The 61192-nt window shown below is 47.8% G+C and overlaps 1 protein-coding gene and 1 long non-coding RNA gene across 4 annotated transcripts; one reads left to right on the top strand and one right to left on the bottom strand.

Moving 5' to 3' along the window:
• Positions 1-33560: 33560 nt before the first annotated feature.
• Positions 33561-45289, bottom strand: CMTR2 (cap methyltransferase 2). Of its 3 annotated transcripts, none has more exons than XM_073307154.2 (2): positions 45063-45289; positions 33561-41830 (listed from the first exon to the last, which is right to left on the bottom strand). In XM_073307154.2, exons 1-2 carry the CDS (start codon positions 45272-45274, stop codon positions 39511-39513), a joined length of 2532 nt encoding a protein of 843 aa, XP_073163255.1. In that variant the 5' UTR covers positions 45275-45289; the 3' UTR covers positions 33561-39510. The 3 variants fall into 3 exon arrangements, with proteins under 3 accessions (XP_073163255.1, XP_073163257.1, XP_073163258.1); XM_073307156.2 differs by lacking the exon at positions 45063-45289 and adding an exon at positions 44581-44656; XM_073307157.2 differs by lacking the exon at positions 45063-45289 and adding an exon at positions 44001-44417.
• Positions 43919-60476, top strand: LOC140896079 (uncharacterized). Its single transcript, XR_012154445.1, has 3 exons — positions 43919-44226; positions 58293-58370; positions 60033-60476. It is a non-coding gene; the product is annotated as an uncharacterized LOC140896079 (long non-coding RNA).
• The last annotated feature ends 716 nt before the right edge of the window (positions 60477-61192 follow it).

Here is a 61192-nt window from a genome sequence, read left to right as displayed (position 1 = left end):
GAGTAAAACTATCAACGGGCAGAACTGCCTGCAGGGCCAGGGCCTGGAATCCGACCTTGCTCTGATTAATTCGGGCTCAGCAAGCCGTTCAGCTCTTCCCAAAGGGCTGGGCTTCATTTGAGGACTGGACTGTGTTGGAACACACAGGGCAGGGGCAAGTTAGCTGATTCAGCGCAGACAGGGCAAATCGTGGTCAGCCGTATCTCAGTGAAGCCTGGCCCCAGCAGGGTTTAGGAGATGGGGGTATGTCTACAGTGCAGGAGGGTGCAAGCTTCCCAGCCCAGACAGACAGACAGACTCGCACCAGAGCTTCTTTAGTTAGCACACTAAGAACAGAATTGTGGGGCATCCAAGCTCTCATCCCAAGGGTTGGATGGGCTTGTAGTGGGAAGCTAGACCCTGGCCACCCGAGCTGCAATAGCCACACTGCTATTTTTAGCAGACTAGCTCGAGCAGAGCTAGCCAGTGATGAAGAATGAACTCCTGCTCGCCACTCCTTCAGGAGTTCCCCTTGCAGGGACCCTCACCCACCAGCCCTAGCCAGGGTCTTTTACCCCTAACTCTCAGAGCATCCCTGGGAAGAGTAGTCACTTTCTCAGGCAACCTGAACCTGTCCTACCCTGTCCAGCTCAGTGGAGTTCCCTACAAAACTGGGGCAGGAGCTGTCTAGGGCCCCCAGTGATCCCACTCCACCCCATCACATGAAGGCAGCGCAAGCTACTGGACTGAGCATGGGGCTATAAACTGGGAAAACCTGAGCTCGAATCACTGTTCTGCCACTGACCTCCCATGCTGCTTTGGGCAAGTCACTTAGCCTCATTGTATCTTGTTTTCCCTGCCTGTAAAATGGAGATAATAATACTTACTTAGGACCCTGCTGTGACATTCTATACCTTGGTGGAGCATGCTGTAATCCCCATATACCTCATTTTCATAAAATCGTGGTCTTATGTATAAAGCATGCCTTGTAAGGTATCAGGGGAAAGGTTATGATCTGCTGAAAGTCATTTCTCTATCCATATATGCATATCATTAATGCATCTGAAGTTATGAGAATTGTGTAGTATGGTGACAGGTTTCAGAGTGGTAGCCTGTATCAGCAAAAAAAACGAGGAGTCCTTGTGGCACCTTAGAGACTAACAAATGTATTTGGGCATAAGCTTTCGTGGGCTAAAACCCACTTCATCGGATGCGTGCAGTGGAAAATACAGGACGAAGCTGTATACACATAGAACGTGAAACAATGGATGTTGCCAGACCAACTGTAACGAGATCAATCAATTAAGGTGGGCTATAATCAGCAGGAGAAAAAAACCTTTTTGTAGTGATAATCAGGATGGCCCATTTCCAACAGTTGACAAGAAGGTGTGAGTAACAGTGTGTGGGGGGGGCATTAGCATGGGGAAATAATTTTTCCTTTGTGTAGTGACCCATCCACTCCCAGTCTTCATTCAAGTGAGCTGTAGCTCACGAAAGCTTATGCTCAAGTAAATTTGTTAGTCTCTAAGGTGCCACAAGTACTCCTTTTCTTTTTGCGAATACAGACTAACATGGCTGCTACTCTGAAACCTAATTTAATGGTGTCCAGTTTGCAAATTAATTCCAATTCTGCAGTTTCTCGTTAGAGTCTGTTTTTCCATTTTTTTGTTGGAGAATTGCGACTTTTAGGACTGAAATTGAGTGATTAGGGAGGTTCTCTGACTGATTTTTGAATGTTATAATTCTTGATGTCCAATTTGTGTTCATTTATTCTTTTCGTAGAGATTGTCTGGTTTGGCCAATGTACATGGCAGAGGGGCATTGCTGGCACATGATGGCATATATCACATTGGTAGATGTGCAGGTGAACGAGCCTCTGATAGTGTGGCTGATGTGATTAGGTCCTATGATGGTGTCCCTTGAATGGATATGTGGACTGAGTTGGCAACGGGCTTTGTTGCAAGGATAGGTTCCTGGGTTAGTGTTTTTGTTGTGTGGTTGCTGGTGAGTATTTGCTTCAGGTTGGGGGGCTGTCTGTAAGCAAGGACTGGCCTGTCTCGCAAGATCTGTGAGAGTGATGGGTCATCCTTCAGGATAGGTTGTAGATCCTTGATGATGCATTGGAGAGGTTTTAGTTGGGGGCTGAAGGTGATGGCTAGTGGCGTTCTGTTACTTTCTTTGTTGGGCCTGTCCTGTAGTAGGTGACTTCTGGGTACTCTTCTGGCTCTGTCAACCTGTTTCTTCACTTCAGCCAGTGGGTATTGTAGTTGTAAGAACACTTGATAGAGATCTTGTAGGTGTTTGTCTCTGTCTGAGGGATTGGAGCAAATGTGGTTGTATCTTAGAGCTTGGCTGTAGACAATGGATCGTGTGGTGTGGTCTGGATGGAAGCTGGAGGCATGTAGGTAGGCATAGCGGTCAGTAGGTTTCCAGTATAGGGTGGTGTGTATGTGGCCATTGCTTATTAGCACTGTAGTGTCCAGGAAGTGGATCTCTTGTGTGGACTGGTCCAGGCTGAGGTTGATGGTGGGGTGGAAATTGCTGGAATTCCTCAAGGGCTTCTTCCTCAGACATCAAGAATTATAACATTCAAAAACCAGTCCCACGAGAAACTGCAGAATTGGAATTAATCTGCAAACTGGACACCATTAAATTAGGCTTGAATAAAGACTGGGAGTGGATGGGTCATTACACAAAGTAAAAACTATTTCCCCATGCTAATTTTTTCCCCTCTACTTTTACTTACACCCTCTTGTCAACTGTTTGAAATGGGCCATCCTGATTATCACTACAAAAGGTTTTTTTCTCCTGCTGATAATAGCTCACCTTAATTGATTGGTCTCGTTGGTATGGCAACACCCATTTTTTTCATGTTCTCTGTGTATATATATCTTCCTACTGTATTTTCCACTGCATGCATCCGATGAAGTGGGTTTTAGCCCATGACAGCTTATGCCCAAATAAATGTGTTAGTCCCCAAGGTGCCACAAACACTCCTCGTTCTTTTTGTGTAGTGTGGGTGTCCCTGAAACGTGCTGTAAATTGGGGAATCAGCCAGATATTAGCTCCCCAGAGGCAACAGCAAGGAAAGTAACGAACACCCGGGCAGGCTGTCAAACAACCATCAACAGCTGTGGTCCAGCAAGGGAGCTACAATGCAATGACTCACCTACATGAGACCACACCAGGGGAATTGCTCAACCTTGCTTGGAGAGACTCAGCAATGCCCTCCAGACATGCCTGGACTTGTGCTGCCCAAGCACATGGATTGAGGGTATAAAACAGACAGAGTGGACACATATTGGGCCCTTCTCCTGACCCCACCAGACACTGAGACTCCAACAAGGAGATTGGCCCAGGTTTAAGGAACAAGCCTGTAGATATGCTGGAGGGTAGGGATAGGATACAGAGGGACCTAGACAAAGTAGAGGATTGGGCCAAAAGAAATCTGATGAGGTTCAACAAGAAGGGCAGAGTCCTGCACTTAGGACGGAAGAATCCCATGCACTGCTACAGACTAGGGACTGAATGACTCGGCAGCAGTTCTGCAGAAAAGGACCTAGATATGAGTCAACAGTGTGCCCTTGTTGCCAAGAAAGCTAATGGCATTTTGGGCTGTATAAGTAGGAGCATTGCCAGCAGATCGAGGGACATGATCATTCCCCTCTATTCAGCATTGGTGAGGCCTCGTCTGGAGTACTGTGTCCAGTTTTGGGCCCCACACTACAAGAAGGATGTGGAAAAATTGGAGAGTCCAGTGGAGGACAACAAAAATGATTAGGGGACTGGTACACATGACTTATGAGGAGAGGCTGAGGGAACTGGGATTATTTAGTCTGCAGAAGAGAAGAATGAGGGGGGATTTGATAGCTGCTTTTAACTACCTGAAAGGGGGTTCCAAAGAGGGTGGATCTAGGCTGTTCTCAGTGGTAGCAGATGACAGAACAAGGAGTAATGGTCTCAAGTTGCAGTGGGAGAGGTTTAGGTTGGATATTAAGAAAAACATTTTCACTAGGAGGGTGGTGAGGCACTGGAATGCGTTACCTAGGGAGGTGGTGGAATCTCCTTCCTTAGAGGATTTTAAGGTCAAGCTTGACAAAGCCCTGGCTGGGATGATTTAGTTGGGGATTGGTCCTGCTTTGAGCAAGGGGTTGGACTAGATGACCTCCTGAGGTCCCCTCCAACCCTGATATTCTATCATTCTATGATATTAAGGTCTGCAATATCCAATGGATGAAAAAAACTGTTTAATCTAGTTGCTGCCCAGGCTAATAGGGTTGAGAGTTTAGACTACATGCTTATATTTTATTTTATTTTGGTAACCACTCTGACTTGTTATGCTTTGACTTATAATCACTTAAAATCTATCTTTGTACTTAATAAATCTGTTTGTTTATTCTACCTGAAGCAGTGCGTTTGGTTTGAAGCGTGTCAGAGGCTCCTCTTGGGATAACAAGCCTGGTACATATCACTTTTTTTGTTAAATTGATGGACTTACATAAGCTTGCAGCGTTCAGTGGGACACTGCAAGCCAGAGGTTCCTAGGGTTGTGTCTGGGACCAGAGATATTGGCTAGTCTCATTGTGTTGCAAATAGCTGGGAACAGCTTACATGTCAGAGGCTGTGCATGAACAGCCCAGGAGTAGGGGGTTCTCACAGCAGAGCAGGGTAAGGCTGGCTCCCAGAGTCGAGGATTGGAGTGACCTAGCAGATCACTGGTCCAGACAACACCAGAGGGGAACATCATAGTCAGGGACGTTTTAAGGATTACTAAACAGCTGATGTTTGTGTGGTGCCTTGAATACAATAGCATTATCTATCTTAGGTACTTAGCTGCCTCTTATCACTATAGCATCTGAGCAACTGCCAATCTGTAATAGATGTATCCTCACAGCATGGAGGTTCTCCATCGAATTGGCATCACAGCATCTGCCATGGGTCGTTTTCATCTAAAATGGAATCAGAATCATCTCAGCACGACAACCAAATTCTGGATCTATTTGAGCTGTATGCTCTCCATACTGTTTACAGCTGCAAATCATGAACACTATGCCGCTCAGACTGGGCAAAGCTGGACGCTTTCCACACAAAATGCCAACGTCCTATATTGGGCATAAAGTGGAATGACTTCATTTGAAATGCAGATGTTTAGAGTTGCTCCAGTCTACAGACTACTGGGGCCATTGTCCGCAGACAGCGTCTTACGCTTTTTGGACATGCCACGAGAATGTCACACGATGCTCTGGCGAATGCCATTCTCCAGTTGGCTTGTAACATCTGGGATAAAATTCCACCAACTGAGGGGTGGAGGCAGCCCAGTGGAAAACCCTCTATTACATGCATTCATCCAACACTGTTCCGATATTGGACTCTCGGGCTGTCAAGTCCTTGTGGCCACACAGGAATGGACCAAATGGCAAAGGATGGCTATGGCCACCCTTTCGGCTAAGCATTGAAGAAGACTCTCACAGTACCCCGCAGAAGTCGGGAAGCATGATCTCTGGTTTACAGGCAGAACACTGAGGCCTGGAGAAACTCTGTGATTTGCCCAATGTCACACAAGGAGTCTGTGGCAAGGCAGGAAAAGGGGACTGGACCCAGGAAAGTTCATCCTGAGTCCCAAGCTAACACCCTACCCATTTTTCATCTCTTTAGCAACAAAGCAACAGAAAAAGTGATATAACTGACACGCTTTCCAAAAGAATGCTTTCCAGGAGGAATCAGATGAGCTTTACATGAGAAACAAGGAGCTGCGGGCTCCTCCTTTAGTTCATCTCCATGGCAGACACGTCTTGAATTCAACTTGTTAGCCACTGACCTCCTCCCACACTCCTTTAATTATTACAGGATGCTAATTGCTCCAAGCCAGTTTTGAAACACGTTGCTGGAAGTCTGTCTGTACTGTAACCTTTTCTCTGGCTGGAGGACTCTGGTTCCCAGGGCTATCTGTCCGGCACTAACTCCCCGAGAGATTTTTAAAAGGAAATAGATCCTGGGTTATTTCTCATGAGAGCACCAAAGGGCCTGTTACAACCAGCCTCAGGAGCTACTTTCCATGTGATATAGCAGGTAAAAGCCAGGTCTGGGATTAACCCAGCCAGGTACCGTACCGCCTTGGAACAAGACGGGGCTGGAGCTCTCCCTATAGAGCAGCCCTAAGCAATTAATCCAGCAGTGCTAAGGGTCAGAAAGCTTCACTCTGATTCCTGTTCACCAAGAATTTCGAGCTGATTCCTGTTCACCAAGAGCAAAGGCAGCAGCTTCCCTTTGTAGGCTGTTCCAGGTGCTGCTCAGGACAACTACAACTCCTCCCTCTGTCAGTTCATAGGTTTTTCCCCTGGAGGGATGCAGCAGATTAGATTTTGCAGCATGTATTCCAGTCTGTCATGGCAGTCCTAGGCTCAGCCTCTCTCCTCTGCTGCTGAGGGTGTTTTTCTGCATCACTGGGTGTAGCTTGGGGCTTTCTGAGTGGACCACAGAGCATTTAGACCAATCCCTATGCCTTCCTAGCCTCCAGAGCTGCCCTTCTCTACACCCCAATCCCTGACTTTACAGCTCACTGCAGCTGTGCTCTCCATGCCCTCTCTGGCAGCTTGAATACAGCGTGCAAGCCCTGGTTGGAATACACATCAGCTGGGGAATGGTTGGCTGGGGAGGGCAGAGTTAAGAGCAGAGTGCTCCTTTCTGAGAAGCAGCTGTTCCCAGGGCACCAGATTAATTAGTGAATGTTTAGAGTGCTTTGAACAGGGACGGTGCTATAGAAGTGCTTCATATTAAGTATGGTTATTTTTGACGTAGGACAGGGGTCTCCAAACTTTGAGACAAGGGCCATATTAGATTTTTAAAGGGGCTTTGCGGGCCAAAGCGACTGCGAAGGAAATTAAATATATGCAAAATCGTTTAAAAAACAACACTACTCTATTCTGTTTCAGTGTTGCATTTAATTCTATATCAAGTATAAAAGTTAATCGATGAAGGTACTGTGAAATCACACAAAATATTTGTCAATACATTAAAAATCATTTCACATTATTTTTTTTAATTTTATTTCCAAAAACTCACCCATTTGAATCATACAAATACACACATTCAAAAACAAAGAGACATTGGTTTGGGAGTAGTGAGACGTACGGTACTGATGCGTTTCTGACAGAATTGCCTTTAGCTGTGGTTCAGAGTTAGTGTTCCCTATCAGCAAAATTGATTGTAAATGTTCATCAGCCTGCCTGCTCTGTGCCGATGGGTATCTGTGCCTGCCTGGTTGCGTCTCCTGCTCGGCTGCTGCAACGACTCTCCCCTAAGTTGGCTCCCCTTTTGGGGGGACACTGGCTCCCGGGGGCACTCACCCCTCCGCACAGCTCAGCTGAACTACCCCCCCCGACCCGCGCCAGCTGCTGCCAGCAGCCCCTCCCCCTGCCCGCTCGGCGTGTCTATTCAGCTGTTTGCCGCTTCTCCCCTGTTGGTTGGGAGGGCCGGACAAACGGAAGCCCCTGGCTGGATTCAGCCCGTGGGCTGTAGTTTGGAGACCCTTGACTTAGGCCAAAGATTGTTTATTCGTCTTCAACAACAGCTGCAACAAGAGAGCTCAAGTCTTATGCTTGATTCTCCCTTTTACTTACCCGTACACACACCCTTATAGATAACAAACACTATTCTTCCTCCTCGCCTTAGCTGTCAAGCCAAGCCAACAGGAGAATGGCAATGATTTAGCAGGAAGACTTGTCTACCAGATACAGCATGGAACTGAGGTTCAGGACCTGTGGGTTCCATCCCTGGCTCCGTCACCAGCTCGCTGTGAGGTTTTGGGAAAGTCATTTGGTCTCTCTGTGCCTCACTTCCTTCTTCTCTAAAATGGAGATGATAATAGTGACTTGCCTTAGAGGGGTATTATCAAGATGTGCTTCGAGGTCCTTGAATTTAAGCTGCTGTAGAAGCACAAAACACTTTTGACCAAGGTTCATCACTGATCAATATACTGTTAGAACTTCGCACCTGAAAGCTGTGTGAGACCATAGGACATCTGCTGTGCTGTCCCCGGCCAAAGCAGAACTCTGTGGACTACTTTTCCTTTCCCCCTTTTTAGGCCCCCCCATTCAACAAAGCACTAAGCGCACATTTAATGTTAAACAGATGCCTATGTCCCATTGAAGTCAGGTTTAAAAGGTAAGCACTTGCTTAAGTGCTTTGCTGCATCAGCGCCTTAGGGTATGTCTACACTACGGAATAAGGTCGAATTTATAGAAGTCGGTTTTTTAGAAATCGGTTTTATATATTCGAGTGTGTGTGTCCCCACAGAAAATGCTCTAAGTGCATTAAGTGCATTAACTCGGCGGAGCGCTTCCACAGTACCGAGGCTACAGTCGACTTCCGGAGCGTTGCACTGTGGGTAGCTATCCCACAGTTCCCGCAGTCTCCGCTGCCCATTGGAATTCTGGGTTGAGATCCCAATGCCTGATGGGGCTAAAACATTGTCGTGGGTGGTTCTGGGTACATATCATCAGGCCCCCGTTCCCTCCCTCCCTCCGTGAAAGCAAGGGCAGACAATCGTTTCGCGCCTTTTTTCCTGAGTTACCTGTGCAGACGCCATACCACAGCAAGCATGGAGCCCGCTCAGGTAACCGTCACCCTATGTCTCCTGGGTGCTGGCAGACGTGGTACGGCTTTGCTGCACAGTAGCAGCAACCCATTACCTTCTGGCAGCAGACGGTGCAATACGATTGGTAGTCGTCCTCGTCGTGTCCGAGGTGCTCCTGGCCACGTCGGCTGGGAGCGCCTGGGCAGACATGGGCGCAGGGACTAAATTTGGAGTGACTTGACCAGGTCATTCTCTTTAGTCCTGCAGTCAGTCCTATTGAACCGTCTTATGGTGAGCGGGCAGGTGATACGGACTGCTAGCAGTCGTGCTGTACCATCTTCTGCCAGGCAGGCAAGAGATGAGGATTGCTAGTAGTCGTATTGTACCATCTTATGCCAGGCAGGCAAGAGATGAGGATGGCTAGCAGTCGTACTGTACCATCTTCTGCCGAGCAGCCATGAGATGTGAATGGCATGCAGTCCTTCTGCACCGTCTGCTGCCAGCCAAAGATGTAAAAGATAGATGGAGTGGGTCAGAACAAGAAATAGACCAGATTTGTTTTGTACTCATTTGCCTCCTCCCCTGTCTAGGGGACTCATTCCTCTAGGTCACACTGTAGTCACTCACAGAGAAGGTGCAGCGAGGTAAATCTAGCCATGTATCAATCAGAGGCCAGGCTAACCTCCTTGTTCCAATAAGAACGATAACTTAGGTGCACCATTTCTTATTGGAACCTTCCGTGAAGTCCTGCCTGCAATACTCCTTGATGTAAAGACACCCACTTTGTTGATTTTAGCTCCCTGAAGCCAACCCTGTAAGCCGTGTCGTCAGTCGCCCCTCCCTCTGTCAGAGCAACGGCAGACAATCGTTCCGCGCCTTTTTTCTGTGCGGACGCCATACCAAGGCAAGCATGGAGGCCGCTCAGCTCACTTTGGCAATTAGGAGCACATTAAACACCACACACATTATCCAGCAGTATATGCAGCACCAGAACATGGCAACGCGATACCGGGCGAGGAGGCGACGTCAGCGCGGTCCCGTGAGTGATCAGGACATGGACACAGATTTCTCTGAAAGCATGGGCCCTGACAATGCATGCATCATGGTGCTAATGGGGCAGGTTCATGCTGTGGAACGCCGATTCTGGGCTCGGGAAACAAGCACAGACTGGTGGGACCGCATAGTGTTGCAGGTCTGGGACGATTCCCAGTGGCTGCGAAACTTTCGCATGCGTAAGGGCACTTTCATGGAACTTTGTGACTTGCTTTCCCCTGCCCTGAAGCGCATGAGTACCAAGATGAGAGCAGCCCTCACAGTTGAGAAGCGAGTGGCGATAGCCCTGTGGAAGCTTGCAACGCCAGACAGCTACCGGTCAGTTGGGAATCAATTTGGAGTGGGCAAATCTACTGTGGGGGCTGCTGTGATGCAAGTAGCCCACGCAATCAAAGATCTGCTGATATCAAGGGTAGTGACCCTGGGAAATGTTCAGGTCATAGTGGATGGCTTTGCTGCAATGGGATTCCCTAACTGTGGTGGGGCTATAGACGGAACCCATATCCCTATCTTGGCACCGGAGCACCAAGCCGCCGAGTACATAAACCGCAAGGGGTACTTTTCGATAGTGCTGCAAGCTCTGGTGGATCACAAGGGACGTTTCACCAACATCAACGTGGGATGGCCGGGAAAGGTGCATGATGCTCGCATCTTCAGGAACTCTGGTCTGTTTCAAAAGCTGCAGGAAGGGACTTTATTCCCAGACCAGAAAATAACTGTTGGGGATGTTGAAATGCCTATATGTATCCTTGGGGACCCAGCCTACCCCTTAATGCCATGGCTCATGAAGCCGTACACAGGCAGCCTGGACAGTAGTCAGGAGCTGTTCAACTACAGGCTGAGCAAGTGCAGAATGGTGGTAGAATGTGCATTTGGACGTTTAAAGGCACGCTGGCGCAGTTTACTGACTCGCTTAGACCTCAGCGAAACCAATATTCCCACTGTTATTACTGCTTGCTGTGTGCTCCACAATATCTGTGAGAGTAAGGGGGAGACGTTTATGGTGGGGTGGGAGGTTGAGGCAAATCGCCTGGCTGCTGGTTACGCGCAGCCAGACACCAGGGCGGTTAGAAGAGCACAGGAGGGCGCAGTACGCATCAGAGAAGCTTTGAAAACCAGTTTCATGACTGGCCAGGCTACGGTGTGAAAGTTCTGTTTGTTTCTCCTTGATGAAACCCCCCGCCCCTTGGTTCACTCTACTTCCCTGTAAGCTAACCACCCTCCCCTCCTCCCTTCAATCACCGCTTGCAGAGGCAATAAAGTCATTGTTGCTTCACATTCATGCATTCTTTATTCATTCATCACACAAATAGGGGGATGACTACCAAGGTAGCCCAGGAGGGGTGGTGGAGGAGGGAAGGAAAATGCCACACAGCACTTTAAGCACAGCACTTTAAAAGTTCACAACTTTAAAATTTATTGAATGACAGCCTTCTTTTTTTTGCGCAATCCTCTGTGGTGGAGTGGCTGGTTGGCCGGAGGCCCCCCCACCGCGTTCTTGGGTGTCTGGGTGTGGAGGCTATGGAACTTGGGGAGGAGGGCGGTTGGTTACAGAGGGGCAGCAGTGGCAGTCTGTGCTCCAGCTGCCTTTGCTGCAGCTCAACCATACACTGGAGCATACTGGTTTGGTCCTGCAGCAGCCTCAGCATTGAATCCTGCCTCCTCTCATCACGCTGCCGCCACATTTGAGCTTCAGCCCTGTCTTCAGCCCGCCACTTACTCTCTTCAGCCCGCCACTTACTCTTTTCAGCCCTCCACCACTCCTCCCGGTCATTTTGTGCTTTCCTGCACTCTGACATTATTTGCCTCCACGCATTCGTCTGTGTTCTGTCAGTGTGGGAGGACAGCATGAGCTCGGAGAACATTTCATCGCGAGTGCGTTTTTCTTTCTTTCTAAGCTTCACTAGCCTCTGGGAAGGAGAAGATCCTGTGATCATTGAAACACATGCAGCTGGTGGAGAAAAAAAAAGGGACAGCGGTATTTAAAAAGACACATTTTATAAAACAGTGGCTACACTCTTTCAGGGTAAACCTTGCTGTTAACATTACATACATAGCACATGTGCTTTCGTTACAAGGTCGCATTTTGCCTCCTCCCACCACGTGACTACCCCCTCAACCTTCCCCCCTCCCTGTGGCTAACAGTGGGGAACATTTCTGTTTAGCCACAGGCAAACAGCCCAGCAGGAATGGGCTCCTCTGAGTGTCCCCTGAAGAAAAGCACTCTATTTCAACCAGGTGACCATGAATTAGATCTCACTCTCCTGAGGATAACACAGAGAGATAAAGAACGGATGTTGTTTGAATGCCAGCAAACATACACTGCAATGCTTTGTTCTACAATGATTCCCGAGTACGTGTTACTGGCCTGGAGTGGTAAAGTGTCCTACCATGAAGGACGCAATAAGGCTGCCCTCCCCAGAAACCTTTTGCAAAGGCTTTAGGACTACATCTAGGAGAACCGCAAATGCCAGGGCAAAGTAATCCTTTCACATGCTTGCTTTTAAACCATGTATAGTATTTTAAAAGGTACACTCACCAGAGGTCCCTTCTCCGCCTGCTGGGTCCAGGAGGCAGCCTTGGGTGGGTTCGGGGGGTACTGGCTCCAGGTCTAGGGTGAGAAACAGTTCCTGGCTGTCGGGAAAACCGGTTTCTCCGCTTGCTTGCTGTGAGCTATCTACAACCTCCTCCTCATCATCATCTTCTTCGTCCCCAAAACCTGCTTCCATATTGCCTCCATCTCCATTGAAGGAGTCAAACAACACGGCTGGGGTAGTGGTGGCTGAACCCCCTAAAATGGCATGCAGCTCATCATAGAAGCGGCATGTTTGGGGCTCTGACCCAGAGCGGCTGTTCGCCTCTCTGGTTTTCTGGTAGGCTTGCCTCAGCTCCTTCAGTTTCACGTGGCACTGCTTCGGGTCCCTGTTATGGCCTCTGTCCTTCATGCCCTGGGAGATTTTCACAAAGGTTTTGGCATTTCGAAAACTGGAACGGAGTTCTGATAGCACGGATTCCTCTCCCCAAACAGCGATCAGATCCTGTACCTCCCGTTTGGTCCATGCTGGAGCTCTTTTGTGATTCTGGGACTCCATCATGGTCACCTGTGCTGATGAGCTCTGCATGGTCACCTGCAGCTTGCCACGCTGGCCAAACAGGAAATGAGATTCAAAAGTTCGCGGTTCTTTTCCTGTCTACCTGGCCAGTGCATCTGAGTTGAGAGTGCTGTCCAGAGCGGTCATAATGGAGCACTCTGGGATAGCTCCCGGAGGCCAATACCATCGAATTGTGTCCACAGTACCCCAAATTCGAGCCGCCAACGTCGATTTAAGCGCTAATCCACTTGTCAGGGGTGGAGTAAGGAAATCGATTTTAAGAGCCCTTTAAGTCGAAATAAAGGGCTTCATTGTGTGGACGGGTGCAGGTTTACATCGATTTAACGCTGCTAAATTCGACCTAAAGTCCTAGTGTAGACCAGGGCTTAGAGAAGTTCAGTATATCACTTGTCCATCCCAAAGCAGTCCTTGCATTTCCATCTGGGCCACTTCCATTTTAAGACTTTCCTGTGGGATGTCTCTCCACTAGAATTGTATGTACATTGATGGGATACGCACATATGGCCAAATTCAGGCCTGGTGCAAGTGAGTACAACTTCATGGACTTCAGGGGAGTTGCACCTGCTTATAACCAAGGTGAAATTTGCCCGTGCTGCACATACCTAGTCCAGCCTGCCCCCCCGCTGCACACTGAACGAGAGCACAAGAATAATACTGAGCAATAGAGAAATTACTTATTTCAGGGCTGTATGCTCCTTATTTTCATTGGAATATTTGAGTCTCCCAAGTACTGTGGTTCTTATTTCATTTGCCTCTGGTATCCTTGTGCAGATGTTACTAATTCCTCATCTGTATGACATTTGTTTGGAATATCCCTCCCTCTGCGAAGGCTGCTGGCATTTAGAGTTCAGAGAGCTCTGCTTCTCACTTCTCCAGTTGCCATTTATCGTGAAAAAGTCACAAGGAACACACTGAAACCTCAGCTACAGAACAGGGGAGTGACAGCCAGATCTGGGGCACAATTGAAATCTGCCCCAGCACACTGGAAGGCCTGGAACCAGTGGGATCAGACTAGCCTGTAGCCCAGTGACACATCTCACTCTCGAAGTGAGCACTGCAATAAGGGCCGAAGAAGAAGGACATTGTGATAAAAACGTGCAGTGGCTTCTTTGAACAGTGCCTGCTCCACTTCCTGACCGATGGCACTAGACAAGTAGCACATTTCCTTGTCTGCTGCACCCTATCCCTGGGACCAGATGGCAGCTCCCTTCCAGATGCATTTATTTTAGTGGAAAGGTAACTGCTGCCACTGTGATGCTGACAGATGGAAATGGACTGTAGGCTCCACAGAGGGGGGTGATGGCTCAGGATTGCCTCTGCCTGTTGCCTCGGCTGCCACTGCATTGCTGTGGGTGGGGTCCCCAATGGCCCACAGCATACCACATTTCCCTACTTCTGCCTCCTCGGTACAGGCAGGGGGGCTGAGGTGGGCCCCTGCACCAACATAGACACACAACTGTGTGTGTTGCAGGCCCATATAGGATTGTGACGCCACTGCCTGTACAGTACACGGATTGGGGCAGAGACCCATCTGACCCACTGCTACCTGGCTGGCTAGCAGGCACTGGTCCGAGCTCAGGTACCGGCCCACGGTAGCCCAGCTCTATAGTCTGATCATTATTGTGCCTCTTGTTGCACTGACCTCCATGTAATGCTTCAGCAGGGGAAGCACGGAAATGGGTTACCTAGGGAGGTGGGGGAATCTCCTTCCTGCGAGGTTTTTAAGGTCAGGCTGGACAAAGCCCTGGCTGGGATGATTTAGTTGGGGATTGGTCCTGCTTTGAGCAGGGGGTTGGACTAGGTGGCCTCCTGAGGTCCCTTCCAACCCTGATCTTCTATGATTCTATGAGACAAAGAGCAAGCTGACACCTCAGCCAGGTGTAAGTAAACAAGGCTGAAGGACCGTTACCTGCTAACTGGCCATTCTTTGGCAGGAAAGTGGGCAGGGGTAAAAATCTACAGCTTAGCAAAGAAACAACATAGTTTCCTTCCACACAGGCTGCCAGTCGCCTTGCTCCCAGCTGGAAATGTTTTTCAAGAGGGGGGGGGACTGAAACTATAAAAAGAAGGGATAAACACCCTAAGACACCCCCTTTCTTTCTCCCTGCCCATTTCATTCTCTGCACTGGAGAAGATAAAAGGAAACAGCCATTGGACTCTGGGGAGAGGGGTCCTGACCTAAAAGCTTGGAGCACATGGGGAGAGAGTTTGCTTTGCAACTAAGGGCATGTCTACATTACATTCTTAAATGGACTTAGAGTAGGTTGATTTACAGGCTGTGATGTCCACACTACCCTCCTGTCGGTGGTGTGCATCCTCACCAGGAGGGCTTCTACCAACTGAAGATAGGCTGTGGGGGAGTCTGAGAGCCTAAGCGCTCAGCTGCCTGCTGGGAGCCCAGCTGCCCCCCGGCTTCACTCCAGCAGAGCTGTGAAATTGACAAGACAGCCAACAGCCAATGTAAGTAATGCAGTGTCTATGTTCACATTGTCTCACCCTAACTATACCGACATAAGCCCTATGCCTCTTGTAGAGGTGGAGTTATGTCACTGTAGCAGGGCACTTACATTGGCGGAAGCAAGGCTGACATCATTAGGTTGGCATAAGTTGCCTTATGTCTCTTGAGGACTATAATACTTCAGTCTAGGGCTTTGTCTACACTAGCACTTTTGTCATCAAATTTTTTGTCACTCAGGGGCGTGAAGAAACACGCTGTGGGCACTGCTATGTCGGCAGGAGAGCCGACAAAAGTTTTTAGTGTAGACAAAGCCCTGGACTGAAGTATTACAGCCCTCAAGAGACTAAACTGTTATGTGCCATAACCAGAGAATAGGAGGGAGGAAAGTTTCACCAGTGCCTGAGGCTCCTGCGTGGCAGGGAATTGGTTAAGTTATATGTACCCAGATGATCTTAGCTAATTACCCTCACACTGCATAAGAAGGCACCCCCCCACACACACACACAAGGGTACTGCTATTATGACCTGAGGGAAAATTTCATGTGAGCAAGAACCAGCCAGCCAAGCTCTTGTGAGAGAATGCTTGATGCCACCACAGAGCTCTGGTCCACCCCATCCCACTCCAGCTCTGGCCATTCCTGAAACAAACAAAAAAAACCAACCCGGAAAACATTTTTGGGGAAAGAGTGGGGACTATCTTTCTGACCCCTGCAGGGGACTGCCAGGAAACCCTGAAGCAGAAGATTTTAGGAACATAAGAAAGGAACTGGAAGGGATCCCCCGTGCTGCTGAGTCCTGCCCCCCACCACCATAGGCAATCCTATCATGTAATCCCACTCCCACTTCCTGTTCTATCAGATGGACACAAGCATACAACTGATCAAACAAATACATTGGGAAAGCCAGCCAGTGATGTAAACCCGGGGTTCTCAACCTGGGGGTGGCAAACAGATGTCAGGGGGTCACAATCACCCTGCCCTTCCCATACTGTTAATGGAGAGGGTTGAGCATCCCAGTTCGTTGGGAGCAGGGCTCCCCAGGATGCTCTGGGGTGGGAAAGGGGATCCCTGTGTAGAAAGCATTGAGAAAACCTGACTGAGGTGGTATATGTTGTGAAGATAAAGCCTCTCCACTGCAAGCAGCATTAAGTCTTTGCTGAGCGGCAGGGGTGGTCGTGTGTGTGGATTACACAGAGGGTGAGGATTAGCTCATTTCTCTTTCTAACATACAGCCCTCTGTATCAACCCCACGCATAGGTCCATGGCATCATAGGCATGTTAGCCCAAATAACTCCAGTGACTAGAACTTGTAGCCCCGGGTGGTGAGAGACAGAGAGAGTGCAAAGTCCAGTCGAGCTTGGCCATTCCAGTGCTGTGCATGAACTGCTGTTGGCGAAGTTAAATGGGACCAGTTCCAAGGAGGCAGAGCTCCCTCCCACCCCCACATGTTCTGCATGGACGTGACTAGGTCCACCCGGGGCGTTCCCCACTTGTAGTGCAAGAGGGTGTAATTTGGGGTTTACTCTCCAGAAGGGGGTGCATGCCTTAGCAACTGGGAGGTGCCTTAGATGATCTTTCCCATGCAGAGCTGATCTCAGCATCTGTGATCTCAGCATCTATTTGTGTGTATGCTGGTGAAAGAGCAAATTTGGCGAGCTTGGCAACTTATTACAGCACCAGTGTGAAAGGGAGCCCAGGCTGGTGGGTCAGGCAGGCCCAATGGTACGGCAGTTCCAAGTGGCACCCCAAGGGGTGTGATACAGCATGGCCAGAAGACGGCAGGAAAGCAATATAGGAGAGAGATGTAAGTCCCAGGATGAGGAGAAGCCTTATTCCCTGTAGAGGGAAGAAAGGTTTCTATAGATTAATTAAAAGCACCTGAAGCCAATTAGAGCACCTGAAGCCAGTCACCTGATAAAAAACCCCTGCTTCAATCAGCCAGGGGAAGGAGCAGGAGCAGTTTGAAGGAGTTGAGCTGTGGCTGGCTAGAAGACCAAGACCCTAGGTAAAGAGACACCCAGCTTGTGGGGGGTGGGAAGCCCCTCAGGCTGAAGAGCAGGAGAGGGAAGTAGCCCAGGGGAAGGAAGCATGAGTTCAAGTGGTTTACCACTATCCCTAGGGCCCCTGGGCTGGGACCCGAAGTAGTGGGTGGGCCTGGGTCCCTCCCTCTCCACTACCCTTCTCTGGGTTACTAGTGGGACAGTAAATACCCTAGTTCAGGGGCATGAAACTGTGCCCTGACCCCCCCCCTCCCCCGGCCCAAGAAGAGGAAGTGTGGGACCCATCATAGTTGTACTGGCAATTTGCCACAGGGGTACCCGTCACAGAATCGACATGAGCAAGCCCTTGAAGAAGAAACCCAGCTGTGGAACAGGTTTCAGAGTAGCAGCTGTGTTAGTCTGTATCAGCAAAAAACAGGAGTACTTGTGGCTGTAGTCCATGAAAGCTTATGCTCAAATAAATTGGTTAGTCTCTAAGGTGCCACAACTCCTCCTTTTCTTTTAGCTGTGGAACAGTTTGTCAGAGCTCTGAGTTCTAACTACTGTCAGTCCTGGGCTCAGTGTCAGACACCTCGTAGAGGAAGCTTCCCCACCCACCCCAGGAACTGCAGTCCCAAACTTGCTCCTGTTCAGCAGCCCCAGACTCCAGAGGAAGACAGAGAAATAACACATTTGTGTTTGCTTTTCCATACTGGTCTGGCCCTTCAACACCAAGGTGACAGGCACCTTGGGGAGAGAGAGAATTGGTTAGCACAGTAGCCCTCCCTTGTGGCCTGGAGTATAGCAGGTCGTACAGACACCTTTCATAGGATCTGTGCCTAACGATTCCATGACAGGCGTCATCAAAATGTGCCCTTGAATCTATTCAGATATTACTGTGCCCAGGGATGGTTTAACATTAGACTCCATCGAGAGAGAGTGCACACAAGCTTTATAAGCAGCTGCAGAGCACAGTGCTTCAGAGAAACTCTTCAAAACGCCCCAGGGGGGTCTGTAATTGCCATGTTGTCTACCCGTAATGATAGGGGGAGCGAATCGGGGCAGCTGCAAGGATTAAATGAGACATGTGTCTAAACAAATCCAGGATGTTCTTTTCCCTGGATTTTTCTGTGCCATGGTGACGAGATGCAATTAGGGTTACATACAATACGTTTTAGATGAGATCCAATAAAGTTAATGTGAGGAGTAATTAGTCTGAACAATATTTGATACATTGCTTTGCATTAGAGGTGTGTCTTGAGGTCCCAGCTGAGTCCAGTGCTCCATGGTGTAAGATTCTGTAGAGATGCACACAGTCAGGCCCCAGCAGAAGAGCTGGCAGGAGGCCAGAGGGAGAGAAGGAAAATGTCACTGCTCCCAGTTTACAGGCAGAGGGAGATTAAGGGCCCAATCCAACACCCCCTGTTGTCAGCTGGAATACTCCAAATTCACTTCAATAGGCACTGGGTTGGGCCCCAAGTGATTTACCCAAGGTCATGCAGGAAATTATGGCAGAGACAGAAGCTGAACCCAGAGTTCTTGAGTCCTAACCACAAGACCATCCTGACTATATGGGCTAGGTCTGTATTGCAGTGCAACCAGGGGTGTGCATGAAGCCCCTACAGGCTACCCAAGCTAGTTTTGATTGATACTACGTCCAGTAACACTAGCAGCATAGCTGCAACAGCACAGGCCAGCCCCTGGAGTGTGTACTCCGGGTCCAGGGTGGGGTTGTATTCCAGTAACGAAGGCAGCATAGCCATGGTTTCAGGGACAGCAGCCTGAGCTGGTCTCCCATGTACATCCGCACCCAGAGCACTGATCTAGCTAGCTCAGGGATGTCCACCCCTCCTGATAGTGTTGCTTTTAAGCAAATATTCTAGAATTTAAACATAATTCTATATCACTCTCCGTTTCGGTTCGTTAGTCTTTGTCCTCTTGGGCAAATCTTTCCGTGAGTGAGTGGGGAGAAAGGAAACCATTATCTAAAGAAAACATTCACTCAGCCCTCGCTAACATCGGGAAAGCAGATTCTCTGCACTGCAGATTTGGCCCCAGGTCTCCAGTCTTCCAATATCTCGGTTAATAGATGCTCAGTCTGACTGCTGACTTATAGTCCCAGAATAAAAAAGGATTCCCCAGTAAGGATGATAAGACTACGGCTTCCGCTCCCTTCTGTTGGCTTCCAGAGCAGAGCAAACATCCAGGAAAAATAAGAGCTTAGATTCATTAGTGACAATGTCTCATTTTTTCCTCACAGCTGCCCCTATTCTATCACCCACTATCATTATGGTCAGGCTCCATGGCAATTACAGATCCCCCCTGTGGCTGTATTCTCTAGCGGGTTTTGAAGCATTGCTCTGAATTACAGCTCCTCCTAAATAGAATCTTCTTTAGGATCTATGTCCAAAAGCCATGCAGGAAGTTGGCAAGTAAAGCTCATGAGATCAGGGCAGTCTGCCTCACTAAGGCACCTGAGATACAGATATTTTTGCCCCATGCCCAGCCTTCTAACAATTCCATCTGTCACATCAAAGGCCTGCATTGTTTAGTGGCAGCAGTAGACAATTTGTTTCTTTTTGTGACTTTATGGCACTCCTGTTGTCTCAGTGAGGCCTACACACCATTCTGATAGCAAGGTTATCTATTCCTTCATTTATATATAGCAACACAGACTTCCATGATGCTTTACATGCAAATGAGACATGGACACTATATGGATAGAGATGTACTATGGAAAGGGCTGAACCCGAGAGGTACTGAGCACCCTTCTGTCTCTCGTGCAGCTTGGTGGGACTGGAGAGAACTAGCACTTCACATAGTCAGGTCCCAAGTTAGATTTCACGGTGTAACAAAAATAGCCCAAGACCACAGCCATGGGAAGTAGGCTGGTCAGAATCGAAGGCAAGAGCTGTAAATTCTTTGGAGCAGGGAGCAGCTTTTTGTTCTATCTGTACAGCACCTAGCACATGGGGTCCTGGTCCATGGCTAGGGCCCCTCAGTACCTCCACAATACAACCAACCACTCACCAATAGGAGCAGAGAACTGTACCCAGGGAAGTGTTAATGGTGAGTAGATCCTGTGTGTCTCACATGGCATCGGATGGGGATCGTTAAAAGGTGGCTTTCCCTCCTGCTCACAACTGCAGTCATGCTGGCTTAACGGCTTTCACGGTTCAGGCTGGGTCAGGGAGGTCTCCCCACGACTGCTGAAGAGGAGAAGGAAGAGGCCACTAGAGCAGTCAACAGAGAGGAACTAGATCTTAGCCTTATTTGCTTTTGTTGCCTTGTCCTGGTTTTGCTTTTGTTTTTTGGGCATTTCAGCAAAGCTGAATCCTTATAAGATTACTTAGTAGGTTTAAAATAACTAACTAAAATCAAACTTAACTTGGGTTTGTGGATGGGGGAAATGGCCCAGACTTCCCTAAAGGGTTATATTACTAATAATCATTTGTATTATGGCAGTGCCCGGAGACCTTGGTCAGGGATAGGACCATCTTGCACTAGATGAACAAACATGTTGTGAAGAGATGGCCCCTGTCCCAGACTGTTTACAATCTAGTTTATGAACAAGATCCTGCAGGAAGGTACCGTCATTATCTCCTACATGGCTTTCTACCTAGAGCTGGAGTCCTGGGGGTGCATGAAGTTGGGATTTGAATGTATCTGCCCTTAAAAGGAAGGCAGGTACATCAGAGGAACACCCTCATGGGAATGATCAAACGGAGGTTGGATCCAGTGAGTGAGTCCTGAACAAAGACATTGGGAAGCCTAATGCTTTTTTCCAGTTAGCTTCCATGAGACCTGAGCAGCAGTGCAGAATTATTCAGCTGCTTTCCATGTGCTTTATTATCAGTGATCCCTCTTCTCTATGACCTATGAGATAAAGGAGCCAAAGAGCCTACCATAACTTTTTAATCTGTTTAGGAAGATGTGCATTACATACAACGTAACCAACAGTCTTCTCCCTAGCCAGCTACAGGGAAACACTTGTAAGGGGACTTTTGTCCCCTTACTAAAACTCAGTGTGGGGGTTTGGTTGCTAGCTCACAGTACCAAAAGAAAGGGGAAGGGTCAATGGGAAATCAGGACCCTGAGACTGACAGACCCCAGCAGCAATGGGGAGAGGCCAACGCTCCAGGTCAGCCTGATTGACAGGGTGGGCAGGCTAATCAGGGAGTCAGGAGGGTCCCATCCTCCATGTGAGCCGGAAGTACGTGGGTCAGTCAGAGTGGGGCAGAGCTAAGGAGAGAGCAGGGGCCCAAGCTGAGCTGGGGAGCAGAGCCGCGCTGGCCAGAGAAGCAGCCCAGAAAGCAGACGTGTGCTGGGAGCAGGGCTGCAGCAACCAGAGCCAGAGGGGCCAGAGAAGCAGCCCAGGGAGCTGGAGGCAGAGCAGCCCGGAGCCGGGTGCGGTGAGCAGCTGGGGAGAGCGAGGGGGACTCTTGGCAGCAGGCCCAGTGCAGGGAGACGTCCCAGCCAAGGGGTCTTGCAGGCCAGACTTGGAGGAAGATCACAACTCGGATGGGGGTGCTGACACTGGGAAGAAGGGTCCTGCCACCTAAAGCCTGAGGGTGTGTGGCCACTGCCAGAGCGAGTGTCTGATCCGTAGCATCTCTGCAGCACGGCCAGGGCCTGAGAAGGAAGCCTGGGACGTGTGAGGAACAGACTGAACTTCCCTGACATCCCAGAGATGCTGGTTGTGGTGTCCCCGTGCCAAAGAGCTGGGTGATGGGTTTTCCTTTAACCTTTCCCAGTTTTTCCTTATTTTTTTTAATTGATTGCTGTTTAATAAATGGTATTTGCTTTGAACTGTATGTAATGATCAGTGGGTCAGGGAAGTGTCTAGTGCAGAGAGAGCACCCCAGAGTGGGGACACCCTAGCCCTGCCCTAAGTGATCACGACAGTGTGTAAGCTGGGGAATGGTCCTGCTACTGTGGGGAACTTTTCTGGCTTACACACTATCCTGGTGAAATGGGCTAGTGAAAGGATCCGAGTCCTCGCTCCCACTCCCTGTACCCAGAAGCCTGCCTGACCTCAAGGGCTCCCCTTCCACTATCCTGTGTGGCAGAGTTCTTGTAACCCCAACAAGGCTGGACCCAAGATTCCTGGGGGGCTCAACCCCCAACCTTGGTGAAACACTTGGGACTGCCAAACCCTGCTCTGCATGCTATGTTAACCCTCACAACAGCACAATCCAATTGTAAATATACTCAGGGACTTTCCACATTAAGGATGCAGCACCTAGCAACCAACGGGTACATAACTAATTCTGTGGAAATGGAAATTTCATTTCCCTTCTAAACAGCGCTGCTCCTGCAATATATCTTCCTAGTGCACCCTTCAGGATATACAGCAGCTGCACCTGGCCATACTGAGCTCAGTAATAATTACATAGCTGGAAGGATCGTTTTGGTTTTAAACACACAGCTCCTGGCAGCCACTAACCATACCTGTGCTGCCCCTGTCCACACTTGGAACCTACTGTTCTTCTCTGCCTCACTCCCTGATTCCCTGAGCGAACCTATTGGCCTGTTTTCCACTTTCCATTTTCCCCTTCATCTAGCACTGCCCATCCCAAGCGTTCAAAAATCGTGTGCAAAGGCCCACCAAAATCATGAGATTAGCTAAAAAAATATTTGGGGTTCTTATTTGTTGTCTAGGTTTTTGAGCCTTTAGGCATTCATGTTTTAAAGCTTTACAACACAATCATAAGGGCTAGAAGCTCATATTTCACAGAATATCAGGGTTGGAAGGGACCTCAGGAGGTCATCTAGTCCAACCCCTCTCAAAGCAGGACCAATCCCCAATTTTTGGCCCAGATCCCTAAATGGCCCCCTCAAGGATTGAACTCACAACTCTGGGTTTAGCAGGCCAATGCTCAAACCACTGAGCTATCCGTCCCCCCTTATTTTAAATAAGTTAGCTGAGATTCTCATGTCATCAGGTCTCCAGGAGCTGGGGCTCTTAAGAAAAGTAACGCATCAAATACCAAGAGCCTCACAAAAAAAAGTCAAGTTGGAAACACTGTCGCCCCTTTGTGCAGTGTAAATTCTTCAAAAACTAACAGAGGACACAACTTGTGTGCAGTCAGCACAGTTAAAACTTTGTGGTCCACACTCCTACCCCCTTTCCACTCTGCTAAACCAGACTCCTGCCTGTTCCCTGTCCTCTCCCTTACATTAGGAACAGATTCCAGGCATGCCATGCCTTCTCAATGTGGGCCTTCATATTTCTTATGGAAATCTCCCTCTTCCATTATGCATTGCTGGTGAGCAATCTACATGCCCCACTACATTAGTATTACTGTATCGGTCATTGCTACCTTTGGGCAAAAGTCTGGGTCCTTGATTTGCATTTAGCATATATTTGACTTGTACAGCACTGTGCACATTTATAGTGATGCTGTGAAGGTGACAGCAGCAACCCCACAATTACGCTCACACTGAGAAAACTGTGGATCAGGCCCTTAAAGCATTTTCATAATGACAAGCAAGCTTCTGGGTCAGATCTTCAGCTTGTATAAAACTAGCTCCATGACATCAATGCTAATTTACACCAGCTAAGTGGAAGTAAAGGCTATAGGCTTTGGCCCAACATTAAAAGGTTTTATGCCTTTAACTTCACATATACCAGCAAGATCAAAGTTAACACCACCACTTCTATGTAATTCTGCTGCGTGTATCCCTTCATAGCACAGCAAACAAGCACAGATCCTATCTCTGAAGCAAGTGTCTGCAGCAGAGCCCAGAAAGCGAATATTTCCATCCAACCCCACCAGCTGCCTCTTCTTTTTCTCCCCATCCATTTGTTTCCTGACATATTGTTGGTACATCTGCTGTATTAATTAAAGCTGATTTTCCCAAGACAAACTGAATCCTGAATGCAGCTCTTTGGTGGAAAAAAGTGTGACGTTATAACATTGCACACATCCTCTAGATTCCAATGTCCCATTTGCCCAATTTCCTTCTTAAAAACACTGTGCTCTGTTCAGGCCCTTAGGACATCTTCCATGGATGAGAGAGAGAGACTCCAGCACAATCTGACCTTCCTGAAGCTTGTACAGCCCCAGACATGAGTGATTTGTAAGAGCTTGGGTTTTTCCCATGATCTTTGAGGGAAGTGAGTGGGGAAAGGCAACGTGACTGATTTTTCTCGGAGCTAGATTGACCCTGTAGTGTTCAGCGAGGCATAAAACACATTTTGACTGGTAGAGCAAAGCAGCAGGACGTGGAAATCCTTGAGGGGCAATATATATACACTAACACACAATTGGGACAGGAGGGATTTTTTCCACTCACCAGAGTAACTTTATCCAAATCCAGCTGTTGAACAATAGCCATCAGGCAGACATCACATCTTGATGGCAGGCAGCAGGTCAGACATTCAGGTGCAAACTTCTGTCTCTCTCTCAGGATTTCCTAGTAGAATTAAGAAAAAGCATTTCCTCCTAGGCCAGAGGAGTCATTTCAAAATTGTTCTGTTACAAAAATCAGTGCATATGGGACCTATAAAAGGTTCCACAAAACTGTGTATAAGAGAGGGCTTAGTGAATGTGCTGCAGCCATGCTCTGCAAAACCCAGTTGCCCATGGAGACTCGTACAGTAACTGTACATAGTAATGGATGAACCAGGGCATGTAATAGTCTATTCCAAACCTTTGCCCTAAATTAAAACCCAGTCATTGTGAAGCCCCTTCCCCTGCCCCAGATATCTTTCATGGGATTTTGGCTGGGCCAAAAACCAAAATGCTGTACCAAAATATATATATATTTCTTACAGCATTTACTAGCAAAAATACTACTGAAGGGCTTTATACCCCTCCTGCCCCCAGTGAAGTCAAGAATGGTGATTCTTATTTTACAGGCAGGGAAACCAGGAGACATAGAAGTCATGGCTGGAATTTTCAAAAAGGGCTTTGAATATTTAGATACCTAGATTTCATTGAAGCTCAAAGGGAGTTGGACATCTAGCTCCTTTGAAAATCTCTGCATAAGTGACTTGCCAAAGGGCAACGAACACCTCAGAGTCAGGGTTAGAACTCTTGCATTCCTGGTTCCTAGCCATGTGCTCAGTCTACTACATCATGCTGCCCTTTCTGTACCAGAAGCCTAGGAAAGAAGTCCTGAGTTGAGATGTCTTGCCTAAGGGCCAATCCTTCATCTCCTTGATCATGTGATTAGTCTGACTGAAGCCAGTGGGAATACTCATTGTAGGAGGCACTGTGACTGACTGCGAAACAGAATCCTATGTCTCCCGACTTGAAGAAACAGCTAAAGCTATGAGGGCTATTCTAACAGGAACCAAATCGCCCAATCTCATAGAATCATAGAATATCAGAGTTGGAAGGACCTCTGGAGGTCATCTAGCCCAACCCCCTGCCCAGAGCAGGACCAATCCCCAACTAAATCATCCCAGCCAGGGCTTTGTCAAGCCTGACCTTAAAAACTTCTAAGGAAGGGGATTCCACCACCTCCCTAGGTAACGCATTCCAGTGTTTCAGCACCCTCCTAGTGAAAAAGTTTTTCCTAATATCCAACCTAAGTCTCCCCAACTGCAACTTGAGACCATTACTCCTAGTCCTGTCATCTGCTATCACTGAGGATAGTCTAGATCCATCCTCTTTGGAACCCCCTTTCAGGTAGTTGAAAGCAGCTATCAAATCCCCCCTCATTCTTCTCTTCTGCAGGTGAAACAATCCCTGCTCCCTCAGCCTCTCCTCATAACTCATGTGTTCCAGTCCCCTAATCATTTTTGTTGCCCTTCGCTGGACTCTCTCCAATTTATCCACATCCTTCTTGTAGTGTGGGGCCCAAAACTGGACACAGTACTCCAGACGAGGCCTCACCAATGTCGAATAGAGGGGAACGATCACGTCCCTCGATCTGCTCGCTATGCCCCTACTTATACATCCCAAAATGCCATTGGCCTTCTTGGCAACAAGGGCACACTGCTGACTCATATCCAGCTTCTCGTCCACTGTCACCCCTAGGTCCTTTTCCGCAGAACTGCTGCCTAGCCATTCGGTCCCTAGTCTGTAGCTGTGCATTGGGTTCTTCCGTCCTAAGTGCAGGACCCTGCACTTATCCTTTTTGAACCTCATCAGATTTCTTTTGGCCCAATCCTCCAATTTGTCTAGGTCTCTCTGTATCCTATCCCTCCCCTCCAGCGTATCTACCACTCCTCCCAGTTTAGTGTCATCCGCAAACTTGCTGAGGGTGCAATCCACACCATCCTCCAGATCATTAATGAAGATCTTGAACAAAACTGGTCCCAGGACCGACCCTTGGGGCACTCCGCTAGATACTGGCTGCCAACTAGACATGGAGCCATTGATCACTACCCATTGAGCCCAACAATCTAGCCAACTTTCTACCCACCTTGTAGTGCATCCATCCAGCCCATACTTCTTTAACTTGCTGACAAGAATACTGTGGGAGACTGTGTCAAAAGCTTTGCTAAAGTCAAGGAATAACACTGCTTTCCCTTCATCTGTAGAACCAGTTAGCTCATCATAGAAGGCAATTAGATTAGTCAGGCATGACTTTCCCTTGGTGAATCCATGCTGACTGTTCCTGATCCCTTTCCTCTCGTCTAAGTGCTTCAGAATTGATTCCTTGAGGACATGCTCCATGATTTTTCCGGGAACTGAGGTGAGGCTGACTGGCCTGTAGCTCCCAGGATCCTCCTTCTTCCCTTTTTTAAAGATTGGCACTACATTTGCCTTTTTCCAGTCTTCCGGGACTTCCCCTGATCTCCATGAGTTTTCAAAGATAATGGCCAATGGCTCTGCAATCACATCCGCCAATTCCTTTAGCACTCTCGCATGCAACGCATCCGGTTCCATGGACTTGTGCACGTCCAGCTTTTCTAAATAGTCCCGAACCACTTCTTTCTTCACAGAGGGCTGGTCACCTCCTCCCCATGCTGTGCTGCCCAGTGCAGTAGTCTGGGAGCTGACCTTGTTCGTTAAGACAGAGGCAAAAAAAGCATTGAGTACATTAGCTTTTTCCACATCCTCTGTCACTAGGTTGCCTCCCTCATTCAGTAAGGGGCCCACACTTTCCTTGGCTTTCTTCTTGTTGCCAACATACCTGAAGAAACCCTTCTTGTTACTCTTAACATTTCTCGCTAGCTGCAACTCCAGGTGTGATTTAGCCTTCCTGATTTCACTCCTAAATGCCCAAGCAATATTTTTATACTCATCCCTGGTCATTTGTCCAATCTTCCACTTCTTGTAAGCCTCTTTTTTGTGTTTAAGATCAGCAAGGATTTCACAGTTAAGCCAAGCTGGTCGCCTGCCATATTTACTATTCTTTCTAGACACTTTGGGATGGTTTGTCCCTGTAATCACAATATGGATTCTTTAAAATCTTTGGCTTTCCTCTTATCAGTATCTGCAAATCCCATCATAGCCCCTTTCGTCATCCTGCCTTGTCACAGCACCTTCATTTTGGAAAAGGACATTGTAATGGATTTTAAAAGCAAACAAACACAACAACAAAAAAAGCAAACTTCTGTACATTGCGGGGGAGGGGGGGTACAAGTTTGTTCTAAAGACAGATGGTGTCTAAAGAAATCAATGGTAATTACACTTCAGAGTTGTAGATTTCCAAGGGATTTGTACATTTCAGCACCAGCCAAAGCCCTAGGCCAATGCTGTGATTTTTTAAATATATAATAAACTTCATCACTTCTTACTACTTCATTATCTCCACTCATGCTCATGGCTGCCACTCCTTGTTGCTGATCCCTTTGGAAAGTTGTTTGGTCATCCCATGATTGCAAGAGAATGTTGCAAAGATTAAAGTCAGAGTCATCTAAACAAAACTAATGGCCGTGACCAGGAGCAGAGTTAAGTCAATCCCTATTGAGAAAAGCACTCACACATGTGCATAACTAACTGGCTTGGTCAGGACCTCACACCCAGCAGCCCCAAACCACCTGGAAGGTGACTGAATGGAGCTTTGGGTACTATTCTGTCTCTGCACCAGCACGGCTCACTGGCTCCAAGGTTGGCTGCAGGGGTGGATTTCATTTCCCTAAACCCTTTGCACTCCAGCAATATAGAGGGGAGTAACTGGGCTGTACGTAGGAGGAACACATTTCACTTTTAGGACCCAATCCCGTTCTCATTAATGTCAATGGAAGTTTTGCCACTGACTTCAATAGGACCAGGATCAGGCCCTTAACTGCTCAGTGTTTCCCATTTGGATAATGGGGAGGATACTTACTTCACAGAGGGCCTGTTGGGTTTAATTCATTAACATTTGGAACACACATAGAGATCCTTGATCCATTGATCTCCATGGGACGATGCATGTGAATGAGTAAAGATTTGAAGGGTCAGGTCCTACAGTGTGTATTACGAATAGCATAATGGCTTTACACAGACCTAGCTGTCAGCATTACAACACATCACTGGCACTTTTAAATAATGAATAATACGATACAAATCTGAAGTCGCTATCAGGCAGTTAACTTTGTGTATTTATCATAGTTACTTGGTAATTCATAGGCTAAGCCTTTATAATGTCCATTGCTCAGTGTTTGGTGTGAGAGATACTGCCGATATCTTTGGGGACCATATTGTACTAAGGCTATGAAGGGTTTATGTATAATAGTGTTCTGCGCTATGGGGCAGGGTTACCATAGCTCTGCCAGGAACTAAAAACAAAACAAACAACCAAAAACAATAGGAGGTGATTCAGGTGAATCCCTGAGCCTGAACAACTCTAGAGAGGCACCAGAACCTGGAGTGGTTTGCACAGACTGGTTCAAGTTGGGTTTTCCAGAGCCAAGGAGACAAAGAAAGAGGTTTTGATATAAAAAGATGAGCTTGAAGTGACACAGGGCTTTCTTTCTGAACCAGCAAATGGACAGGACCTTCTGTCCTGGGGGGGCCCTGCAAGGGCTGGGAAGACTCAAGCTTACTAGGGTCAAATAAGACTGATGGGTGACTCCTGTTATGTTCAGTGTGTTGTTTATCTGCTTCCCCCCTCCCCCTGTAATGTTTTTACCTTAAGAATAAAGGTGCTTGCTAGAAAGAGCTGTATGGTAACTTATAACTGCTGGTAATGCACTGTTCATAGCCTGTAGAATGAAAGCAATGCACAGATGCTGGGCTTTAGGCAGAATGGCTTGCTGATGGGATCATAGTATAAAGCAGGGAGCTGTGCAGCTTTAAAACCCCTGGGCAGGAGGGAGTGAGACCTAGAGCGACATCCAAGAAAGGTTTCAGAGTAACAGCCGTGTTAGTCTGTATTCGCAAAAAGAAAAGGAGGCCTTGTGGCACCTTAGAGACTAACAAATCTGCATACAGCGTATGCAGAGAAGCAACAGAACCGCTCCATGGGTTGCTAGTCTTGTGTGCTTTTACCCTACACCAGTGTTTCACAAACTTGTTCCACCGCTTGTGTGGAGAAAGCCCCTGGCTGGCCGGGCCGCTTTGTTTCCCTGCCACGTCTGCAAGTTCGGCCAATCGCACAGGGGAGGCTAGTGTTTCTAAAATTGGGGGTCCTGACCCAAAAGGGAGCTGGGGGTGGGGGGGGTATCACAAGGTTATTTGGGGGGGGAAATAAACATGGGGAAATAGTTTTACTTTGTGTAATGATCCATCCACTCCCCCACCGTTCCTCAGACGTACCTGTCAACTGCTGGAAATGGCCCACCCTGATTATCACTACAAAAGGTTTTCTCTCCCCCCCCCCCCCCCGCTCTCCTGCTGGTAATAGCTCATCTTAAGTGACCACTCTCCTTACAGCGTGTATAACACCCATTTTTTCATGTTCTCTGTGTATATAAATCTCCCCACTGTATTTTCCACAGCATGCCTCCGATGAAGTGAGCTGTAGCTCACAAAAGCTTATGCTCAAATAAATTGGTTAGTCTCTAAGGTGCCACAAGTCCTCCTTTTCTTTTCACTAATAATGTAGTCTGTTACCCATATATTTGAAATATTATTATTGTGTATGATTTTAACCTGCCAGTGTCCCTTTCTTTAACATGGTGATGCTCTGTTAGTAAGGAAGGCTAAGCCAAACAGACTTGAAAATATGCAATTGAACTGGCCATTTCCTGAAGTGAATAATTCAGCAAACTGTTCTGCTCTGATGCCAGTATATCAGCCACTTTGGACTCTGCTGAACAGGCCAGAACAATAGATGTTGTTTACTGTAATACAGCTCTTCATACTCATGTAATTAGTGAGCATCAATTAGTGGCCATTTTTATTTATTAGAAAAATAGTCTTCCTGCATCGGAGACTCCAATGCATTTATGAAAATACATCTTCAGACCACATTATTAAATGAGGATTGACTCATTTACTAATTGGTCTAAATCAAGTGAAGAAATTGATCTAAATAACCTCTGGCTTCAGCTATGAATACGTTGATTTTTTTTTTTTTTAAATAATCTGCCTTGCTAAGAAATAAAAATGGGTGAATGCTTTACTCGATAAATGAAAAGTCTCATTTGGGTTGCACCTAGCTTCCTAGCTGTAATGTTCCCTGTTTTCATACACCGGTACTGGCAATGAGTTAATAATCTCAGACTAGCTAGTGGGGGTGCACTAAGGTGGTGAAGTTTAATTTAAGTCTGGAGAGTACTGAAGATTTGACATTCTTTCTGCTTCATACATGGGTTGACAGTCCCATGAGCTGACAAGCAGAATGTTTTTAACTGTTAAGTTGAGATGTAATGAAAATCTGTTGTGGGTTATAACTAAAATGAGTTTGGTCTTGGCAGAGTTCCCAATGGACATTTGCCCAAGTTGCAGAGCTCTTTCACAGAGATGGCAATCTGCTCAGTGCCATTCTGGAGGAGCAGAAATACTGCGGATCAGGAGTGAGACTTAGAGCTCTGTGTGTGGAAGAGGAAAACTAGTCTTGTACCTGCTTTTTTTACTGGAGGGAATCCTGTCTGCATGGCCCCATTTTTGGGGGTAAATCCTGCCTCCAAACCTATGGAGGAATCCATTCCAGTGGAACTGTTTCAGTTGTAGAGCTGAGGAAGGATTTGGGGAACATGCAGGGTGTACTGCTGTGCATGATGCATAGGGCCCTCCCAAATTCACAGTCCATTTTGGTCAATTTTATGGTCCTAGGATTTTAAAAATTAGTAAATTACATGATTTCAGCTATTTCAATCTGAAATTTCAGAGTTGTAATTGTAGGGGTCCTGACCCAAAAAGGCGTTTGGGGCAGGTGTCCTCAAGGTTATGCTACCCTTGCTTCTGCGCTGCTGCTGGCAGCAGGGCTGCTTTCAGAGCTGGGCAGCTGGAGAGCGGTGGCTGCTGGCCGGGATCCCAGCTCTGGAGGCAGAACCACCACCACCAGCAGTGCAGGAGTAAGGATGGCCTGGCACGGTATTGCCAGTCTGTCTTCTGCGCCGATGCCTGCAGAGCTGAGCCCAGTCAGCAGCCGCCGCTCTGTCCACCCAGCTCTGAAGGCAGCGGTGACGTAAGAGTGGCATGGGAAGGTATAAATATAATACATCTGTCAGACTTTAAGGTGCCACTGGACTCCTCATTGTTTTTATGGTATGGTATTGCCACCCTTCTGTGCTGGTGGGGCACGGCCTTCACAGTTGGGTGCCTGGCCCCCAGCCACTGCTCTCCAGTTACCCAGCTCTGAAGGCAGCACAGAAATAAGGGTGGCAATACTGTGACCCTCCCCCCCAAATAACCTTGTTATCCCCCACCAGCTCCCTTTTGGGTCAGGACCCCCAATTTTAGAAACACTGGTCTCCCCTGCGGACGTGGCAGGGAAACAAAGCGGCCCGGCCTACCAGGGGCTTTCGCCACACAAGCGGTGGAACAAGTTTGTGAAACACTGGTGTAGGGTAAAAGCACACAAGACTAGGAACCCATGGAGCGGTTCTGTTGCTTCTCTGCATACGCTGTAGGGAAGGATTCCCATGCATCATGTCCCCACTCCTCCCAGCAAGTTGGCCTGGGCTTGGCCTGAGGCTTTGCCGCACTGTGGTCGGTTTATGCCTGTTGATCCACCTCAGAGATGGCTAAGGCCATGTCTACACGAGAGTGCTTACCGCAGCACAGCTGCACCTATGCAGCTGCGCCACTGAGCTCTGCCGTCAAGGGAATTAAACCATGCCCAGGGAGCAGTAGCAGCTGTGTTGACGGGAGCGCGTCTCTCACTGACGGCACTGGCCCGTACTGGCGCTTCTGCCAGTGTCTCTTATGTTGCTCAGGGGGGTGTTTTCTCACACCCTCGAGTGACGTAAGTTATCCTAACAAAAGTGCTAGTGTAGACAGAGCTTGAAAAGCTTACTGCCATTGGATCCAAGGTCCGCAGCCTACATCACACTGTGTTGTCAACACATCAAAAGTACTTACCCACAATTTTGTAATATTCCGTTTTGTAAATAATTTTGGATGGATATTTAAGATCGTGTATTTCTGATATTGTGGGGAAAAATTAGACACAGTCAGGATTTGTTCCTTATGGCTTAAGAATTTAATTCTGCTTTGAGAGCGAGAATACCCAAGGAGCCAGCTCTCTACTGTTATGCCCAGTTACTGTATATACTTCATATGTAATGTGTAAATCCGACTGTCAGGCACAGGGTACCTGCAGCTGTATTCCTCCTCCGGGCTCTCTCAAGCACCTGCTTCAACTTTCTAGCTGTCACCTTTCTTGGATTAAAAAGGAGGACTGGTGGCACCGTGGAGACTAACACATTTATTTGAGCAAAAAGAAAAGGAGGACTTGTGGCACCTTAGAGACTAACCAATTTATTTGAGCATGAGCTTTCGTGAGCTACAGCTCACTTCATCGGATGCATGCCGTGGAAACTGCAGCAGACTGAGCTGTAGCTCACGAAAGCTCATGCTCAAATAAATGTGTTAGTCTCTAAGGTGCCACAAGTACTACTATTAAGCGAGGCATAAGAAACGGGGTTCTAGTCAGGCATCCAACACACAGTTCTGCCCATGTCTGCATCTGAAGGTTACTTGTTTCTTAATGGTGAGCTACAAAGGTAAAATGAAAAGTGAAAGTTAAAGACCAGAAGTGTACTAATGGCCACCATTAACCAGGATGCTCAGATACCATTGTGATGAACATAGTCCACATGCCTGGAGACAGATGAGATTGGCAGGCTGGGGATAGGGTTGCCCACCCTCCAGGATTGTCCTGGACTCTCCAGGAATTAAAGATTAAATCTTTAATTAAAGATTATGTCATGATGAAATCTCCAGGAATTCGTTCAACCAAAGTTGGCAACCCTAGCTGGGGAAAGGAAAACAAATGACTCAAGTAACTGAAAATAAATAAGCATTAAAACATTTTTATTAAATATTTTTATGACTCCCTAGTCTGCTACTCAGTTGTTTATTTTTTCAGTTTCATATATAGATAGGAATCTAAACAGAGAAACGAATGCTCAGAGAAAAATAAAATTTTATTTCCAAACACAAGTTTCACCCCCCCTTTCAAATAATTAAAAAAAAACAAAAAAAAAAACCCCACACTTTACATGCATACATTTACAGAGGTCAACAGAGAAATACAATAGCCAGCTTCAGCCAGCATTCTTTAATCTTTATATCCATAAATACTCCACCCCCAAACAAAACAAACATCCACTTAGTTATAAAGCAAACCCTTCCAATCTGATGTAGGATTGCAAATCTCAGCAGCATTAACTAACACATGCACAAATTGGTCTCTCAAGGCAGTAAATCCCACCGAGCCTACCTCTGAAGGAATCTTTATCAAGCAAGGTTGGGCAAATGTAGACAGTGGCCCAGTGAGCAAGTTTAATCAGACTGTACAGATGGACAGAAAGACTGCTTAGCTAGGCAGTAATTGTAACAGCAAATTATGCTTTGTTACAAGCCAGTTGTCTCTAACCATTCAGAATTTCCACATAAAGTTGATATACTTTTAAAGCTCAGAATAAATTTCAGAATTGCCAGCATTTACACAGAATTACACAGCAATCCAAATTATTGTATAATAAACAGTTACTGATAAGCAATCATGGGCTGCATTCACTTCTGACATAAATAGATGCAACTCCGTTTGGGCCTATATGTTTATTTCATCCTGTCCAGTTAATACATTTTGCCAGCTGAGCTGAAGTTTAAAAGGAAGAAAGCAAACCAAGTTTTCAGCAAGAAAACCATGAAAATGGCTTCCCTTATCTCAGTCTTGTAATATTGTCATGAAACTTTAGCAATCCAGGCACCAAAAAAAAAATATTTTCACCCAACCTTTACACCAGTGATTGAAGATATTAGGAGAAAAACAAAAACTAATGATATTTCATATGCCCATTGTAAAAAAAACAATAAACACATTACTTTCCATGCACAAGCATAAAATTTGCGAAGCTGTCATGTCCAGAAAACAAGTGCCCCCCACAATTTGTCAGCCTACACGAATAGCCACGCTGACATATTTTAGTGGCATCCAGATACAAATAGCAAGAGAAAAACATTATGCTAAGTTTATTTTTCCAAAATAATGTGCTGAAAATTATTCCCAAGTTTAAGGACTAAAATCTCAAAAGAAATGTTACAGAAGAAGATAAAGAAAGACTTCCTGCCCCATAGGCTAGAGTGTTATGGTCACACTGTGCATCCCAATGAATCAATATTTAAGAATATTCCACACCCTAGCTCAAGATCTCATCTTAACAACCAGAACATAAGACTTTTCTGTTCCTACTGCATAAGCTATTCAGATAGCTTATACCAAAGTCCCAAATTGCTTTTCTAATATCCAGTAATTCTACCACAGTCTACTTATTCTACTAGTAATTTGACTGATCTAACTTAATTTAAGTTGAATAGACAGCAATTAGTATAATTTTAGCAGAGGACAAGATTTCATACAGTAAATCTCATTATGCCTTATAGAAATAAAATTAGAAAACCAGCAGGCTTTTTATATACCTCATTTGAATATGCATGCGTGTGTACACACACACACACACTTAAATACAATAATTTACAATACAAATAAAAAATGGCAAGTCTCCAAACCTTAATGCACTCAACTAAAGAGTCGTTTCATTGGGTAGATATTTTATTCAAATTTCACTTATTCTAAATCAGTGTAACTTTTTGAAATCAATAGTCAAATGGCTCTTAGGCAGGAGCCAAATCAAGTACAAAATCTTTACGAATTAAACCAGAGACAGGCCTTTCATCTAACAATCACTAGGGCCTAGATATGAACTCATAATTGAAAATCTGAAACAGTAAGGCTGCCAAATAAACCAAATCCATCTCACATTCTCATAACTCATCTGTATTTATCATCTCTGTACATTATATAGCTTGATCAATGACTTGCTCCCTCCCCTCCCTTTCACTGCATGTAACTTGTAGCTTCTAAAACACTAAGACCAACATCCAGTTCCTCTTCAAATGGTAGGAGGCAGAAAAAATAAACTTGCCAGTTGTTTAAAAAAAAAAAAGAAAGCTAAGACATATTTAATCAGGCCTCATTCTATGTCAAACATAAGACTTGGCAAATGAATTTAACTGCATCAGAGACTCTTCAATTCATCTCTATCCAAAAAGGTTAATACATTCTTCCCTCTCTTTCTTATGACTCCCACAAAAGGCACAATGGAAACACGTAAACGTTACTGGTTTTTTGAGGAGTCTTTGGTCTTTAAGACACAATCAGCCCACAACATTCACAATAAAAGGACAAAGCAACAGTCCTAACTTTGATTAGACTTCAGTGATTTTATTTTAAAAACAAAATGTAGACTGGGACTCTCACAGAGACCCCTCCATCATGGAGAATTCCCCATTAAGGAAGGATCCAAGGGGGCACCTGTGACCACAGGATTTCTGTGCCAGGGAGAGAGTGGAGAACACACAGGCTCCATGAGTAGGGTGGAGTCACAAAGCCCTTGTGCCAGCATCCTTGGAATCCTCCATATTTGAAAATGAGCCTTATGGATCACTCTGCCAGGAGAATGTGGACCAAAACCCAGCACCCTGAGACTCCAGGGGGGAAATCCTGGCCCCACTGAAGTCAATGAAAAATTCCCACTGACTTCAATGGGGCCAGGATTTCACCCAATAAAACGATCTCTAAGACATCCTCCCCCTATGTCTCTCCTCTGGGAGGTGGCAATCAGATTTTCATGAGAAGCACTTTGGAAGTACGTTGGCTGCTAAACTCTCTTGAAAATCAGGCCCCAAGTCAAGTTACGCCTCCTGTTTTTAATTTCTGGATACTGGAAAGATGGCTTTCAGAAAGTACGGAAGAAGTGAGGCACCTCAAGGGACCTTGTCAATGTGAAGTCTAGTCAATTCCAGAGAGTTAAAGATACTTTCATGAAGTACATCTGCTTCAGAGTCTTCCTGTCAATTTTTGTGGCTTTACAACCACATTTCATTAAAGGAAAAAAAAAGCCCATCTTCCACCATTGCTATGTGAAAGGCCCATACAAATGGGGAATACTGACTGATGGCAGAGGGAAAACAGTGAAACTGACAGAGTCCTGGCAAAGATACACAGCAGACAATTGGGAAAAAAAATAGAGAAAAAAGTTTTTGTATTTGTCCTACAGGTATAGTTATCTCTGGGATTTGTAGCAACAGTAGGTTTAAAAAAAAAAAATCAGACAGAAGTCAGATTTCTAAAGTTATAGATGTCCCGTTAAGCCCAGAAAGAATTGATGTCTAGATTTCAGTTGACAAACTATATGGGGGACCTTTTGACTTTTTAGTACTCCAAAATATAGATTGTGACAATGTAAACATACATCTACAATACTTCCAGATACATAGGTATGTGCTCCTGCTTCAGAAGAGGTGATTTCCCATATGGGTTGACTAGAGCAGGATACAAACAGGTTAAGGTAACCCTCTGTAATCCCACAATTACAAAGGGGAGAGGGAGAGGGAACACTGCTTTTTGATGGATGGCGATACTTCTAATTTTGCTCATTCCCCCATATACATGGAAACAGAAGGATCATTTGTGAATACTGAATTTATGGTACTGTACCTGAGGTTTTTAATCACACTGTCCTCTCAGATCCATTATCCCCCTCATATATCCTTCCCCCTTCCCCTTTTCTTTCTCACATTATAGGTCTTCTGTTCCTTCCATTCCCCTTCATTTTCCTTTGTTCCTCAATGTTGCCTCCTTTTTGGCCCCTCGGGTCCTCTTAAAAAGTTTCCTAAGCTTTCAGAATCACTTACTGGAGAAGCTTTTGCTGCCTTAGTCTCTTGATCCCCCCAGCATCTGCTGAACTGTTTTGCTTGCCTGTGATTGACAGGAGGCAAGGCTCTCTTCATCTCCACAGAACAACTACAGGAAGTTAATTTAAAGCAAGTTAAAATGAACAGTGACCAATTTGGGAAGTTTGTGGGAAGCAGGAGCCAAACAGATCCACTTCTGCGCAGTTTCAGTGGATCAGAAAAGCAAAGTCTGTACAGAATGTTATAAAAGTAGTTAGACTTAAGCTACCAACTCAAACCCAGTAAACAAAAAGCAGAATAAAATGTTAGATTACACTCCACCCCTACCAAAGTGACAAGAAAGGCTACTAAGTGTGCAGCACCACCAGACAAGAGAGTTTTTCAACCGTGCTTTTAATCCCCACTGATAATCAAATATCCTTCAAGCTCCTTCCTCATGTAATTAAAAGTATTTCCACAAGTGACTGGTAATTAATCAGGAGGCTGTCTTTTCTTTTACTAACCCCTTTCTCTCACATGCACTCATTTACGTAATTTTTATACCAACATTAAATCCATAAGTTTCCCCCTTTAAATACCATTTCTCTCTCTAAGTAGGTCTTCTATGTAAATTAGAATCTTGGAAACAAAGTTTTAAAGAAAATGAATTAGATATCAAAATGAGATCTTAAAGGAGCAATATGAAAAAGTAAAATCTGATTTTCCTTAAGGGACAGTAGTGTCAATTATTCATTTTCTCTTTCATTTTACTCCTAAAAGGATCAAATCAAGTAACATACTTTTTTTTCCCCTCCAACAAGTTTCATTCACTTTTCTCAGTTCCATGCTTCCAACTGTCACACAGTGAGACATATTATTTGCTGCTTCTAAACTGCACTTGATAACGTTTCTAATTAAAATCAGTAGTTGTGGGTCACCTGCTGACAGCTACCATAGTAGACAACAATAGGCAGTTCTCTCTTTCACCCAAGGTTCTCAAAATCTTTATGAATGAATCCTCAGCACTTTGGAAACTCAAACAGTGTTATGCTGATGGGAAAATGGAGGCATAGGGAGGTGATGTGACTTGTTGAAGGCCACACAGCAAGTCTATTTCATAGATGGGAGTAGAACCCAGAAGTCTTGATTCCCTCCTATACACTGCTGAAAAAGCAAGGATTTGTAACTTGGGATTCTGCGATCACAAAATTCCTGATAAGAAAACCAGTCTCCCTTGTGCTTTACATCTGACCTTGGCCCTACATGGTGGTATGTTATAAATGGCATCACATAGCATTCTAGCGGCTGCCAGCATGTGCCTAACTTGAAATACCTTTTTAAGGAGGGCTAAATTTTCAGAAAGTGGTGAAGACCTGAACTCTGAAAAGTCAACCTTCTTTAATGCCTAAAGTTGGGCAACAAAAATTGAGACATCCAAATCACAAGTCAGTAACTTTTGAAAAACTGAGGCCTTTGCCAGCATGGCTTCAGATCTGCTAAGGCAACAGCTTATAAAATTAAATTTGAGATAAATATAATATTTGCTTCAGAAAACAGTGGTGTATTCAGCAACTCTAGAGATATTTTTAAAGGATTTCAATTCTTTCTGCAGGCAACAGCATAGCCAGCCTCTTTTTAATCAAAAGGGAAAATTAGCTAGCATGGAAATGCTATCAGCTACCAAGTTTGAATACCACATTTGGGTCCCCAGAGCTCTCAAATTAACAGTGAGAGACAGTATGAAAGGGATACAACTAGCAGCCTCTACTGGCTGATCAGCAGTGGCATCAATTAAGCTCCAGTCAAATCTCATCACAGAAATATAGTCATTGTGAGGTTATGCCTACGTGGAGGGAAGACAAGATTGTACAAAGGCATTACCTAGAACAACTCCCCTTTCTCCAAAATTTCAGTCCTTCATTTTGCCTTAATTTCCCCACCATGTAGAATAACCCCCATGCTTACAGGATTGTATGGCAACACCTAATGCCATAAGGCAGTACTGTAGAACTGGCGATCCAAAATTGGATACCAACATTAAAATAATCCCCACTGTTTTAAAATGAAGTGATATTCACACTAGCAAAAGAAAAATAAAAAAAACTTTAAGAACTTTAAACAGCCAGTGAAGTGAATCTTTTGAAACATCTACCAATTCGATTCTAGAATCACTAAAATTAAAGATTACATGACATTTGCTGCTGCTCAACTTGTACAATCAAATGGAGCTGCCTCTTTGCAATGGCAGTATTCAAATCCCATAAAAACTCAAGTAGCACGCCTTTCAAAAGTATCTCCATAGGGACAAACTGCAAAACCTGCTGGGGAGAGTCTGAGTTGAGCAAAGAGCTCATTAGTTTATTCAGATCCTGCAAGTACTCAACAACTGGATTTGGAAGACCCTGATAGCCAATACACAACAGAACAGCAGTGGTCCCTAAAGGTTCAGAGGCTATGGGGCAAGCAAATGTGATGTAGCTGAAACAGCCATGCAGTACAAAAATCAGGCCAGCTGTGAAGCGTGTAAAACAAGAAAGAACAGGCAGAATCAAAGCATCTCCCAGTTGAAGTTGATTAACCGCACGCAGAATGCAGTCCAAAAGATGCTGCTGATATTTTGGCTCTCCATCATGAAGCAAAGAACAGCTGAAAGTCAAGAATGCAGCTGACTCCAGGAGCCTAACTTCCACGTTGGACTGAGTTTTGATGTCACAAAGAGACGGAAAGCCCACAACAAGACACTTGATTTGGTCACTGTGTCCTTCATTTGGTACTTTCTGATGGTACTTGGTAAGGCTAGACAACTCAGATAGTATCAGTGCCTCAGTAAGAACACTGCAAGAATGACATGGGTGCTGTGTTTGTCTGGAAAAGGAAATAGTTTTTAGTCTGCCTACTAATGATTCTTTGATGGCTTCATTGAGATTCTTCAAGACATCACCATCACAGAATGGAGAGCATTTTACTCTTGGCAGCCTCTTTCCCTCCAGGATGTACCATAAATTACATTCAAGATTACGGGATGACCCTTCCAAAATGCAGCTTTTCCCAGCATTACTTAAAGTGTGCTCTTCAGCCCAATGATTAAGATAGCCTTTGGCCACCTTATCTTCCCATGTCAGGGATTCCAGCATCTTTCTTTCATTGTATGTACTAAAATATCTGTTCCTCTGTCCAAACCATTTTGCGTTCATGCTGCAGCCTACATGAGATTTCTTCACTAGCCAGTTATTTCTTGTAATGTGTTTCAGGTGGAACTTTTGCATGAAAAATTCCACTGCACAGTCCCTTAAATTGTTCAGCTTTTCTTGTTCTGTTTCCCCAATGCACTCAAAGAGTCGGATGTTCTCAGATATAGTCTCTATTTGGTACTTGTGAAAGAATGCACAGCACTCTTCATGTACTTTAAGAAAAGATTCTGGAATCACATGTTGTGGAAAGAGTGCCTTGTTAACAATTTCTGTTCCAAAGTTCTGCATCATCTTGGACAGCACAGGATGGATGGCCTCTCTGCCCATGTAATGAAGGCAAACTACATAGACTTCAGAGTTCCCGGCTTTGCTAGTGGCAGGTTTAAAGACATGGACCTCCTCGAAAGAACAATTTAGCAGAAAAAGCAGATTGGCAGAACAATGTTCAAACAAAGTGAACATCTTCAAAACAAAGGAGCCACCATTGCCAAGGGTCATTAAAGCAGTGACTGCTTCACAGTAATGTAGCGGTGAGACAAGCGCTTCTTGTTCACCTGGGTTTCCTTGGCAATCAAAACTCCCATCAGCAGTTACCAAGTGAACAGTGGTCATATTACTTATGAAGTGCTGAAGTCCAGTCAGATGTTTTAAGGTCATCACATCCCCAGTATTATCCGGTCCAAAATACCACCATGGCAAGGTATTTGCAATAAGTCGGTCATCCATAATCATCACAAGGGTGTCATTTGCTTCATGATATGGGTTTAGGGTATTGGCTACCCAGTTCCAATCGCAGGGAATGTGATGGGATTTTAAGTAATGATTGAGACTGGCTATAAAAGCACCAGGTGCTTCACAGAGGTGGACAGAATAGAGTTCTCCATTCTGAACAGCTTCTTTCGGGAGAAGGGGAAAACTGCACAAAATCTCATGGAATTTGCACCAAGCCTGGGTACACAGCTCAGCATTCACAGATTTCTTCACATGAGGAATGATTATCCCTGCTTTGTTGGTGAAGGAAGTGTGCTGATGCCATGCATCCAATTTCTTATCACTTAGTTGGTTTTTTACTTCATTCATGGAGTCCTTCAGAGCAAGGAGTGTATTGAATTCTTTGTGATTGCAGGTAAACACATCACTGGAATCTGGCAGCTGCCATTCACTATTCGATGGTTTTGTATATGAGAACTTCTTCTCAAAGAGCTCCTCAATTTCAGCAAGAATCACAGGGCTGAATTTTTCAAGATTTGTGGTCTGCTCACCATAAGGCTTCGTATATTTGTTCATTCTTGGACTAACCCACAATCTGGAGAGGGGAAACAAAGAAAAGATAAGGGGGTTACATGAACCGAACCAATGACACCTTCCCAACCATAAGAAAACACTGAATAAGTTAAAAAAACTAAACAGATAATACATTTGTAAAGTTTAAGAAAAAGTTAGCTATTTCAACTTGTTTGGTTTTAGAGTGTGTGTTCCAGAATGAGAAGGGAAAAATACTTTACTGAGATATTTTAAGAGTGAAATAAAGAGTTACTCAAGTAGTAATGGGATGATTTAGTTGGGGATTGGTCCTGCTTTGAGCAGGGGGTTGGACTAGATGACCTCCTGAGGTCCCTTCCAACCCTGATATTCTATGATTCTAGTTCTGCTTTGGAGTAAGACCTCCATTTTGACCCAATACATTTAGACGGAAAATATATATGCCTTAAATTCCCCAAGTGCCAATTAACTAGTAAAAGTTATCCAACTAATATAGAAAGGTAACATTTTGGAGAGATATGGGAGAATTGGTGTGGGGAATGGGGGGGAAAAAAGAGCAGAGGCAAGGCTGGAACAATAGCGGGAAGGAACCAAGCTGCTACTGCATGCACCACAGAACTTTAAGAGACAGTTCTGACTCTGCAGGGCAACAGTTGGGTTCTCAGTTCAAAGCCAACATTTTAACTCAAGAAGCATTATTTAAGCAAAATGACCAGCAGTTTGGGAGCCAAGAGATCCTCTCTAGTTCTGCACATCATTTCACCCACCACAAAAAAATGCAACAGTTTAGCTCCACAGAACAGGTTTAGGAAAAGCAGTGAAAAATACTATATTGCAATTGAAAGGAATACAGAGAGGCAAATTGTAACTATCCAAAACAAGAATTTTGGCCAACCCATCTGGCTAACACAAAAGATGGAAGCTAGAGACTTCACCCTCATGACATAAAAGCAAGCTTGTTGTTTAATTTCTTAACGAACTCACTTGTTATCCAGACTTCAGACTTTGATTTCACAAATTGAGAGAGAGTGTCCTCTTTTACCACCACCCACACTCATACCAATCCCACACTTTGAAAGTGATAGTCAGTTCTAGTGGCCCCCATCCCAAAAAATATGTATTTCGAATTGGAAGTAGTACAGAGAAGAGCAACAAAAATTATAAAGTGGTACGGAACAGCTTCCATATGAGAAGAGATTAAAAAGACAGGTACTGTTAATCTTATAAAAGAGACAACTAAGAGGGGATAAGATAGAGGTCTACAAAATCAAGAATGGTGTGGAGAAAGTGAATAGGGAAGTGTTATTTACCCCTTCACACTACACAAGAATTAGGGGTCACCCAATGAAATTAATAGGGAGCTGCTTTAAAACAAAAACAGAAATACTTCTTCCTGGGAAAGACGTAGCATGATTTTGCAGTTAAGGCACTGGGTTTACTGGAAATCAAGCAAAAAAGGTTCAGTGTGGACTTGTTTTACAGTCCACCACAGACCTCCTGTGATGGTAGCAGGAGGAGTAATTTCCAGCTCAGGAAGACATATTGGCATTAGCTTTGATCAAGTTAGCACACTAAAAGTCACAGCACAGCCACAGCTGCACAGGCACCAGGACAGGCTAGTCACTCCTGTACAATCCTGTCTGAAACCCTAGGGACGTACTCCAGCTCCAGTGCAGGCATATCCAAAGAGGGGATGTCTACACTAGAGCTGAGAGAGAGCCTCACAGTCCAGGTAGAAAGACTGGGCCTAGCAAGTATGCTAAAAATAGCAATGTGGACATGGACAGGCTTGAAAGCAGCTGACCCCCTGGGTCCACCCTTGGGTTGCTTCTGAAGCCACAACATCCACACTTGCATAATGACAGGTTTCAGAGTAACGGCCCTCTTAGTCTGTTTTCGCAAAAAGAAAAGGAGGACGTGTGGCACCTTAGAGACTAACCCATTTATTTGAGCATGAGCTTTCGTGAGTTGCGTCCGATGAAGTGAGCTGCAGCTCAGGAACGCTTATGCGCAAATAAACTGGTTCGTGGGTAAGGTGCCACGAGTCCTCCGTTTCTTTGAGCATCCACACGGCTATTTCTCCTGCGCTAGCTCAAGCCCCACGAGCCCAAGTGTGTCCGACCAGGCTGGGAGTTTTGCTCCCAGGTGCCACGCAGACGCCTCCTCCCTGCCTTGGCTTCGCCATCTGTGAAAGGGGGACACCACCTGCCTACCTCACGGGAGCGCTCAGAGACTCGGCTACCGCCGCGACAGGGGCCAAACGGATGAGGGCAGCACGACGGGCAACGCAGCTGGCTTCGCCCCGTGCCCCCACGATCAAACCAAGCTCTCCTAGCGGGGCAGCGGTGGGTCAGGCTGGTGCGGACCACGCTTAGGCACACGAATGACCCGCCGTTCGTTTTGAACAGACCAAAGAGGGTCGCTGCACACGCCGGGAAGGTAGGTACAGCGCGGGAAGGAAGGCGGGAGGGGCGGACAGCGCCTCCTCAGCCCCCGCGTCCGCCGCGGCTGGGGGGCGGGACGGGGGCGACCCGTAAGAGTCTCAAATCTCTGAGCGGCGGCAGCTCAGCGGGGCCCCGGCTCGTGGCGGCGGAGTCGGGCTCAGGGCTGCCCGCGGGCGCTCCTGCGCGGCCCAGGCGCCCGAGCCCCGCCCCGCCCCGCCCCGCCCGGGGGCAGCCCACAGGGGCGGCTCCGGCCCGCGCTGCCGGGGGCTCCGCTCGCTCGCTCGCTCGGCGCGGGGCAGAGGCCCGAGGAGCCGCGCTGGGCCCCGCTCCGCCCGCCCGCCCTCCTTACCCGGGCCGGCGGCTGCGGCCTTCGGAGAGACGCGAGCCCCGCGCCAGGCCGCGAGGCGGGGCCGCCGGGAAGGGAAGGGAGGGGGGGCGCGCGGGGTGTCCCGCGGGGGCGGGGCCTGGAGGCTCCGGGGACGTTCGCCTCGGCCGCCGCCGCCGCCGCGTGACGCGCCCCCGCAGCCCCGCCCCCCCGCGCCGTGGCGCGGCCCCGCACCCCAGGCCCGCTCCCGGCTTCCCGCCCCGGCCCCACAGCCCAGGCCACAGCCCCCGGCCCTGTACTCCAAGGGCACCCCTGCCCCCTCACCTCAGCCCGCGGCCCTCCCGCCTCAGCCCCACTCTCCAGAGCCCCCGGCTCGAGGGCGTGCCATCCCACAGCCCCTCTCCTCCCACGCCAGTGCCGCCCGCCCAGCCAGGCCTTTGAGCCTCTCCCGCCACACCCCCGTGCCTCCGAGCAACCCACCAAGGCGGCATCCCTTTGCCACTCACCCCCCTTGCCTCACGCCCTGCTCGTCCAGGCCTGTCGCAGCCCCTCGCCACCCCCATTCCAGTCTGCTGCCATGGCCACCCAGGTTGTGTGCTCTTCCCTGCCCCTGCAGAAAGACACCTGCTCCGGCCGCCCACTCACCGCCCACCAGGGTACAGCGGTGTGGCTGAATGCGTGGGAGGCCAGACCCCCACGCCGCTCCATCTCTCCCCATTTAGGTGGAACTCCCCCTGATCTTTCAGCAGAACTTTCATGATTTGTCTCCCTAGAAAGCTCTCCTAGTCCAGTGCATTTCCTTGGCATTACATAGCAGGGTCCTAGTTCCTCCCCAGATGTCCCACTGGAAGTTAGGTGTCAGCAGGTCTGTCACACACGCCTGTGGTAAACACATACTTGCTGTTTATGCAATTAGCTTTGGTGCCAATAGCACCTCTCACCTTCACACTAATTATTCAGATCAAGTCAGAAATGGTAAAAACAGGCAGATTTTTCATTAATTACTCAGTGGGACATGAATTTGGTCGACTCAATCCAGTTCCCGTTGGAAAGGAAAGCATATCAGAAAATCCCCCACAACAGTTGGCACCATAAAGTAACGGGCCATAGAATGAGCAGGCCACAAAGCAGAAGCGATTCCTCCAGATGAGGGCCTAGGCACATTGGTGGAGTGCTAAAGGGAAAGTTTGCACTGATTGCTCGGAGTTTGGCACCTAATTCTAGGCTGCAAGGAAGTGCCTATCTCTGCTAGCAGTTCATGAACTGGGGGAAGATAGAAGGGGAGTACTTGTGGCACTTTAGAGACTAACAAATTTATTTGAGCATAAGCTTTCATGGGCTAAAGCCCACTTCATCAGATAGGCACTCCTCTGCCTAAATCAAAGACAGAATCATAGAAGATTAGGGTTGTAAGAGATCTCAGGAGGCCATCTAATCCAACCCCCTGCTCAGAGCAGAAGCAACCCCAACTAAATCATCCCAGCCAGGGCCTGATCCAGTAGGTGAGCTTAGAGGATGCCTAACTCCATACAAAAGAACTGGGGGGAGATGGGAGAGAAGAAAGCAGAACAGGAGGAGGTGGTGACTTAGGGCTTGTCTACACTGCCAAGTTGTGGACAAAACTTTTGTCTTTCACAGGTGCTTAAAAAAGCCTCCCCGCGAAAGACAAAAGTTTTGCCGCAGCAAGTGGCAGTGTGAATGTGGCTTTGTTGGTAGGAGGGCTCTCTTGCCGACAAAGCAAACACTGCTCACGGGGCTGGAAGTATTTTGTCAGCAAAAGTGTCGACAGAGTACCAACAAAGAGGGGTTTTGGGGGTGGAGGCTGATAATTCACAACCCCCCATGAAAAAAACCTTGTCACTCCCTGAGGGGCACAACCCCTAGTTTGAGAACCCCTGTTATAAAGGGAGTCGTCTTCTCCTCTGCACTCTGGCTGTTTTGTATGGAGCTAGGCAGCTTCTGAGCATGTTTACTGGAATGGGTCCCTCACATGATTTAGGCCAAGGAGTGCTTATCTTTCCTTTGGTCCATTGCTCGCTCTGGAGCTTAGGTGGGAACATAGGTGCCTAAGCACCCAGAGTGAGGTTGCCGCTCACATCCGCAGAGGGAGGAACACAGATGCCTAGGGAATTTTTACTGCAAAAAAGCTTGGGTGCTGAGGGTGTTTAGGTGCCTATGGGGTCGCCAGCAACCGAATGGGAGTTGTGGGGGTTGCAGTGGCACCTAAAAACGGGACATAGGCACTTCAGTGCTTGTGGATCCCATCCATAATATTTAAGGCCCAGAGTCTCAAAGGGGTTTAGGCTTCTAACTTCCATTGATTTCAACAGAAATTAGGAGCCTAAGTACCTCTGAGAATCTGGGCCTGCGTGTTTTGGAGAGCAAAGAGCCGAGCTGTGGCAGTCTGTGGCATCGTATTCTTGGAAACCTGCAGGGACTTCCCAGCTAAACAATCACTTGCTTTGCCTTATCAAATCCACAAGTGGGGATGGTTGGAGTAGATCGCTAGACAGCAGAACAACTGCCATGGTGGGCAGAGAGAGAACTAGAGGGTCTGAGCTTCTGCCAAGCCCTCTACAGCCACAGGGATTTCTCTGGAGAGCTCAGCATTAAACTATGTTAGGCAAACAAGGTCTTTGCCAGCTCCATGAGGACCCAACAGCCACCTGCCTTGTATAATTTGGCAGAAACTCCTTGGTTTTAAAGTAATGGATTTTTCTACCTGGCTTTAGCCCTCCTCTGGGTTTCACTATGGGAGGGCATTATTGGTGCCTATGTCTACACTACGGAATAAGGTCGAATTTATAGAAGTCGGTTTTTTAGAAATCGGTTTTATATATTTGAGTGTGTGTGTCCCCACAGAAAATGCTCTAAGTGCATTAAGTGCATTAACTCGGGGGAGCGCTTCCACAGTACCAAGGCTAGAGTCGACTTCCGGAGCGTTGCACTGTGGGTAGCTATCCCACAGTTCCCGCAGTCTCCGCTGCCCATTGGAATTCTGGGTTGAGATCCCAATGCCTGATGGGGCTAAAACATTGTAGCGAGTGGTTCTGGGTACATATCGTCAGGCCCCCGTTCCCTCCCTCCCTCCGTGAAAGCAAGGGCAGACAATCATTTCGCGCCTTTTTTCCTGAGTTACCTGTGTAGACGCCATACCACTGCAAGCATGGAGCCCGCTCAGGTAACCGTCACCCTATGTCTCCTGGGTGCTGGCAGACGCGGTTCGGCATTGCTACACAGTAGCAGTAACCCCTTGCCTTGTGGCAGCAGACGGTACAGTACGACTGGTAGCCGTCATCGTCATGTCTGAGGTGCTCCTGGCCACGTCGGCTGGGAGCGCCTGGGCAGACATGGGCGCAGGGACTAAATTTGGAGTGACTTGACCAGGTCATTCTCTTTAGTCCTGCAGTCAGTCCTATTGAACCGTCTTATGGTGAGCGGGCAGGCGATACGGATTGCTAGCAGTCGTACTGTACCATCTTCTGCCGGGCAGGCAAGAGATGAGGATGGCTAGCAGTCGTACTGTACCATCTTCTGCCGAGCAGCCATGAGATGTGGATGGCATGCAGTCCTTCTGCACCGTCTGCTGCCAGCCAAAGATGTAAAAGATAGATGGAGTGGGTCAAAACAAGAAATAGACCAGATTTGTTTTGTACTCATTTGCTTCCCCCCTCCCCTGTCTAGGGGACTCATTCTTCTAGATCACACTGCAGTCACTCACAGAGAAGGTGCAGCGAGGTAAATCTAGCCATGTATCAATCAGAGGCCAGGCTAACCTCCTTGTTCCAATAAGAACGATAACTTAGGTGCACCATTTCTTATTGGAACCCTCCGTGAAGTCCTGCCTGAAATACTCCTTGATGTACAGGTACCCCCTTTGTTGATTTTAGCTCCCTGAAGCCAACCCTGTAAGCCGTGTCGTCAGTCGCCCCTCCCTCCGTCAGAGCAACGGCAGACAATCGTTCCGCGCCTTTTTTCTGTGCGGACGCCATACCAAGGCAAGCATGGAGGCCGCTCAGCTCACTTTGGCAATTAGGAGCACATTAAACACCACACGCATTATCCAGCAGTATATGCAGCACCAGAACATGGCAACGCGATACCGGGCGAGGAGGCGACGTCAGCGCGGTCACGTGAGTGATCAGGACATGGACACAGATTTCTCTGAAAGCATGGGCCCTGACAATGCATGCATCATGGTGCTAATGGGGCAGGTTCATGCTGTGGAACGCCGATTCTGGGCTCGGGAAACAAGCACAGACTGGTGGGACTGCATAGTGTTGCAGGTCTGGGACGATTCCCAGTGGCTGCGAAACTTTCGCATGCGTAAGGGCACTTTCATGGAACTTTGTGACTTGCTTTCCCCTGCCCTGAGGCGCATGAATACCAAGATGAGAGCAGCCCTCACAGTTGAGAAGCGAGTGGCGATAGCCCTGTGGAAGCTTGCAACGCCAGACAGCTACCGGTCAGTTGGGAATCAATTTGGAGTGGGCAAATCTACTGTGGGGGCTGCTGTGATGCAAGTAGCCCACGCAATCAAAGATCTGCTGATATCAAGGGTAGTGACCCTGGGAAATGTGCAGGTCATAGTGGATGGCTTTGCTGCAATGGGATTCCCTAACTGTGGTGGGGCTATAGACGGAACCCATATCCCTATCTTGGCACCGGAGCACCAAACCGCCGAGTACATAAACCGCAAGGGGTACTTTTCGATAGTGCTGCAAGCTCTGGTGGATCACAAGGGACGTTTCACCAACATCAACGTGGGATGGCCGGGAAAGGTGCATGATGCTCGCATCTTCAGGAACTCTGGTCTGTTTCAAAAGCTGCAGGAAGGGACTTTATCCCCAGACCAGAAAATAACTGTTGGGGATGTTGAAATGCCTATATGTATCCTTGGGGACCCAGCCTACCCCTTAATGCCATGGCTCATGAAGCCGTACACAGGCAGCCTGGACAGTAGTCAGGAGCTATTCAACTACAGGCTGAGCAAGTGCAGAATGGTGGTAGAATGTGCATTTGGACGTTTAAAGGCGCGCTGGCGCAGTTTACTGACTCGCTTAGACCTCAGCAAAACCAATATTCCCACTGTTATTACTGCTTGCTGTGTGCTCCACAATATCTGTGAGAGTAAGGGGGAGACGTTTATGGCAGGGTGGGAGGTTGAGGCAAATCGCCTGGCTGCTGGTTACGCGCAGCCAGACACCAGGGCGGTTAGAAGAGCACAGGAGGGCGCGCATGAATGGATGAACGTCATGGCTGGTTGGCCGGAGGCAACCGGAGTGGCGGGCTGAAGACAGGGCTGAAGCTCAAATGTGGCGGCAGCATGATGAGAGGAGGCAGGATTCAATGCTGAGGCTGCTGCAGGACCAAACCAGTATGCTCCAGTGTATGGTTGAGCTGCAGCAAAGGCAGCTGGAGCACAGACTGCCACTGCTGCCCCTCTGTAACCAACCGCCCTCCTCCCCAAGTTCCATAGCCTCCACACCCAGACGCCCAAGAACGCGGTGGGGGGGCCTCTGGCCAACCAGCCACTCCACCACAGAGGATTGCCCAAAAAAAAGAAGGCTGTCATTCAATAAATTTTAAAGTTGTAAACTTTTAAAGTGCTGTGCTTAAAGTGCTGTGTGGCATTTTCCTTCCCTCCTCCACCACCCCTCCTGGGATACCTTGATACTCATCTCCCTATTTGTGTGATGAATGAATAACGAATGCATGACTGTGAAGCAGCAATGACTTTATTGCCTCTGCAAGCAATGATTAAAGGGAGGAGGGGAGGGTGGTTAGCTTACAGGGAAGTAGAGTGAACCAAGGGGCGGGGGGTTTCATCAAGGAGAAACAAACAGAACTTTCACACCGTAGCCTGGCCAGTCATGAAACTGGTTTTCAAAGCTTCTCTGATGCGTACCGCGCCCTCCTGTGCTCTTCTAACCGCCCTGGTGTCTGGCTGCGCGTGACCAGCAGCTAGGCGATTTGCCTCAACCTCCCACCCCGCCATAAACGTCTCCCCCTTACTCTCACAGATATTGTGGAGCACACAGCAAGCAGTAATAACAGTGGGAATATTGGTTTCGCTGAGGTCTAAGCGAGTCAGTAAACTGCACCAGCGCGCCTTTAAACGTCCAAATGCACATTCTACCACCATTCTGCACTTGCTCAGCCTGTAGTTGAACAGCTCCTGACTACTGTCCAGGCTGCCTGTGTACGGCTTCATGAGCCATGGCATTAAGGGGTAGGCTGGGTCCCCAAGGATACATATAGGCATTTCAACATCCCCAACAGTTATTTTCTGGTCTGGGAATAAAGTCCCTTCCTGCAGCTTTTGAAACAGACCAGAGTTCCTGAAGATGCGAGCATCATGCACCTTTCCCGGCCATCCCACGTTGATGTTGGTGAAACGTCCCTTGTGATCCACCAGAGCTTGCAGCACTATCGAAAAGTACCCCTTGCGGTTTATGTACTCGGCGGCTTGGTGCTCCGGTGCCAAGATAGGGATATGGGTTCCGTCTATAGCCCCACCACAGTTAGGGAATCCCATTTGCAGCAAAGCCATCCACTATGACCTGCACATTTCCCAGGGTCACTACCCTTGATATCAGCAGATCTTTGATTGCGTGAGCTACTTGCATCACAGCAGCCCCCACAGTAGAATTGCCCACTCCAAATTGATTCCCAACTGACCGGTAGCTGTCTGGCGTTGCAAGCTTCCACAGGGCTATCGCCACTCGCTTCTCAACTGTGAGGGCTGCTCTCATCTTGGTATTCATGCGCTTCAGGGCAGGGGAAAGCAAGTCACAAAGTTCCATGAAAGTGCCCTTACGCATGCGAAAGTTTCGCAGCCACTGGGAATCATCCCAGACCTGCAACACTATGCGGTCCCACCAGTCTGTGCTTGTTTCCCGAGCCCAGAATCGGCGTTCCACAGCATGAACCTGCCCCATTAGCACCATGATGCATGCATTGTCAGGGCCCATGCTTTCAGAGAAATCTGAGTCCATGTCCTGATCACTCACGGGACCGCGCTGACGTCGCCTCCTTGCCCGGTATCGCGTTGCCATGTTCTGGTGCTGCATATACTGCTGGATAATGCGTGTGGTGGTTAATGTGCTCCTAATTGCCAAAGTGAGCTGAGCGGCCTCCATGCTTGCCTTGGTATGGCGTCCGCACAGAAAAAAGGCGCAGAACGATTGTCTGCCGTTGCTCTGACGGAGGGAGGGGCGACTGACGACACGGCTTACAGGGTTGGCTTCAGGGAGCTAAAATAAACAAAGGGTGTGCCTGTACATCAAGGAGTATTTCAGGCAGGACTTCACGGAGGGTTCCAATAAGAAATGGTGCACCTAAGTTATCGTTGTTGTTGGAACAAGGAGGTTAGCCTGGCCTCTGATTGATACATGGCTAGATTTACCTCGCTGCACCTTCTCTGTGAGTGACTGCAGTGTGATCTAGACAGGGAAGGAGGCAAATGAGTACATAACAAATCTGGTCTATTTCTTGTTCTGACCCACTCCATCTATCTTTTACATCTTTGGCTGGCAGCAGACGGTGCAGAAGGACTGCATGCCATCCACATCTCATGGCTGCTCGGCAGAAGATGGTACAGTACGACTGCTAGCCATCTTCATCTCTTGCCTGCCTGGCATAAGATGGTACAATACGACTGCTAGCAATCCTCATCTCTTGCCTGCCTGGCAGAAGATGGTACAGTACGACTGCTAGCAGTCCATATCGCCTGCCCGCTCACCATAAGACGGTTCAATAGGACTGCAGGACTAAAGAGAATGACCTGGTCAAGTCACTCCAAATTTAGTCCCTGCGCCCATGTCTGCCCAGGCGCTCCCAGCCGACGTGGCCAGGAGCACCTCGGACACGACGAGGACGACTACCAATCGTATTGCACCGTCTGCTGCCAGAAGGCAATGGGTTGCTGCTACTGTGCAGCAAAGCCGTACCACGTCTGCCAGCACCCAGGAGACATAGGGTGACGGTTACCTGAGCTGGCTCCATGCTTGCCGTGGTATGGCGTCTGCACAGGTAACTCATGAAAAAAGGCGCGAAATGATTGTCTGCCCTTGCTTTCACGGAGGGAGGGAGGGAACGGGGGCCTGACGACACGTACCCAGAACCACCCGCGACAATGTTTTAGCCCCATCAGAGTGCTCCATTGTGAGTGCTCTGGACAGCACTCTCAGATGCCCGATTGTTTGCCATTGCTCTGACGCTGGGAGGGGCGCTTACAGGGTTGGCTTCAGGGAGCTAAAATCAACAAAGGGGGTGGCTTTACATCAAGGAGTATTTCAGGCAGGACTTCACGGAGGGTTCCAATAAGAAATGGTGCACCTAAGTTATCGTTCTTATTGGAACAAGGAGGTTAGCCTGGCCTCTGATTGATACATGGCTAGATTTACCTCGCTGCACCTTCTCTGTAAGTGACTGCAGTGTGATCTAGAAGAATGAGTCCCCTAGACAGGGGAGGGGGAGAAGCAAATGAGTACAAAACAAATCTGGTCTATTTCTTGTTTTGATCCACTCCATCTATCTTTTACATCTTTGGCTGGCAGCAGACGGTGCAGAAGGACTGCATGCCATCCACATCTCATGGCTGCTCGGCAGAAGATGGTACAGTACGACTGCTAGCAGTCCGTATCGCCTGCCCGCTCACCATAAGACGGTTCAATAGGACTGACTGCAGGACTAAAGAGAATGACCTGCTCAAGTCACTCCAAATTTAGTCCCTGCGCCCATGTCTGCCCAGGCGCTCCTGATCGACCTCACAGAGGCGACCAGGAGCACCTCAGACATGACGATGACGGCTACCAGTCGTACTGTACCGTCTGCTGCCACAAGGCAAGGGGTTGCTGCTACTGTGTAGCAATGCCGTACCGTGTCTGCCAGCACCCAGGAGACATAGGGTGACGGTTACCAGAATGGGAAGAGGTGCTCTGTGGGATAGCTGCCCACAATACACCGCTCGCAATGCCGCTGCAAGTGCCGCAAATGTGGCCATGCCAGTGCGCTTGCAGCTGTCAGTGTGGACAGACTGCAGCGCTTTCCCTGCTGTGTGTGTTAGAGGAGATTTTAAGAGCCTGGCTCAGCAAGACAGGTTAAAGGGGGCCCATGCTGGCAGAACAGATAGACTCAGTGGTATCTCAGCACATCAGGTGGCTTCCCAAGGGTCCAACCCATCACACGTAACTCCCATTGAAATCTCCTCTAACACACACACAGGCAGAACCACACCCAGCTGCAGATCAGCTCTGGGAAGACTCAGGTTAAGGGACTTGCTCCTGCACTCAGATGTCCACCACCCTTGAGGGTGCAGACCCAAAGATATATTATGAAATTCGCCTCCTCCCCCAAGTTAGAAATTACAGAAACTGGATTTAATAATAAACAAAACAAATTGTATTAACTATAAAAGGCAGATTTTAAGTGGAAAAAGGGGTAATGAACAGAACAAAGCAGATTACAAAGCAAATGAAATCAAACATGCAAACTAAGCTAGTTTCACTAAAAAAGTTGGTTACAGATAGTTCCAGTTCCAGTTATATTCCTTTTCAGCCTGTGCCCCTGTCCTCAGTCTGGATTCCCCCCTTGCCTTCCCTTTTGCAATCTTTCTTCTTGGACAGAGAGGCCATGAAGAGGAGGAGTCCTGTTTGCCTTCCTCCCCACCCTTAAATAGGATTTACATAAGCCAGCATAAGGGGACTCGTCTGGGGCGGCTTCGGGGAAATGGGTGGCGTAATCCACGAAGACCAGCACGTACTGAAACCCAGCCATACTCTGTGGGAGGGGGCCCACCAAGTCCATGGCCACTTGCTCAAATGGTGTTTCTACAATGGGCATGGGAATCAGTGGGGCCTTGGGCATCTGTGGGGGAGCAGCCAGCTCACATTCTGGACAGGAACTACAATAGTTCCTCATGTCCTGGTGCACCCCGGGCCAGAAGAACCGTGTCAAGATTCGGGCAAGGGTCTTTTCATGGCCCAAGTGCCCTGCAGTCGGGCGAGTTTCATTACCGCTCATCAGTGACATCGAGGCACAAGCAGCTGGGTCTGGACCTCTCCGATGTGGGGATCTCGTTCCACCCAAGAGAGATGGTCATGGTGTAACTCGAAATGAGGCCACACCTTTGCCCAGCATGGATCGATCAGGGTCCCATCAACGGCCGCCAGCTGCTCATACGTTCGACTAAAGGTAGCGTCCTCCCTTTGGTCCCAGCAAATAATAAACAAATAAACAGAAGAGTATAAAAATGTTGCTCGGGCATGTAGGAATGAAATCAGGAGGGCCAAATCGCACCTGGAGCTGCAGCTAGCAAGAGATGTTAAGAGTAACAAGAAGGGTTTCTTCAGGTATGTTAGCAACAAGAAGAAAGCCAAGGAAAGTGTGGGCCCCTTAATGAATGAGGGAGGCAACCTAGTGACAGAGGATGTGGAAAAAGCTAATGTACTCAATGCTTTTTTTGCCTCTGTCTTCACGAACAAGGTCAGCTCCCAGACTGCTGCGCTGGGCAACACAGCTTGGGGAGTAGGTGGCCAGCCCTCTGTGGAGAAAGAAGTGGTTAGGGACTATTCAGAAAAGCTGGACGTGCACAAGTCCATGGGGCTGGATGCGCTGCATCCGAGAGTGCTAAAGGAATTGGCGGCCATGATTGCAGAGCCATTGGCCATTATCTTTGAAAACTCATGGTGATTGGGGGAAGTCCCGGACAACTGGAAAAAGGCTACTGTAGTGCCCATCTTTTAAAAAGGGAAGAAGGAGGATCCGGGGAACTACAGGCCAGTCAGCCTCACCTCACTCCCCGGAAAAATCATGGAGCAGGTCCTCAAGGAATCAATCCTGAAGCACTTAGACGAGAGGAAAGTGATCAGGAACAGTCAGCATGGATTCACCAAGGGAAGGTCATGCCTGACTAATCTAATCGCCTTCTATGATGAGATTACTGGTTCTGTGGATGAAGGGAAAGCAGTGGATGTATTGTTTCTTGACTTTAGCAAAGCTTTTGACACGGTCTCCCACAGTATTCTTGTCAGCAAGTTAAAGAAGTATGGGCTGGATGAATGCACTATAAGGTGGGTAGAAAGTTGGCTAGATTGTCGGGCTCAACGGGTAGTGATCAATGGCTCCATGTCTAGATGGCAGCCGGTATCAAGTGGAGTGCCCCAAGGGTCGGTCCTGGGGCCAGTTTTGTTCAATATCTTCATAAATGATCTGGAGGATGGTGTGGATTGCACTCTCAGCAAATTTGCGGATGATACTAAACTAGGAGGAGTGGTAGATACAGTGGCAGGTAGGGATAGGATACAGAGGGACCTAGACAAATTGGAGGATTGGGCCAAAAGAAATCTGATGAGGTTCAACAAGGATAAGTGCAGAGTCCTGCACTTAGGACGGAAGAATCCAATTCACCGCTACAGACAAGGGACCGAATGGCTAGGCAGCAGTTCTGCAGAGAAGGACCTAGGGGTTACAGTCGACGAGAAGCTGGATATGAATCAACAGTGTGCCCTTGTTGCCAAGAAGGCCAATGGCATTTTGGGATGTATAAGTAGGGGCATAGCCAGCAGATCGAGGGACGTGATTGTTCCCCTCTATTCAACATTGGTGAGGCCTCATCTGGAGTACTGTGTCCAGTTTTGGGCCCCACACTACAAGAAGGATGTGGAAAAATTGGAGAGAGTCCAGCGAAGGGCAACAAAATGATTAGTGGTCTAGAACACATGACTTATGAGGAGAGGCTGAGGGAGCTGGGATTGTTTAGTCTTCAGAAGAGAAGAATGAGGGGGGATTTGATAGTTGCTTTCACCTACCTGAGAGGTGGTTCCAAAGAGGATGATTCTAGACTATTCTCAGTGGTAGAAGAGGACAGGACAAGGAGTAATGGTCTCAAGTTGCAGTGGGGGAGGTTTAGGTTGGATATTAGGAAAAACTTTTTCACTAGGAGGGTGGTGAAACACTGGAATGCGTTACCTAGGGAGGTGGTAGAATCTCCTTCCTTAGAAGTTTTTAAGGTCAGGCTTGACAAAGCCCTGGCTGGGATGATTTAATTGGGGATTGGTCCTGCTTTGAGCAGGGGGTTGGACTAAATGACCTCCTGAGGTCCCTTCCAACCCTGATATTCTATGATTCTATGATGCTTTGACTTTCACGCGGCACTGCTGTATGTCCCTGTTGTAGCCTCTGTCCACCATGCCCTGTGAGATTTTGGCAATTATATTTGCATTTCTTCTTTTTGATCGGACTTCTGTCTGCACAGATGCTTCTCCCCAAACAGCAATCAGCTCCAGTGTCTCCTGTTTGCTCCATGCTGGAGCTCGTTTGCGATTCTGGGGGGACTGCTTGGTCAGCTGTGCTGCTGAGCTCTTCACGCTGAACAAACAGGCAATGAAATTCAAAAGTTCCTGGGGCTTTTCCTGTGTTCCTGGCTAGTTCATTGGAGTTCAAAGTGCTGTCCAGAGCGGTCACAATGGAGCACTCCGGGATAGCTCCCGGAGGCCAATACCGTCGATTTGCATTTGCACTACCCCAAATTTGACCCAGCAAGGTCGATTTTAGCGCTACTCCCCTCGCTGGGGAGAATTACAAAAGTCGATTTTAAGAGCCCTTTAAGTCGACGGAACGGGGTTGATTGTGTGGACACATTCATTTTAAAATCAACCTAACGCTGCTAAATTTGACCTAACCCCATAGTGTAGACTAGGCCTAAGTCATTTTTGTTGCTGCTAAATCACAGACCTCTGGAGACAGATAAAGAAGGTCCTTTCCTGATAACGTTTTCCATGTAAATCCAGACTAAAGGAGGAGATTGTCTTAGACAAGAACAAATTGGAAGGAGCTCACAGACTGTCTGATCTTGTTTGCTTTGGGGGGGAAAATCAGATTAATGCTAAACAAAGGGACAGATCTGGAGGGCTCAGGAGTCCCCCAAAGAGCGACAAGGAAAATCAGCATTTAGGACCTAGTCTTGCTCACTGGGGTTGCCTGTCTCCATTCAGTTCAATAGGAACAAATTTGGTGTTAAAAAGAAATTGCAAGTACTGGGAAGAGAAGTAGGGGATCTCCAGAGGGCCAAAAGGTTTGAGCTGCTATGGAGAGCTCTGTGCTACGGGCCTAATGTGTTTTGTAAAGAAGAATGACGGAGGGGAGAAGAATGTGCCTGGGGAGAAGGCAGGCAGAAGGAGAGTGCACAGAGGAGAGGGATAAAGCAGAATGGCAAGGAGTGAAGAGAGGTGAAAAGAGAAGGGAAGATATCAGAAAAAAGTGTAGGGAAAATGAAAAGGGGAAGTGAGGAGGGGATATAAAGGCAACGAAACGAGGAAATAGGAAGCTAAATTATTGGTGTGGGGCTGCCCTAAGAAAGGGAGCAACCTAGGAATTCTTGGTTCCCAGGCTCACAGAGCTCAGAGACATTGTGGAGGAGACATTTTAGGCTCCGTGAAGGTAAACAACCCAGTCAGCAACATCAGAGGGGGTCATTCTCCTGTCCTCCCAGGTGGAGGAAGGACTCCACGGGGCCAGGTGTCTATAAAGGAGAGGAGCCCATGGAGGTGGTGATGTCAAAATGAAAGACGGGGTGTGGTGTGGGGGGGGGACAGTGTGTGTGTGTGGAGGGGTGGGAGATGGGGGGGAAGGATACCCATGGTTCTGTTTAGATCCACTTTGTGTGTGTGGTGGTGGGGGAGAAAGTGAAAACTCATGCTTTCCGTATCATGCTGTTTCCCATCAACAAACAGATTCTATTGACCCCATTGGCTCCTGAAGGCCAAGATCCTGCAAGCTGTTTTGTGCGGATGGACCTGCATGAAATCAAGGTGGGGATGACTGTGGAGTATTTTGAGCTCTGTTTTGCATGCTCTTCACCATTCACATTTTATCCTATTTGAGTTTGAAATTTACTATGAGAACTTCTTGGGGCAACCCAGAAAGTGTTCAGGGTGTTCTCTCAGGTCGGAGAGCAAACACATGCAGAAATAAAAAATGGGCATGCAATTTCTGGGGTCCCCAACTTTCCAGTGTGTGCCCTTTAAGACATTATAGTCTGCTGAGCAGAACTGGTTTGAAAGACCTGCCCCCGCATTTCCTTTGGGCATGGCTGGAGTTCAGTAAGTTAGTTAAGCTCGATGGAGTATTACAAGGCACACCTCATCTCCCCCTTGTCACCACTTGAGTGGGAAAGAATACTGAAGTGTGGCAGGGATGTGTTTGATTACTCTTTGTATTTACATGGTATGAGAGTTTTTCATAATATTTTGGATGACGATTGTGTGTGCTTCAGTTTCCCCTATGAGCAGCATGGTTAACTAGGTCAGGGGAGAAGGTTGTTTATTCTTTGCAGAGACCCAGAGATCCAGGTGTGGCTGATACCCAGCTTTCTGGGGCCTGATCCCAGACAATTGCCCAGACAACTGGTACCTATCAGCTAACGACCAGGGGAGCCCACCCCCTCTGCAGGAAGACAGCCAGTTATGACCAGCTGGAGAACAGAGCACTAAGGAAGATGGCCAAGTGACCATCTTTGCCTGGAAGCAAGAACAAAGTTTAGTAGAAAGAGAGTCTAAAGCATGGGATCTGGTACGAGGCCTAAGGCATGAACTAAAGTGAGCAAAAGCCAGGGCCTGCTGAGATACAGCAAAGTTAGCAAGAGTCAGGCTATGAGCAAAAGCCAGGGCCCATTCCAAAGCAGAGGCCTGCTCACAGGTTCACTCTCCGGTACATGGACTTGGCGGGGCCAGGGCTGGCGTTGCGAAAACACAAGCACTCCTAGGTACTAAGTATTCATAGAAACACATTCCAGAAGGCTGGTGCCAGGACAGGAATGTATGGTGTATACACACTCCCCAAAGATGATATAGGGACACACTGACCTCTCCTTGACATAAGGTCAGGATGACAGAGAGATGGATGGAAATGTTTTGATCCAACCAACAGGTACAGGGTATAAGATGGTCACAAACCATGTCAGAAGGGTACCAAGTAATTTGCTTGTATAAAAGAGGGGTCTCAGGAGGAATGTCTTTGTCTGGCCAAGGTGAGAACAGAAAGTCCTGCCACTCACTGAGCTAGTCCATTGTCATGAGTATACATGTATCAGTGTACCTGTAGCATGCATAGGCACTAGGACCATGCTTTGTTGGCAATAAGCCTGGCTGAGAGCCTTTGCCACTGAACAGAGTCTGTGTCTTCTTGGGCACTACAATCAAAGTCTGCTGTACAGGCTATCTGGCTACAGCCAGTGCAGCATGCCGAGAGAACACACATGCAGCCAACAACTGACAACGCAAAGGGCTGAGGAGGAGTCTGGGGGTGGGGGTGGGGAGTAGTTACATGTGAGCTGCTGGAAGCATGACACACTCTTCGGGACTGGGACTCAAGGTGGGTCAAAGAGATCTCTGAGCTCTGAACTGACCCAGATGGACCAGGCTGTAACTTTCTGTTCTCTGTGATAATCAAGAACTTTCTATGCTGTGTTCCAGACATCTAACAGACCCTTCTGCTGGCTGAGCGTCACTTCTGAGTCAGGAAGTTGGGGGTACATTGCTCCCTTTGGGCTTGCAAGTCTTCCCCAGGTGTCCAATTCAGGTCAAGCTCACAGAGTGAAGCAGGGGTGCTGAAGGCTCCGAAGTTCAGTCCCAGAAGGCGGAGAAGCCAAGGGGCTCAACCCAGGGAGAGAGTGTGACCTGAAGGGGCTGACACACTAAAGGGGTCTTCCCAGGGACTGTTCCCCCCCCAGAGCTGTTCAAGAGCAGCGGACCCGTGGATCCATGACACGTGGCACCTCCCAAACTCTGCAGCCTCCCAGTAAACACATGCCACACTTACTTTGGGCTTTGTCACAGAGCATTTTAAACAGGAAGACAAATGCTTCTGATGGTTGGTGCCTGAGTTTATGTAAATATGTGAAAATCAATGCAAATTTGCAGGCTGTTATTATTTTGTCAGGCAGGCAGGCCTACGTTTGTGTGTGTATGAGCCTGCCTTAGCCCCACTGCACCGCCGCCCGAGGTAAGCACCGCCCAGCAGGAGCCCACGCCCCTCCCACACCCTAACCCCTTGCCCCAGCCCTGAGCCCCCTCCTGTAGCTGGCACCCCCTCCTGCACCCTGAACCCCCTCCTGCACCCTGAACCCATGCCCCAGCACTGAGTCCCCTCCTGGAGCCTGCACCCCAAATCCCTTCCTGCACCCCAATCCCTTGCCCCATCCCAGAGCCCCCTCCTGCACCCAAACTCCCTCCCAAAGCTTGCACCCCTCACCACACCCCCTCCTGCACCACAGCCCCCCAGATTCAGCCCAGAGCCCCCACCAACACTCCGAACCCCTCAGCCCCAACCTGGAGCACCCTCCTGAACCCCAAACCCTTCATCCCCAGCCCCATCCCAGAGCCCGCAGCTGGAGCCCTCACCCCACCTCCCATGACCCAACCTACCTCCGCCCTGATCCCCCTCCTGCCCTCCAAACTCCTCAGTCCCAGCCCAGAGTTCCCTCCTACGCCCCAAACCCCTCATCCCAAACCCCACCCCAATGTCTGTATCCCCCCAGCCAGAGTCCCCACACCCCCTCTGCACCTCCGAACCCCTCAGTCCTAGCCCAGAGCCCTCTCTCGCACCCTGAACCCCTAATTTCTGGCCCTACCCC

Source organism: Lepidochelys kempii, chromosome 12 (genome assembly GCF_965140285.1).
Source record: "Lepidochelys kempii isolate rLepKem1 chromosome 12, rLepKem1.hap1, whole genome shotgun sequence".
NCBI classification, from domain to species: domain Eukaryota; kingdom Metazoa; phylum Chordata; order Testudines; family Cheloniidae; genus Lepidochelys; species Lepidochelys kempii.
This window is presented reverse-complemented; position numbering and strand designations above follow the sequence as displayed.

Coding starts and splice junctions, on each gene's coding strand:
- CMTR2 (XM_073307154.2), bottom strand. CDS start 45,274: ATGGGGAGAGATGGAGCGGCGTGGGGGTCTGGCCTCCCACGCATTCAG. Junction 41,831..45,062: donor CAGGGCGTGAGGCAAGGGGG/GTGAGTGGCAAA, acceptor TCCCCTCTCCAG/ATTGTGGGTTAGTCCAAGAA.